Here is a 72089-nt window from a genome sequence, read left to right as displayed (position 1 = left end):
GGTGTCCCGGTACCGTATTGTATACGTTACCTTTGTAGAGGTCCCCATAGTCAGAGTCCCTAGGACGTCGGGGTCCCTCTTCTGTAGTTATCCCCTTGTCACCCCTCAGTTAGTCAATGACTGTATGGAAGTTCTTATCAATATGAATATAAATATAAGTATAGATATATGTATATATGTAAATTGCCTACCTATTCAAGCGTAGCAGGACCTGCGGGTCACGTGATTAGGTTAGAACTCTATGGTTTTGCTTTAGGACCTTTGGAGGTTCCCGTGACTTGTTCACCCACAATGCACTGTAACGGTGAGTGACAGTTGTTACGGACCAATCCAAAACGGCCGGCCCCTGCCCATATAAGGGACCTGCGCCATCTTGATCCGCTCTCTTGGGTTGCTGACTCTGGAAGAGGTAGGACCTCCGCAGCTTACAAGATGATATACTAGGCCAAAGCCTTGCGGCCTCGGCCTCTAACATAGCGGATAGACTAAGCAATTCCCCTCTACTCACCGCAAGATCACTGGACCTAAACGCACCCTTAAATCCAGCGGATCTCTGCTACACAATCCCTAAGAAGCTAAATTGAGCTTATCTGATCCCAACCGACTGTCAATCGCTGCTCAGCTATATCTATAGAGACTCTGTTATCTGGACTGTTACTATTGCTGCATGTACAGAAATTCCTCAGTAAAAGTTCCTGCAAGTTTTCAGTTAACAGTGGTTGTGGACAATCCTTTATTTCTGCATCACCTATTGCTCTTGGGAAGGGTGGCAATAGGCCTATCAAGAATAAAGCATTTAACCCTCACCCTGGCATCACGAGTGACAAGGGTTAACAGCGCCCTTAACTATCCTGCACAGCAACACCCTAACTACCCTACACCCCCACAAGGCTTGATCCCAAATCCGCCACCACACTCTCAATTGGCCTAAATACAATAAATTCATATATTTTGAAAATCCCGGAGCAGATAATACTTCAATACAACCTGTAAACTGTTCATATATATGCGATCATACGTTACTGGGAGATAGAAAGCCTGGGGATGTGAATACAAAGTCAGATCACAGCAGGTGCCCTCCTGAACACCACACGTTCCATCACCTTCTGGGGACTTCCTCATTCCATAGATAGATTCCATGGATAGTACTAGGGCACAACTTGGGTAGTACTGGCAGGGCAAGTGCTCTGGGTGCTAGGTGCCAGGGAAGTGCCCCCAATAAGGATGAACGAGTCGTATTTGACGAATCCAAATTCGTTACAAATTTCAGGAAAAATTTGATCCGCAACGAATCTGAATATCGACGCGATTCAATCGCACTAATCGCTTCTTTAAACTCCATTTAGTGCGGTCCAGACTCCAGGGCATCTAAAATGGTGGATCCACATGTGAGGACATGGGACAAGGAATCCTAGGAAGGTGGCGGGAAGGTAGGTAGCCGGGAAGGGAAGTAGGCGGGAAGACAATGAATCACATGCAGGATGCAGCCTATCAGCAGCCAGCCACTCATGTGATGTCACAGCCCTATATAATCGGCAGTCATCTTGCGGCCAGTCATTTAAGCGTTTTATTTCAGAGAGAACGTTTCATTGCAGGGAGAGATGGTAGAGCATTGTGTGCGTACACTTGTGGGTGTAATACACAGCGACTTGACTGCTGCAGTGGTGTACAGCAACTCTAAAGCTCATAGGGGCCAGTTAGGCTGAGCACTAAAAGCCATTGTCACTTACAATTAGTGCCTAATAATACTGTACTGGGCTCTACTACACAGCGATTCTGTACTGCTGCATTGGGGTGTACAACAACTGTACAGTTAGGGTTAGAGTAGTTAGGGTGTGCAAGAAAAGCCATAGTCACCTGATTACAGTGCCTAACACAGGTGCGTAGCGGAGCTTATTGTTCTCTCATAAGTGTAACATGTGCGTACATAGGTGGTGTACGCTTTTTTTTTTTTTTTTATTTGGGCCTAGTTACTGTGAAAGGACAGCAAAGCTACGCCCTTGTTTCTGTAGCCTTATACAGTTTGTAGTGGAGCGTATTGTCCAGCTCTCATAAGTGTATACTGTACATACACCTATGTGGTGTCCTTTATATATTTTCCTGTTAAACTAATTTGGGCGCATTGTTCTCCTCTCATAAGTGTAATATAAGTGTAATATATATGCGCTCAGCGAGTGTATAAGTATGTCAGGCAGAGGAGTGCAAGGACGTGCACAGAGGAGTGGCAGAGGCCTAAATTCATCAGGCGCAGGCAGAGGTCGCAGCAAGAGGTCTGAGTTCCCGGTGTTAGCAAGCAATCGTGTCTCGACCAGCAACCCAGCAGCCGTGATTGATTGGTTCACTCGGTCATCCACTTCATCCCAAGTGACATTCAACGCCCCCAGTCAAAAGTCGGTGGGTTCTTCAGACTCAACCCTCAGTTGACATGGCCCATATGCTGCTGCCACCTCCAGGCTCTGTCATTGTGCTGCCATATGGCCTCCTCATGCTGATGCTACCCCCTCCAGGCTCTCTCATTGTGTTGCCATGGATACTGCAAAACATATTTAAGGCGCTGCTCCCCAGTTACAGACATTCCTAGACATCATCAGACCACAAGGAAGTATTGAGGATGTGCATTAGCTAAAACTTAACTTTTCTTAGGATAAAATATATGGACCTTAACATTTTTTTAAATCAAACAAACGGAAAGGTGTGCGAAAAACACCATGTGTCACCTACACCACCAAGTTTTCATGTGATGCAAAGACCTCTAAAAGGTGGAAGGGAACAACGTATGGTCCATTGTAACAGGTGGGGGTAAAAACTTCACATGTAAGGCCCTACTCTCGCATTATTAATTCCCATATTGCAAGTGTTACTCTCCCTAAAAAGGGCAGCCCCTTACAGGAAACTCTCCCTATTTCCAACTAAAAACCCTGGGAAATGGCAGTGTTTTTAGGTGGAAATAGGGAGAGGTTCCTGTGTAGGGCCGCCCTTTTTAGAGGTCTTTGCATCACATCAATACTTGGTGGTGTAGGTGGCACATGGTGATTTTTGCACACCTTTCCTTTTGTTAAATAAAAGAAAATTTGGGTACATATATTTTATCCTAAGACTATTATTAAAAGTTACGTTTTATGTAATGCATATCCTCAATACTTACTTGTGCACACTAACACTTTTACAAAAGAGACCATTTTCTTCTGCCTACCTGGCTCAGATACTATTCCGATCCTGCCAGCCCCTGATGCCACACATCTGATGCCAAGTTCTCCTTCTTTCACCCACCTTCATCACCGGGTACTGGCATTGCCACCCACCGCCCCATTCTGTCACCGGGTCACTTTCTGGACTCCTGATGCTGCTGATGCCACCTCCAGGCTGCCTTATTCTGCCACCCTATGTTCTCCTCATGCTTCCGCCACCTCCAGGCTGTGTCATTTAGCCACTATATGGTCTCCTCATGCATCCGCCACCTCCAGGCTGTGTCATTCAGCCACTATATGGTCTCCTCATGCTTCTGCCACCTCCAGGCTGTTTCATTCAGCCACTATATGGTCTCCTCATGCTGCCGCCACCTCCAGGCTGTGTCATTCTGCTGCCATATGGTCTCCTCATACTGATGCCACCTCCAGGCTCTGTCATTGTGCTGCTCTGCGACAGTGATTCTAACAACAAGGCCTGTAATCTGCATGTCCTAGTGAATAACTATGACTATAATAGTTTTATTTCACTAACACAGCACACCCTCTATGAGTGTTACCACAAGGCAAAGTGTTCTACACCCCTATTGAGGCTCTCTGTAGCCCAGAAAGTCATTTTTTTTATAACAATTTTCCGGACAGAACCAAATTTTTTCAAAAAATTTGCTCATCTCTAGCCCCCAAGCCCTCCAACCACCAATATCTCCATCCTTAGAACCACAAGGAAATGTAGACAGGTAGTAAATTCTATTTGCAGACCTGGGCAGCTGAAGAAAAACAATGATTTTGTGGGTTCCTGATATTTACACCCCCCCCCCCCACCACATCCAGAAATACTGACGTTGCGATTGCCACGTGATACAGGAGCACAATGTCCTTGTGTGCCACCTTCAGCCAGATCCCAATAGACACCAACCCTCTAATTGCTATTGATGTAAACCAATGATATCTGCAGCATTTTACGTCGCGTCTCCTACTCGGAGATCGGCAAACAGCCGCCTGCAAGACGTACATTGAAATCATCAGTAGGAAATAATTGCTTTCTGCATTTGGGATTTATAAGAGCCGGTCCGGGACACAACACTGCATCTTAATGTGAATGGAACTTGTCATATCCATGACTGCTGCTTAATGAGAGGAGAACTGGAAGACATTCCTGATCCGGATGAAGGAAACTCATACAGCCAGATAAGGAGGAAAATACCTGCACATTACCATGTATATCCTACATAGACATGGCAGCTTAAAGGGGAGCTCCTACTCCACCATCATTTAAGGTGTCATTGTAGTAGGAACATAGGATCCTGTTGGCATCTTGCAGAATGTGGGATTGTCTTGACACTCATCGCTGCTGTATGGCAATTGCTGCTCCACTGCCCCGACAGCTTGTCTGGGCTTCCTCCTTTTGCTTTCTCCTTCATGGCTGCAGTTCTTGCCTTCCCCATATGGGGCCACACTTGTGCAATAGCTGCAATGTAAACTGCACAATTTAGGAATGCTCCGCCCGCTTACTTGTGTGAAGGTGTGTTATTCCAGATTTGCTCTCTTCTATCTGACCTGAGCCTGTTTATCTGACAATGTCTCTGCCTGACCCTTGTGTACCTCACTGACCCTCCTCCTGCGAATGACCTAAACCATTGATGCGGAACTACTGTTACTACCAGGACACCTTCAGCTCTGCTATATGTGCATCTTCTGAGTTTAACCCTCGATGGGTTAATTTCCTGCTGCTGACCAGCACCACTTACTAGATCTGCTTTCTACTGCTAACTGTTTAACTCTCACTTGACTGTGCTGTGTCTCCTGTTTTTACCACTTGGTTCGCAAACTGGTAACGGTAAGACAGTGGGTCCACAACCATTGGGGTTTTACAGATCCCAGCTCCTGGGCCCATCATCAACTAAATATGTAATAACGGGCCTTACAGGTGAAGTAATGCAGCAATAATTCCTAAATCCACTTAACGCAACAACCCCAATCTCCCCCCCCCACACACCCAGTAGTATGTATAGGTGTACCTGCTGCACTAAAACACTAAAAGGGAACTACAGCTGTACCCCTCTCCTCTCTTTCACAGATCACATTCAATCAGGACAACATAGTGCAGCTGCATCTCCCCCCTCCCTCACACTGAGACATCAAGGGAAACATATTGCAGTTACAACTCCCTCCTCCTCCCTCTCACAGCATTGATACATCAAGGGAAACATATTGCAGTTACAACTCCCTCCTCCTCCCTCTCACAGCATTGATACAATATGGGAAACATATTGCAGTTACAACTCCCTCCTCCTCCCTCTCACAGCATGGATACAATATGGGAAACATATTGCAGCTACAGCTCCCTTCTCCTCCCTCTCACTGCACAGAAATATTAAGGGAAACATATTGCAGCTGCATCCCCCTCCTCCCTCTCACTGCAAAAAGACTGTGACAAGCACATACTATAGCTGTATCCCCCTCCTCCTCCCTCTCACTGCAAAGAGACTGTGACAAACACCTTCTGCAGCTGCATCCCCCCCTCGTCCATCTCACTGTATAGAGACAATGACAAACACCTACTGCAGCTGCATCCCCCCCTCGTCCATCTCACTGTATAGAGACAATGACAAACACCTACTGCAGCTGCATCCCCCTCCTCCCACACCCTCCTTGTGTTCTGATTACTGCAGATGATTTTTTGGTGACTGATGAGCACAAGTAGATGACACACTGCTGGACAGAAACACTCAGTAATAAATATAATATGAGCCTTGTAGATAAATGTATTATGACTAGATGTGCTCAAAAAAGGAAAAGAAGAGATATTTTAGGATGTTGTTTTTCTTTCTCCTAGTGTAGATGATAGTGTTTAGAATACATGGTCAGAATGATACATGCCAATTATATCTTATTGCTAAGCAACGGAGGAGTAATATTACACAATGATAAGACAGCGGCGGCGGCGGCCATCTTCTATCCACAGACTTTAATCTGATAAGGATAATCGTGGCCTCTATTATAAGATGAAGCCTCTTTATTCCTGAAAGCCGCAAGGTGTTAAATGTCTTCTAAATTGTCTCCACTTAGAGCTGAGTCATCCGGTCTGAAGACCGTCCTGCGGAGCCAAACAAAAGCCTCCATCTCCATAACATCCGCTAAACTGTAGTAATGGCCTCTAAGTGCTATCATCTCCTCTCATGGATTCGCTGCAGTTTGCTTGGAGGAGCATTGATCATAGACATGGTGGACGCTTCACTGCCTGACACATAATAGTGGACTATATAATCCATGGGGGCCCTGGGGCCACCGGAGCAAAGGACACTTATAGGGCCTATAACCTGAACCACGTTGTAAACAATCTCATAGATCAGCGCTCGCGTACAGAGACTATTATACTGATTGGTGATCATAAATAATGGCTGGATGGTCTGGGTGGCCTCTTGTTGTCATCAGCCGTCACTGCAGATTGCTTATTACATCTATTATCCCTTATTACATCTATTATCCTATATTACACCAGGAGACGTGTGCCAATGATTTTTTATGGGGAAAAACAAAACAATTGGGCTACAGACCAGCGTTTGCCCCTTCGTCAACTGATCGCTGGCCCTATTACACAGGGGATATCGGCCTATTTAATGGGGCCCTCACTATCTATCTAGCACAGTGAGAGTGGCATGTGTATAATGTAATAGCAGGGTGTTACACCTGGATTAGAGTTTATGATGCCAGGGTAGTGTTGTCCTCCACACTCCAAGGATAGCAGCTTCCTGGGCCAAGCGCTGAGGCAATAAAGATCACAGATGCAGGGTTACGGAAGCTACTTCAACTTCTCCCAGCTACTTGCAAGATAAACATGAACAATTCAATAATCAATGCAATGTTTGCTGAAGAATGCCTTAGAAATCATAATTGCTTCTAGGCACTATGGGACTTGTAGTCTTTGCTGACTAGCTTCTTGCTTGGCTGAAATATACTTTAGATTACTCTTTGTAGCTTGAAAAACACTGAGGAGCTAACAAAGACTGACTCTGCTCTTCACTTAGTAATCCGGTGTTAGGGCCGCCAGGGTGGACTTAGACTTGTGGACCAAAGTTGCCGGAGGCTTTCTCTCCCGTTTCCTCTTCATTGGCAAATGGGGCCATGGGCTCACTTGGCTCTACTCCCCACTGTGGACTTGGGTCTGAACTTTAATGAACAGACTTGTTGGACGACCTGGTCGTCAGGATGCTATGAAGGGTGTTGTCGCTCAAGAACAGATTGATGCAGCAATTGGGTGCCTTAGGACTGTCCTCATGGGGAACAGGTCCACAGCAGAGGTCTCAAGGTGACCTCCACTTATTCTCCTCTACACAACTAACTAGCTCTTCCCCATCTAGCCAGGCTTGGGGGAGCAGGGCAGAAGCCCTGATTGGCTGAAGCAGTCATGTGATCCCTCAAGCATCCACCTACACACACAGGTTAACTCTTAATCCCTTATTGATACAGGATATATTTACGTCCTGTGTTGGCTCCCGTTATGTGTAGCGCGCTCAGGATCTGAGCGCGCTTCATACCCAGCAGGTCCCAGTTGCTTTCAGCAACCAGGACCCGCGGCTGATACCGGACATCACCGATCTGGCTTAGCCCTTTAGACGCTGCGATCAAAGTTGATTGCAGGATCTAAAACGGGAGAAAAGTATCACCGGTTAGCTCAGGGGGCTGTTCGGGACCGCCGCAGTGAAATCGTGGCGTCCCGAACAGCTGAGAGGACAGTGGGAGTCTTCTTACCTTTCTCCCGGCTGTCCGATCGGTGCTTGATTGAGATCCAGGCTTGAGCAATCGAGCACACATTACACTGATCAATGCTATGCAATGACATAGCATCGATCAGTGTATTCAATCAGTGTAATGTATGTAATAGTCCCCTATGGGGGCTATAACACTGGAAAAAAAATAAAAGTGTAAAAAAAAAGTAAAAAAATGTGATTTAACCCCTTCCCTAATAAAAGTTTGAATCACCCCCCTTTTCCCATAAAAAAAATATGTAAATAAAAATAAATATAAAGATATGTGGTATCGACACATATGTAAACGTCCGAAATATAAAAATATATAATTAATTGAACCGCACGGTGAATGGCGTGCCCGTTAAAAAAATTCCACAAGTGGTGGGATGGTCCAAACTATTTGGCCGCCAAATTGTGAGCTAAGTACCTCATTTTTTAATTTTTCGCACTATGGCACATGTTTTGTCTGTATCTTTGTGCTAGCAGCGTGCACCTGTACGCCAGGTCCATGCAGTCGTTTCGGTATCAGTATGTGCTGGCCAACTTATCCTTGTTTGTGTATCACATATGGGGGAGTGGCTACCTCCATGTTGGCTCCTGCACGCCACCCACCTCTATTAGGTGTGTATAAGGTGCGGATGTCTCAGACCTTGCAGGCCTGTTAAACTGATTGCACAGAGGCATATTCACAGTGTAGGGTCCGTCCCAATGAGGTCACCTTACCGTGGTGGGATGGTCCAAACTATTTGGCCGCCAAATTGTGAGCTAAGTACCTCACTTTTTCATTTTGTGTACTAGCGCTGTATAGCATTTCATGTTTTATATGTATCTTTGTGCTAGAAGTGTGCTGCTGTATTCTCCTGTTTATATCTATCTATCTACCTCTTATCTATCTACCTCATATCTATCTACCTCATATCTATCTATTTATTTCATATCTATCTATCTCATATCTATCTATTTCTCATTGCTATATGAAATGTAAGGCTCGGCCCTCTCTATACAGACATTGGCCCTTGTTAGTCGGTGCCGTCGCTCTTACACCCGCTATGACTGTCACCTTGAAGTGCCTCATTGTCTCAGGATGGCAGCGGGAAGATAATGAAATAAAATATCCTGCATGTTTCATGGAAGGCGAAAGAAAAGTAATTAATTGAGCCCCTGTATAAAGAAAAAATATGGAGTTCAACAACAACAGCCAGAAACATCTATGAAGTGTACGGAAAAGAAAGCGACTTTATTCTGCCGAGATCTGACTGACTGAGACAATTCCTGCTCCGGGTAACTAGATGCCATTTGGCATTAAATTCATTGAAGCTTGTGTGAAATGCCAACATAGGAAGCCAATTATAGTTTACTTAAGATATTAGCATATCAGCGGGATCGGAGGCATCAATGAGGCCACAAATAATGACAGCATTTATCCGGGAACGTTCTTTATATCTAGAAAGAATTCAGAACTCACAGAACAATGGAATAAACCGGGTGAAGAGGGGGACGAGCGCCGGCCTATATAATGCACTAAAAAGGATGTTCTTTGTGCACCACAAAAATTGCTAACCTGCTGACGCTCTAATGGCAAAAGCTTACTTGTTTTTTCCTACAGCACTTAACCCCTTAAAGGGGTACTCCGGTGGGAAACTTTTTTATTTTTTTTCAAATTAACTCGTGCTGGAAATTTAATCAGATTTGTAGATCACTTCTATTAAAAATTCTTAATCCTTCCAGTACTTATTAGCAGCTGAATACTACAGAGGAAATTATTTTCTTTCACAACCACAGTGCTCTCTGCTGACATCTCTGTCCATGTCGGGAACTGTCCAGAGGAGCATATGTTTGCTATGGGGATTTTCTCCTACTCTGGACAGTTCCTAAAATGGACAGAGATGTCAGCAGAGAGCACTGTGGTCAGACAGAAAAGGAATCCAAAAAGAAAATAATTTCCTCTGTAGTATTCAGCAGCTAATAAGTACTGGAAGGATTAAGATTTTTTTAATAGAAGTAATTTATAAATCTGTTTAACTTTCTGGCACCAGTTTATTTTAAAAAAAAGTTTTCCACCATAGTACCCCTTTAAAGGGGTTCTCCGTCCCTAGACATCCTATCCAAAGGATAGGGGATAAGATGTCTGATCATGGTGGTCACGCCACTGGGGACCCCCGCGATCTCCCTGCTGCACCCGGCATTTGCTTAGAGTGTCGGGTGCAGCGCCGGAGGCTCATGAGGTTACGGTCACGCCCCTTCCCAAAGACTTGCATTGAAGGGGCCTGGCTGTGCCGTCAGGAGCCTCTGACCCACATCATCAGACATCCGTGACGGAGCAAAGTTCGCTCTCGGGTGTCTGGGGTGCCGCAGTCGAGATCGCGGAGGTCCCCAGCGGAAGGACCCCTGCAATCAGACATCTTATCCCCAATCCTTTGGATAGGGGATAATATGTCTAGGGGCAGAGTACCCCTTTAAGGACATGTGCAGTAAATGTACCGTAAATGTACGGTTCCACAGCTAGTAACTTCGCTGTTGTGCTTGCTACATAGCAGGTGAGCTCCGGCTGCTACCCAATCATGGCAGACATCTGCAATCACGCCGATGTCCACCCTTAACACTATAGATGGTGTCATCCGGGGCTCAAGTCCTGCAGGAACACATGGGAACTGAGTTCCCGCACTTTTTTCAAAGCAGGAACACTGTTCCCATAAGCAGAGTCCTGTAGGACGAGCCCTTGAGTAGAAATCTTGGGTGAGTTCCCAAACTTTATTTCCCAGTACTTAACCCCTGGACTGTTATCAATGCCAATCATGGCATCTACAGTGAAACCAGAGGTTACAGTGGACATATCGTACCCCTATTGTGCAATCACGGGGGTCCGATAGTCCGATAGTAATTTAATCAATAGACCCCTATGGAACCTAAAAAGTGTCAAATAAATATATATAACAAAAAGTTTAAAACATTTTTTTATCAAAAATATATAAAACTATAAATCACCCCTTTTCTTATAAAAAAAATTAATAAATAAAGAAAAATGTCATAAAAAAAAAATTAAACAACCCATACCTTCAGCCTCCGACTGCAGAGCGACACCCGTCTCGAACTGACGTCTCTTACTATATATTTTCGGGCGGCGGTCTTTCATCGCCCTTTCTATGGGAATCCATTTGTTCTAAGTTGACATGAGGTTTTTGGTGTGCCACTAGGTTTTTACCATAGATTATGGTCATTAAAGGGGTATTCCAAGAAAAAACTTTTTTTTTATATATCAACTGGTTCCAGAAATCTAAACAGATTTGTAAATGACTTCTATTAAAAAATCTCAATCTATCCAATAATTATCAGCTGCTGAAGTTGAGTTGTTCTTTTCTGTCTGGCAACAGTGCTCTCTGCTGACATCTCTGTCTGCCTCAGGAACTGCACAGAGTAGAAGAGGTTTGCTATGGGGATTTGCTTCTACTCTGGAGAGTTCCCGAGACACGTGTCATCAGAGAGCACTTAGACAGAAAAGAACAACTCAACTTCAGCAGCTCATAAGTGCTGAAAGGATTAAGATTTTTTTTATTGAAGTAATTTACAAATCTGTTTAACTTTCTGGAGCCAGTATAAAAAAAAGTTTTTTCCTGGATAACCCCTTTTAAAGGGGTACTCCACTGCCACAGCGTTCGGAACACTTTGTTCCGAATGCTGGGTACGGGCTGCTGGGGTCGTGACGTCATGGCCACGCCCCCTAAATGCAAGTCTATGGGAGAGGGGGCGTGACAATATACACATAAAGTAGCCCAGACATTAAAGAAAAAAAACATGTTAAAGGGGTACTCTACTGCCCCAGCGTTTGGAACATATTGTTCCGAAGGCTGGGTGCGGACTGCGGGGGTTGTGACGTCACGTTACGCCCCCTCAATGCAAGTCTATGGGAGGGGGCGTGGCAACCGCCACACCCCCTCCCATAGACTTGCATTGAGGGGGCGTGGCATGACGGCACAAAGAGGGCGTGGTCATGATGTCATGACTCCCGCAGCCCGAACCCAATGTTCAGAACAAAATGTTCCAAAAGCTGGGGCAGTGGAATACCCCTTTAACACGATTTTTCTGTAATGCCTGGGCTACTTTACGTGTATATTGTTATTACCGCCCACCTGATACGTATGCTCATTTACTCATGCGATTCAATATCTTTATTTGTATTGGGTGTTATTTGCGTGATATTTTTCCCCATGTTTTCCTTATTTTTTCACTTTCATGTACCCCATATGTTCTTACTTTTTCAAAATTAAAAACTTTAATGAGAAAAAAAAAAAACATATCCGGTGTCACCATCTGCGTATATATCCGTTGGCTGTCCGGGCATGCTGGGAGTGGAAGTTTTGCAACATCTGGACGGCCACAGTTTGGGACCACTGATCTAAACCCCCTGCAGTTCTGCTTTAGGGTGCATTCCCACAGGGTGTATACGCAGCGTATTTCACGCTGCGCAAAATTTGTGGCAGCAGCGGGAAATACGCTGCGTATTCCTCGCTCTCTATACACACAGGGCTTTCCAGCGGCAGCCCTATGCGTGTAGTGAGTTTTGGAGGCGGGGCCGTGTGCCGGCGTGTCTGTGACGCGCGGCTCCGCCTCCAAAACTCACTGCACACATTGGGCTGCCGCCGGAAAGCCCTGTGTGTATAGAGAGCGAGGAATACGCAGCGTATTTCCCGCTGCTGCCACAAATTTTGCGCAGCGTCAAATACGCTGCGTATACGCCCTGTGGGAACGCACCCTTAAGGGAAAAAAAAAATCTATCTCTATTATTTGTGCGGCGGCGATGATCAATAGTTCCCTTTGTTATAGCAAAACCATTTTATGGACAATATTTTATTAGGGACAGATGAATTTTATTATCTAGGAATCTATCCAATGTTCTTAAGCCGCCATCGATGGTCACAGAACATAGAACAGCGATAGATGTGAACTGAACTTGGATTCATAAAGGAAAGTGTCGCTTTATCTTCTGCTGTATTCCCGTAATATTGTCACTGCTATACAGGGGCTGACAGCACTGGTCCCCCCTCCTGATAACTCTGGAGGACCCTGATAACTCAAGGACGTCACTACTTCTGAGGACTGACTTGAGAGCTTCAGACTCTATGGTACAATTATAATTTATGTATCTTTAGGGGAATTTATGGAGACTTTGGAACTTATTTGGGACAATATTTACAGGTGCCAGAGGGGGAAGGAGGCTAACAGGGAACTCTTTTATGGAAATATTTACAACAGCATCTTACTGGAGACTTTAGTTACAGCTGCCAGTGGGTGGAGAAGACTGACTGGGGACTTACTGGGGACTAGTTTTACATCTGCCAGGGGGGGGGGGGGGGGAAGGAGACTGACTGGAAACTTACTGGGGACTAAATTTATCGCTGCCAGAGGCAGAAAAGAACTAACTTGGGAACTTATTTGGGAACATTTTTACAGATGCCAGAGGGGGAAGGAGACTGACAGGGAACTTATTTGGGGACTATATTTACAACAGCATCTAAATGAAGACTATAGTTACAGCTGCCAATGGGGAAGGAGCCTAACTGGGGGCAATATTTACAGCTGCCAGCTGGGGTAGAAGACTGACTGGGGACTTACTGGTGTCTATAATTACAGCTGCAAGAGGAAGAAGGGGGAAATTAGACTGACTGGTGGTAATGGGGAAAAAGGGGGAGTGATATATAGTGTGCATGCAACAGATTTTGGTAGTTTTAGACAAAAAAAACAGAGAACTGGGCCACATGACACTGCCCTACGACCAGCTCAGATTGGCAGTGGTGCTGAGGGGAACACAAAAAAAGAAAATTTTGATAAAAAGGTGAATGGTTCAGGTGGAAACAATACAGAAATTGGAAATGTAATTAACTTTAAAAAAAAATTTTTTATAAGGTTAATTCCGGGAATAACCCCTTTTACCCTAAGCTTCCATATGTGGTACCTGTAAGTAGACATCATTTTATAATGCTTCTTATGTCAACGTTATAGAGATGTGATGACTTTTCACTCTGGAGAATCTCGTACAGATTATTGTGATCACTTAGGATTCCTTATGCTTTACAATGTGTCTGTATAAAATTTGTCTGGAATAAAATAAAAAAAAATCAGATTGGAAGCGGCGAACAGGAGATGACTCCGGTGTAATAAACGCGTCTTACATTCACTGCTTCTACTTGACTTCATCTTCACTTTAGATTATTATTCAGGAGCTGTGAGGGACATATAAATCTAAGTGATTTTTCCATCATTCGGATGCCCGGCGAATGTGGCGCCTTTATAAATGAAGCTGATAAAGCGTCTCTCACATGTCATTTTACTGAGGCTAATAGTGTGCATTGACTGGTGTGAGGAAATGGAACGTTCTCCGCCATGGAGTCTCTCAATATCATATTCAGCCATTTATGAGCTGTCTTGGTCTAGGGCAGTGTTTCCAAACCAGGGTGCCTCCAGCTGTTGCTAAACTAAAACTCTGCTGTCCAGACATGCTGGGAGTTGTAGTTTTGCAACAGCTGTGGGCACCCTGTTTGGGAAACACTGGTCTGGGGTAAAAGTAAGATCACCAGATTTCTCCAAATATACGCTATATGAGGCACTATTTCATACCGCTCTGCTTGGGTGTCTGTCTTTACTGCAGTTTTGCAATTGATAAGGATGACCATTATGATTTTGATTACTGATATATATATATATATATATATATATATATATATATATATATATATATTAATATGCTGCAGAAAAACATCATTTCCAAGTTTCAGCCTCTTAAGAGATATAGACTGTGTAGAAGGGCAGAGAGAAATACGGAATTTTCCAGTATAAGAGTGAGAGGGCAGCATAAGTCAACTTTGTCCAAGAGAGAAATGGATGCTTAAATATGCTAATATATACACAGACACAAAACTCAAATAACCAATCAAAATATAACATGATGATTTTGACATGATAACTAATCTCCCCTTTTTGTCAAATGTAAAAACCAATGTGCTTCCGTAATAATAAACAGAACTCTTTACCACTCTTGGGCACAGCTCCTGAGCTTACTGCTGAGAAAGAGTTTTATACCAACTTTTTGTCTGGTATATATTTCTTGTGTTGACACTCAGCAGTATACAGCGGCATTCATGCACATTTTAAGGCCTAATCAGCAGCCAATCTTCACAGTATTATATTCCTTAACCAGGAAGCTCAGGCTGAACACAATGGAGTAATGCCGCCATTTGGTGCCATTGTATTACCGGTATATTCTCCTTCAGAAGCAATGCTATAAATAACTCCATAATACAGAATGCAATGAATTTTCTATAGACTCTGTATAGGTGCAATTGCAAAGAACCATAAGGAAGCATGGGGTGCTGTGGGTGCCGTATCACCATATATACACTGCAAGCGTATGTGAAGCCATAATATGTGTATGTACATGTAAGTTATCGCCTATCCGAAGAACAGGGTGTAACTATGACCTGGCTGTAATATCATAAGGTTTGCTGGACGGTAACATATGTGTATAAAGTGCTAAAGGATTTATTCTGATGCCATATTTGGAGTCGGGAAGGAATTTTTACCTCTAGTATGAGGGTTTTTTGCCTTCCTCTGGATCAACTCAGTAGGGACTCATTAGGGTTATAGGTTGAACTTGATGGACTCTTCTCTTTTTTTCAACCTTATGAACTATGGGGAGATTTATTAAAACCTGTCCGGAGGAAAAAGTTGCCCAGTTGCCCATAGTAACCAATCAGATGGCTTCTTTCATTTTGCAGAGGCCTTGCTAAAAATGAAAGAAGCGATCCTATTGGTTGCTATGGGCAACTCAGCAACTTTTCCCTCTGGACAGGTTTTGATAAATCTCCCCCTATGTTACTATATTATATCTGTTTTTGGTTTAAGTTTGCTAAATTGTGCATGCATGGTATATAGGGTTGCCACCTGGCCAGTATTTTAATGGCACAGCTGGTATTTTGGCCACCCTGACCGTATTTATCCAAACAATCTCCCAACTCCCGGAATGTTGCACCATATACTATATCTGAATTTTTCAAACCAGAGCGCCTCCAGCTGTTGCAAAACTACAACTCTCAGCATGTCCGGACAGCCGTTGGCTGTCCGTGCATGCTGGGAGTTGTAGTTTTGCAATAGCTTGAGGCACCCCTGGTTGGGAAACACTGACCTATACTATATACTACTATATAGTCCAACATGCTGGGAGTTGTAGTTTTCGTTTGGTTCATAAGTCCGCTTGACTCTGTCCATTTTGCCCCAGATGAAGCGAAACACGGTCCGGGTGATGGCCTTGCAAACGGTGGCATGGGGGAGGCCAGGCCTGTGCGGTGTATTGGAGCACAGGCAAAACTTCACTCTGCAAGACCAGTGTTTTGCCCTCCAACAAGAGCTGTCTGGAGCTCCATAGTCTGATCTTAGAGTTAATTTTTCCCAGTCGGTCTTGCCAAGACTTAAGGGTCGCTCCTTCCTTCCCGAACCAGACTCCCAAGATTTGGATGAAGCCTGGTTTAACAGTGAAGGGGAAGGGGGCGGAAGAAGCCAGGTGCCATTCCTCGAAGAGCATAGCTTCCGACTTCCCGCAGTTGACTTTACCCCCCGAAGCACTGCCGAAGTCCTTGCTGGTCTGGACAGGTGCAGTCACGAACACTGATCAGCGCAGAAAACGGTCACGTCGTCCATGTAGAGTGAGCACTTGACCTCGTAGCGATCTGGTCCTGGTGCGGTGATCCCTCTGATCTCTCCATTCTAGACTCAGCAAAGAGCTCTATAACACAAACAAAAAGAAGAGGTGAAAGAGGGCAGCCTTGTCTGACCCCTGAAAGAATTGGGAAGGGGTCAGTCTTCCAGCCGTTCACCAACACCGTGCTGCAAATATCAAAATACATGACGTTAACAAAAGAGCAAAACATCTTCCTCAGACTCAGCCTGCGCAAAGGCCTGCCCATGAAAGCTTTGGAGACATGGTCAAATGCCTTCTCCTGATCCAGGCTGACCAGGGCAGTGCGGGCTCAGCATTCCTGGATGTAATAGACCGTGTCTCTCACAAGGGCAAGGCTATCGGCTCAACGTTAGTGATACTTGACAGGAACCTCTCGGTGGCTTCAGGGTAGGGGTCAGATTGCTGTAGAAGTCTGAGACGACCTCAATCACCTCCTCCGTTGCCCCTCCTCATGTGCCCGATCTCATCTCACAGTTCAGTCAGGGGCGTGTGGCCAGCATGGAGCTTCCAGAAAAAGAAAGCGTTACACTTCTCACCCTTTTCCAGGTTCTCCACCTTGGAATGAAAGACGATTCGCTTGGATTCCTCCTCAAAGTGCCTTTTCAAGCTCTTTTTGGTCTCCTCCAGCTCCTCCTTGACGTCCCAGCCGCACTGGAGTAGGTCTTGCAGTGGCGGCAACTTGCGCTGCAGCCTCCTGAAGTCCCACTTCTTCTCACACACCTGTTATCTGACTTTTGCCTGAAAGAAATAACGAAACCCGACTTTAACATATTCCCAACAATCGCTGATGCAGTTATGCAGACATTTATCATTACGCCATACAAGGTACGCATCCCTAAGTTCCTTCATGACCTCCCTCTGTGCCAACAGGGCACAATTCAACTTCCAGGAGCCTGGGCCAGGTGGAAATCCATGGCCCAGAGTCCCCTGAAATCGAATGGCCTTGTGGTCAGAAAAGAAACAGGGGACCATAGGGTACAACACCTTTCTAACTGCTCTAGAAGTTAAGATGAAGTCTGTCCGAGAATGGAGCGAGCCATTGCGGCGGCTCCACGTATAGTTTATGGAGCCGTTGCCGATGGACCCAATAACGTCCTGCAAGGATGCCTCTGTCACCATCTCAATCAGCAGCTTGGACATCACGTCAAGGTTGTCGGATGTGCCAGAACTGAGCCCGTCCCCCTCAATGGGGCAGTTGAAGCCACCACCCAACACTACTGCCCTAGTGGTGGCAAGCTGAGCCCACAGGGTCTGGAGAACCTCCAGTTGGACATTCTTTCGACTTCTTACCCTCCTTGGTCTGTATGGCCTTCTGTCCCGCTGGCTCCAGACCTGGGTCTGGCTTCAGTGCTTTTGCTGCCACAGATACCCATATTCTCTTCCTCTGGGAGCAGTCCTTGTAGCTGTGGGCCGCCAGTCCACAGAGGTTGCATGTCATGCTCTTTGGGCAATCCTTCGTCGTGTGGCCTGTCACTAGGCAAAACCTGCAGGCATCTTACTCTCGTGGCCCTTCTTGCCAAATCTCCTGCAGGTCTGCGGCATGTACGGGTAGAAAATAAGTCCTGTGGAGTTGCCCAAGATGAATGTCGGTGGCAGGTGTTGTAATCCATCTGGAGAGGAAGGGTCCTTGTTGAGTCTGACAACCACAGACCACTTGCAGGTCCAGAATCCGAGGGAGTTCAGGATGTGAGTGGGCTCCTTCCCCACGGTGCAGAAGCACCTCAGGAACGTTGAGATGTCCTTGGCGTGGGTGTGTTGGTTCCGCATTGAGACCGTTACCAGTCTCTCCTCTATTTGGATATCGCCCACAAAGCGAGAGAAAAGGGATTCGGGACTTGCTGCTTTCACTGCCTCCCAGTATCTTCTACAGGTGCTGATGGTGGCGAAGGTAACATAGAAGATCCCGGACATGAATTTTGCTATGCCGAGGGTGTCCGCTGAGGAGAAGCACTGTTCCACAAGCATCTTCTTGCAGAACATGTCATGGGACATTTCCTGCACCCTTCCATCCACTGGCTTGAGCTTCAGGGTAACAGTCTGCCTAATCCAGGGCTCCAGGGCTGGAGCTTCTTGATTGGGGGTTCTGCTGCCCTTCTGCCTTGCTGGGGTGGAGGTTGAAGATTGCTTGGGTTGGGGCTGGACCCCCAGGCTTTGCCCTGCAGCTTCCTTCTGGGTCGACTTGCTGGTTGAGGCCATGGAGCTATGCAAATCTTCTGCAGGGGCGCCAAGCTTCTCCGAGAAGATTCTGCGCCACTTTCGTGTTTGCTGAACAACCGGAATTTACCACCGTTTCGCTTCATCGAAGGTCTTTGTCTACTTCTTCTGGAGCTGGAGTCTTGAAAATGGTGGAATCTTCAGGTGGTATGCTCTTGAGAATTGCGGTGCTAATAAGAACGAAAAGTACTGCAATCGTACTACACAAAATCTCTACCACGTGCTGGGAGTTCTTCAGACCTTGGTGATCATGGTATCTCCCCTGCCAGGTAAGTAAGTAACTACTGGGGTGACACACTGTAACAAAACTCCTCCTCATGTAATCTCCTTACTACTGGGGTGACACACTGTAACAAACCTCCTCCTCATGTAAGCTTCTTACCACTGGGGTGACACACTGTAACAAACCTCCTCCTCATGTAATCACCTTACTACTGGGGTGACACTTTATTGCTATGGGCAGAGCGGCGCCACCAACAACTGTGCGCTCTAGGCGGCTGCCTATTTTGTCTATAGACAAAGCCGGCCTGGCCCATATAAAGCTCAATGTCAAGCAGATGCATGTAAAGCAGTCTCCCACCTAATAGAGATTCATATGCTCGATCCCTATTGCTGTCTATGTGGGACACAACAATACTCAAATTCTGAGGTTCTGTATGAGATTAGACTGTCCCTTTAAGAAGAGGGCTCAGAGTGCCGCAGTCTCCCCTGCCTCTCAGGTATTATATGGATAAATTCCACGTACTCTGCAGGATTTTATGCGAGGCCAATATAAATTTCAAGAGGGCAATTTATCACCGGAGTATCCAGACACAAATAAAACTATCATCAAAATTCACAATTTCAAAGTAAAAGATCATAAAATACTAAGTTCTGAAACTTGTGCCGGGTTTACATATATTGACAGAATCAATGGCGAGGAGCGGCGCTGTTGGCGAGAGGGGGGTGGCGGAGTTTGTTTTTCCATTTTTTCCTCCGTTATTTGAACCTTTTATAAAGAAGTTAATAAAAAAAAAAACTGCAGAGCGGAGACAGGGATTTTCTTCACGTAGCACCCGAGTCCTCTGAAGGAGAGCGAGCGGTGCGGCCGCCACCTGTGCCCACTTCTCTTAAAGGGGAAAGCTATGAAAATTGCATAGACTTCTTCCATTCTTAAAGGGGTACTCCAGTGGAAAACAATATATATTTTTTAAATCAACAGGTGCCAGAAAGTTAAACAGATTTGTAGATTACTTCTATTTAAAAATCTTAATCCTTCCAGTACTTATCAGCTGCGGTATGCTCCACGGGAAGTTGTATTTCTTTCTTGATTTCTTTTCTGTCTAACCACAATGCTCTCTGCTGACACCTCTGTTCTTATCAGGAACTGTCCAGAGGAGGAGCAAATCCCAATAGCAAACCTCTCCTGCTCTAAGCAGTTCCTGATTCAGACAGAGGTGTCAGCAGAGAGCACTGTGGTCAGACTGGAAAGAACTCCAGAAAGAAATACAACTTTCTCTGTAGCATACAGCAGCTGATAAGTACTGGAAGGATGAAATTTTTTAAAAATAAGTAATTTACCACCAGTTGATTAAAAAAAAAAATGTGTTTTCCACCAGAGTACCCCTTTAAAAGTTTTAACAGGGATTGGTTATCAGTATAGCGGTCCTGTGTTTGCTGATGTTACTGTCGTCACTATTATGGGAGAATGTATAAATAGGAAAAAATACCTGGTTCCACAGCGCAATCCACAAATTCAATCAGGAGATGATGATGGATGTATAGGATATTTTATTAGGCCAGGGTGCAACGCGTTTCGGGGCTTGGGATCTCCTTCGTCAGGCAAATAGGCATCATAACATATCAGACAAACTGGTGCCCTTAAATAAAACCATTTTTTGGCGCCAAAATGAAGCTCCGCCCAAGAGGCGTGGCCTCCATGAGCGGAATTAACATAGTGGCATAAATGTATTGAAAAAAAAACATAATGAAGTACATATACATTAAAAGACAATCTCATAAACAGAATGGAAATACCTGGAGCGCATATTAAACAACCTCTTTCCATTCTGTTTATGAGATTGTCTTTTAATGTATATGTACTTCATTATTTCCCATTTCTGACCATAAAATTCTTCTTCCCTGCAGCAGAAACAGGATTTTAGGAACAATTCTCCCCCTCGGTGTGGACTGGAGACAGTGTTGGGTGGAAAAAAACTCTGTGATCACTGTAATTTGGCCCAGATTGGCCTCCAGGTAGTTTTTCAGCAACTGGAACAGGTTTATAACTAGACCTAAACTTTCCTGACAGGGCCTACCGGGAAAGATTCTGACTAACCAGGAGCAGTACCGGTGTGAGGTGCAGAACTGCGTCACTCCCCTCAGATGTCCGGAGATTTCCAAAGATATAGCGAGGGGAGGGGTGGGCAGAGCAGGGCAGGAAGCAGTTCTACACCTCCCTCAGCCCCGTACACAGCTCCCTCCTTGCACCTCCCTCAGCCCCGTACACAGCTCCCTCCTTGCACCTCCCTCAGCCCCGTACACAGCTCCCTCCTTGCACCTACCTCAGCCCCGTACACAGCGCCCTCCTCGCACCTCCCTCAGGAGGAGAGGAGGGGCATAGATTTTCACAGACTCGCTCCTAGATGTAGATTTTCACAGCCCTGCCCAGGGGGCTGTGAAAATCGATGTCCCTCCTCTCCTTCTGAGGAAGGTGCAAGGAGGGAACTGTGTACAGGGCTGAGGGAGGTGCAGAGCCTTCCCCTTCCCTCAATGTCTGTTCGGAAATCTTCTGACAGCTGAGGGGAGGGACAAATGGAGAACTGCATAGGACGCAGTACTGCACCTCACACCGGGAGACCTTCTCACTCTTCTCTGGCTAGAGCCAGTCTTAGCTGGTTTGGTTCCAGCCCTCTGGGCAGAGGGGGTTGGGCTTCGGAGACTCCTCCCTCAGGCCTTCTAGTAGTTTCTACTAGTAGTTCTATTAACTGGAGGTAAGTCATGTGACCAAGGTTCTATACATTCTCACACATGTACGCAGGTCATCAGTGGTGGCAATAAAGTGTACCCCATTAACCCTTACACAGCTGTAATATTTAAAGAAATTTACTCATCAGCCACCTGCTTTCTACTTTAGCAGCTGGAAGACGGTGCAGGACCCTGCAATAGTATTGGATACTATAGTAGTGTGGTCAAAGTACTTAGAGAGATGGTCGGTCAGCATGTGGCCTCAGCTCCACAGCATTTCAGTACAGATGTGTGATAGCCTGGGGGGTGTAGGGTATATGGGGTGTAGCTGTGCGGTAATTAAAGGGTGTCTGGTTAACCCTTTCTATTTGAGACGCCAGGGTGAGGGTTCCTCTGTAATGCTTATCCTACCGCCACTCTTCCAAAGAGCGATAGGGAGGTATAAAATAATTGAATGTCGACAACCGGAGAGTTTGCTGAAAACAGTCGGAACTTTACTGAAGATTTTATGCAAGGTTCATAACAGGAACAGTCTCTATACAGGCAAAGTCTCTGAGGGATTGACAAAGGTTGGGACCTTAAGCGATTTAGAGTCCTTAGACTGATATTCGCTGTTCCACTGGATTTAGGGGATTTAGTTTCGGTCCAGTAGTCATGCTAGCTTTTGCGGGGATTAGTTTAGAACTCACGGTTTAGTTTAGGTTGAGGCCGGTAGGTTTTCTGGCCTAGCGTGTCTTTGAAAGTTGCGCAGATCCGTCCTGCTAGTCCGGTATCAATGAGAGCAGCAACCCAAGAGAGCGATAATTGGCTACAGCTCCCGTATATGGGCAGGGGCTGGACTAGTGCTAATTGGTCCAATACTTCTGTCAATCACCTTCACATAGAATTATGGGTAGCATGTGACCCAAGGACCTCCAAAGGTCCTCTAACATACCATAGAGGAATTAACATAGTCACATGACCGAAGGTCCTGCGACGCTAACAAGGTAAGTATACTATACATTATATTAAATATACATTATTATTAAATATTTACACATATAAACATTACAGAATTAGAGTAGAAGAGAGGTGACTAGGGGCTGTCCCACCTGGGGGGCCCTACCTGAACGTAGTAACTCTGACTTTGGGGACCACCATACAAGGTACGGTATGCAATACGGTACTGGGACACCGCAGATGTGTTGGGTACCTGGATACAGCTCGGCAGACATAGTCCTGTTTACATATAAATGACTAGGATCCTATTCTATTAGGGAATCAATATATTTATTATTGTAATTTTTGTACTGGATTCTCCCCTGTGACATGACGGACTATCCAATCCCACCTCCGGCCCATTATCTGTCCTGTCACCTGACCGATGGCCCCATCTTTGTCAGCTTTGCATATTTTATTGCATTCCTATAGTATTAATGACTCCAGGTCGATGCACGATACACGGCAATCCCTCAGCTCCTGAATGTCGCCTGCACACGCCTCATCCCTGCACAATGCCCGTGATTACCCCATCCATATAAATACGTAAGGACAGGAGCCTTCCTGGGGCCCCATGAACTTCCCCATATATTATTTGCAGGAAATCAATTGCTTTTGTTGTCTGGGTGTTTGATGGACCCTCATCTATTTGCATTCTTAGCTGAAAAAGTTATTACCGCGGTGAAGGAGCGACCTTCAGCCTGGCAGCCGGAGGGCATTTCACTTGTTTTATGCCCTATGCAAACTTTTGGAAGAAACTTTAAGCGCACAGAAGTCTGGCACTGTATTTCTGTAATGTACAGGAGTGCAAAAATAAGCCATCTGGTCTATGCCAAGGGCAGATTAACCACATGACTAACCTGTGCACAGAGTGCCAGAGGCAAGTGCCAGGGCCGCAAAAGGCGTCAGTGCCAAGGGGCGATTCCTAGTGGATTGTGAATTCCTTTTTTTTGTGTTTTCTAGTTTAATGTTACAATAAAAGCTTAAATGTGCACTGTCAGAATGAAATACTTTTATATGTTGAACATGTTGGCAAAACATTAACCGTTCTAATATAGTTCATAAAAAATGTTATTTCCTTTTTATAGAAATCACTAGGGGTCCCCACACCGTCCAGAACACAATTCTGTCCGGCTGCAGCATCTTTGTCCCATTGGAAGCACAAGCTGGGACAGACAAAGTCCAGGAAATGAGCACACTCCTCTGTGCTCACTCCTGTCCTATCAGACTGCAGCATGAAAACAATGAGTGGGAAGGGGGGGGGGTTACAGAGCAGCCTGAAGAGACCCAGCACAGTACAGCAGACTCAGGGAGAAGGATAAGATGCAGAGAAAGGACATGCCCCCTCTTGAGCAGAGGAGGGAAAACCAAGTGAGCAAGAGAAAAAAATTATTTGTGAGAGAAATAAAGGTGCTAGACACAAAAAAATATATGTACATGATCAGGATTTGTTACTGGGTAACAAATTTAAAAAAATTATTTATTGGATATGACATGTACTCTTTAAAGGGGTTAGAAAAGCAATGCTGCTCTCTTCCAAAAGCAGCACCACCCCAGTGCACAGGTTGTGTACAATTCCGCACAATTCCATGGAGCTGAGCTGCAACACCAGACGCAACCCATGGGCAGGCGTGGCACTGTTTCAAGAAGAAAGGAGTCCTGTATTTCTAATTCTAATGTCTAATTCTAAACAACCTATTTAGTCATTGTATGAAAAGAGTTTCAAGATGACTTCTTTCTGTCAGTGAATGTTTATATACAGAGGCGGCAAATACATACAAGTCTAGTCTTAGGGCACGTTCACGCTGATTAATGTGAACGGAATCTCCGCTTGCAGAATTCTGCGGGGGAAGATTCCATCTGATGGTCGCAGAAAACTTCTGCATTGGGACTGGTGGCCCTGCGATGTCACTGTTGAACATGTTCTTTCTTTGCAAGGATCAATTCCTCAGTGTTAACGGGTCTCGCGGAGGACCCATTCACACTGACGTTAATGTTCACTGCGCGCAATTCCGCTCTCAGAATTCCATGGGAATTACGCAGTGTGAACATAACCTAAGGCTCCATTTACACTTAGGACTATCTGCCCCAAGGCATAAACAAGGCAGAAATTTTACGTGCAGCAGTTGCTAACGAAATACATTGGCGCTCGGACATGCACCATCTCAGCGATTTCCGCCGAAAGAATGAACATGTTTATGCTTTCGGTGGGTCCGGAATTCTGAATTTTCCATAGCAGAAATTACGCAGTGCGAATAGGTCAGCGGGAAACCCATGCACATTGATGTTAGATTCTTGCAGTGTTAATTCCGTAGTGTGAACGTAGCCTTACTTAATGTTGTCAAACTACCAATTTTTTTCTAGTCATGTGGTCTACAAGCTGTGGTTGTCCAGCTGGTGCAAAACCACAACTCCCAGCATGTCCTGTCATCAGCAACTTGCCCATGACGTATCTGCAGTAAAACTAAAGCTTTACCTTCAAACAGTCCACAACTTTATGGGACTTGTCTGCACAATGGGCTGCTAAGAGGTGGGGCTTGTGCTAATTTGCATAATGTTTGCATAAAAATGGGATATTGTTGTCCTCAACTCTACTCTTCCTGCCAATGCAGTGGAAACCACAGATTTTTTGATGGACTCCAATATAAGTCAATGGTTATGTCAGGTACTGGAGCAATGGATCTGCTATATCCACCAGTGGTCTCCAAACTGTGGACCTCTAGGCAGGGGCGTTGCTAGGCCTCTAAAAGACCCCGGACTAGAGCCCACAGCCCAGCCACACCCCTAACCACACCCTCAGCCATGCCCCTAACCACACCCTCAGCCATGCCCCCTAGCCACACCCACAGCCATGCCCCCTAACCACAGACTCAGCCATGCCCCTAACCACACCCTCAGCCATGCCCCCTAACCACACCCTCAGCCTCACCCCTAACCACACCATCAGCCATGCCCCCTAACCACACCCTCAGCCATGCCCCTAACCACACCCTCAGCCATGCCCCTTAACCACAGCCTCAGCCATGCCCCTTAACCACAGCCTCAGCCATGCCCCTTAACCACACCCTCAGCCTCACCCCTAACCACACCGTCAGCCATGCCCCCTAACCACACCCTCAGCCATGCCCCCTAACCACAGCCTCAGCCATGCCCCTAACCACACCCTCAGTCTCACCCCTAACCACACCCTCAGCCATACCCCCTAACCACAGCCTCAGCCATGCCCCTAACCACACCCTCAGCCTCACCCCTAACCACACCCTTAGCCATGCCCCCTAACCACAGCCTCAGCTATGCCCCCTAACCACACCTCAGCCATGCCCCCTATCCACACCCTCAGCCTCACCCCTAACCACACCCTCAGCCTCACCCCTAACCACACCCTCAGCCATGCCCCCTAACCACAGCCTCAGCCATGCCCCCTATCCACACCCTCAGCCATGCCCCTAACCACACCCTCAGCCATGCCCCCTAACCACACCCTCAGCCATGCCCCCTAACCACACCCTCAGCCATGCCCCTAACCACACCCTCAGCCATGCCCCCTAGCCACACCCACAGCCATGCCCCCTAACCACAGCCTCAGCCATGCCCCTAACCACACCCACAGCCATGCCCCCTAAACACACCCAATATCCCTATAGTCTCCCACTACTGTACACTGCACGTACACGACCAACAGTTTACATTTTGGGAATACCTCTAAGAGCAACAACATTATCAGCCTGTCACCTGAGCTTAGGGGGACCTACTATACTGACATTACCACCACAGACCATATACAGTATATGTACAGTATATATATATATATATATATATATATATATATATATATATATATATATATATATAGTGGCATTGAGGCAGGTTTGAGGGCAATGAAAGGGTGTCTTTCCCAATCCTTTATCCTAGCTGAGCCTGCAGAGATGATCATCAAGTGCCTAATTAATGAGGTCAGTAGAAATGTGGGAAATCGAGATATAAGGAAAGGAGGAAAGGAAACAGAATAGTCTCTCCCCAGAAGACAGCAAGGTGGCTTTGGGGGGGGACAGGGGTACTTGCGAGGAGGACACAGCCAGGGCTATGAGTGACACCCACACCAGTGAAGTGGACAAGACAAGGAGTCTTAGTACACAGGAACTGTCCAGAGTAGGAGCAAATCCCCATAGCAAACCTCTCCTGTTCTGGACAGTTCCTAACAAGGACAGAGGTGGCAACAGAGAGCACTGTGGTCAGACTGGAAAGAACTACACAACTTCCTCTAGAGCAGTGGTCCCCAAACTGTGGCCCTCCAGATGTTGCAAAACTACAATTCCCAGCATGCCTGGACAGCCAACGGCTGTCCAGGCATGCTGGGAGTTGTAGTTTTGCAACATCTGGAGGGCCACAGTTTGGGGACCACTGCTCTAGAGCATACAGCAGCTGATAAGTACTGGAAGGATAATGATTTTTAAATAGAAGTCATTTACAAATCTGTTTAACTTTCTGGCACCAGTTGATTTAAAAAATAAAATAAAAAATTCCACCGGAGTACCCCTTTAAAGATCTGCATCTCCGTGTTTGTTATGTTGTTAAACAAATTAAATGTTTCCACTGCACTTTGCTCTTGTCTGTCCTCTTGTCTTTCCTTTGCTCTTGTCTGTCCTCCCCCTGGCGACCTGGCTCACGTTCCTATGGTACCCCACAATATTATTAGCTGTGCATTGTATTTAGATGTGCCCCGAGGGAATACTAAGGGGCTGCCATCATAACAAAATATTGGGGTGCTTTTTACCTCTACATTTACCGTGACTAGTGTTGAGCGGCATAGGCCATATTCGAATTCGCGAATATTTGCGAATATATGGCCGAATATTCGTCATATATTCGCGAATATTCGCATATTCGTAATATTCTCGTTTTATTTTCGCACATGCGAATATTCGCGTGTGCGAAAATTAACATATGTGAAAATTAGCATATACAAAAATTAGCGTAAGCGAAAATTAGCATATGCAAATTTTTGCATATGCGAAAATTCGCACACCAGTCTCATACAGTAGTATTAGAGCCTTCTTTACACCACACAAGCTGGAAGCAGAGAGGGATGATCACTGTGATGTGTACTGTGAAAAAAATAACAAAATAAAAAAAAACAATATTCGTAATTACGAATATATAGCGCTATATTCGCGAATATTCGTAATTACGAATATATAGCGCTATATTCGCGAATATTCGCGAATTCTCGAATATGCGATATTCGCGAATAAAATTCGAATTGCGAATATTCGCGAGCAACACTAACCGTGACCTCAGTAAAGTGGCCCCCCCAGCATTCTCGTGTTCTCGCCACGCCTAACCCCCGCGAGTTCCCGTTGGCACGCTGCGGATCCAGCACTGCATTATGGTTTCCATTACGTGCAGATAAGAACAGAGCCTTAATGGTAGATGAGAGGACTAATGCTGCACATCTATATACCCTCAGAGACTGGATATAGGATTGATTTTACAAAGGCCAGTGTCATTCACTAACCTCCCATGCCATCGCTACATCAGCGCTGCCTGCCACGCTTCAGGTTGAAGACAATTTTTCAGTGTAATAGCGGCTGAAGAAGACACAGCTGAGCCCTAAATATACAAGAATAACCAAGAGCCTTGTATCTTCCATCGGGTCAGTCTGACCTTCAACCAAACTGTGCACGGTGTAACCAAGCTGCCAATCAAGTGGAAAAGACGGCAGAATCGGGAGATGTTCAAAGTTATCCTGACTTAGTATGTATTTAAAGGGCTATAGTTAGAGATGAGCGAACTTACAGTAAATTTGATTCGTCACGAACTTCTCGGCTCGGCAGTTGATGACTTATCCTGCGTAAATTAGTTCAGCCTTCAGGTGCTCCGGTGGGCTGGAAAAGGTGGATACATTCCTAGGAAAGAGTCTCCTAGGACTGTATCCACCTTTTCCAGCCCACGGGAGCACCGGAAAGCGGAACTAATTTATGCAGGAAAAGTCATCAACTGCCGAGCCGAGAAGTTCGTGACGAATCGAATTTACTGTAAGTTCGCTCATCTCTAGGCTATAGCTATAAGGGGTTCTGAGGAATCAGGCGCATCCAGGGTTAATGCCAGGATGAAGATGTGGTGGCCCAGCGTGAGCTGTACTAGCTGCTACGCTGAACTTAGTCAGGTGGCTGAAGTGAACATAAGATTTGCTGGACAGTATATCGTGTGTTAAGTGCTGGAGGCCTAAATGACTGTGTTTTCTACACTGCAGATATATTTTGTGATGTCCCAGTACAGGATATCATCCCATAGTCCTATCAGCTTGAATCCCTGTACGTCCTCAGGGCTCACCTGCAGTGTTCCCCTTAATGTACTTAGTTGTACATAGAATGTAAAGGACCTTTGATATGGTCACATGGTTATTAGTCACAGGATAAGGGTTGTCACATGTTAAGTCACATGTTTTGTTACCCAGAGAGCACCAGGTGACCTGCAGCTAGCCTATGGGCTCCTTGCACAGCCCCCCTTTATAACGAAGGGAGGAGCTGGAATCTGCCTCTTTTGCTCTTAGATCCTGAGGTCAAGTCCAGACATCTCGGGGTCCAGCACGTCTGGAGGCCTCAAGCCTAAATTACATCCACAGATCTGTAAGTCAAGTCATCCATGTGGTGCCTTGGTGGGGGTATAGGGTGGTTAGGGTGTTGCTTTCTTGAATTATTAAGGGCGCTGTTAACCCTTGTCACTCGTGACGCCAGGGTGAGGGTTAAATACCGTAATGGTGCTGGGCCTATTGCCACCCTTCCTAAGAACAATAGGTGAATGCGTAATAAATGGATTGTCCACAACCACTATCAACTGAAACTTGCAGGAACTTTTACTGAAGATTTTCTGAAGCGGACAATAGCAATAACAGTCCATGAACAGAGTCTATTTGTATTTGAGCAGCGATTGACAGTTGGTTGAGATCAGGTAAGCTCAATGTAGCTTTAGGAGGATTCCGTTGCATAGATCCATTGGATTTAGGGGTTAATTAGGTCCAGTGATCTTGCGGTGCGTAGCTGGGAATTAGATATCTATAACCGCTGTAGTGAAGGCCGAGGCCGCAAGGCTTTGGCCTAGTAAACGTACTTGAAAGTTGCGGAGGTCCTACCTCATTCAGTGACAGCAACCCAAGACATGCTGCTTGCTTGGCTGCACAGGAACAAGAGAGCGATCAATGGCCGCAGCTCCCTTATATGGGCAGGGGTGGGCCGTTTTGGATTGGTGCGAAACAACTGTCACTCACCATTACACGGCATTATGGGAAACACGTGACTCAAGAACCACCTAAGTTCCTTCAACATACTATAGAGTTCGGAACCGTGTCACATGACCCGCAGGTCCTGCGACGCTGAAACAAGTAAGTGAACACAATATACATATATTATAATATTTATAAATATACATATACTATAATATTTATAAATATCAAGTTACTAAAGGGTGACTAGGGGTTAATTAGGGAAGCAAACCCCAATTGTCCTAGGGACTCTGACTTTGGGGACTAATAACAAAGGCACAGTATGAAATACGGTGCCGGGACACCACATCTATGTCTGCTGTCACTATCTTCAGTCAACTCAAGTCAGTTATAGTCAGCGTGGCTGCGCTAGAGTCTGTCAAGTCATTGCAAGTCCCAGCAAGCTGCGAGGTCCCTCGTGTTACTGGTCACCTCTCTGGGAACCTTACTACCCTGTTCAACTTCAGTAAAGCCACCGTTAACCTTAACCTGGCCTTTGACTATTATTTACCCCTGCCTAACCTAGGAGTAACGGGATTACCTTCAGGTGCTTACATAGGCAAACCATGCCCTGGCGCCATGAACACTAAGGGATTAACGCCATCTACCCCTGGGCAACACCATCTGACCCTACACCTCACCACATTTTCCTGTCATAACACGCATACACTGAGTTAATTTTGCAAAACTTGTCTCACATCCCATCTGCAAACATATTTCCTCTGTATAGCAGGAAGCAGAATCCAGAAGCCTAGCCAATTCATGCAGGGGTTTTCCCAACTCCCTAGCCTGGGAATAGAGGTGGTTCTTATTTTTGTAAGTTAATTTCTGCCCTGCCCATAGCCGGGTGTACATGTCAGCTTTTCCACTCTGAGACACCACACATCCCTAAGAAGACTGATTTCTGTGAGCCTTGGTATAACTAATGTTAGGCATACCTCCAACAAATAGGTCACATGGTCACAAACCTTTTCTACAAGCAAGTCAAGCCTGTTGCTAGCCTTAAGTCCCGCTGTAAGGATTATTCAGCACTTCAGCGACCTTTTCAAGGAGTATAGTGAAGTTAAGTTGCTCAAGGCCTAAGTTTGTTGTTTTAAAAGGGTATTCCGGTCAAAGACCTCTTATCCCCAATGCAAAGGGTAGGGGATAAGATGTCTGTGACCCCCTGTGATCTCCGTGCAGCACCCAAATTCTCTGCGGGGCTGCTCCAGTCTCGGAAACTGTGTTTCTGGGACTGGAGACATGACGTCATGCCATGCCCCTCATGACGTCACGTCATGCCCCCTCCATTCATGTCTATGGGAGGGGGCGTGACGACAGTCACGCCCCCTCCCACAGACGTGAATGGAGGGAGCATGGCGTGACGTCATGAGGGCGTGTGGCGTGACATCACATCTCTAGTCCTGACAACACAGCGGTTTCCGAGACTGGAGCAGCCCCGCCCTGGGTGCTACATGGAGATCACGGGGGTCCCAGCGTCGGGCCCCTCGCGATCAGACATCTTTTCCCCTATCCCTGGGATGAGGGATAAGATATCTTTGGCCAGAATTCCCCTTAAATGGATCTTGTTTTGCCTCCAGTCAGACCAGTGTCTACTGTTAAGTTGAGGGAACTTCACATGGATACGCTTCTCAGAGTGATATCCCAGTTTGCCATAGAAGTAAGTGGAATGGAGTTGTGATCACCACAAAGACTCATCACATATTTATAGGATAGGTGTATCTAATCTAAGTATCTAAGTATCTAATCAGTGGGAGTCAGACCATTGGACACTGACCACAAGAACGGGGGTCCCTTGTACTCTGAGTGAACTAAGTGGTAGTGTACATGCTCAGCGGCCGCTCCATACACTCACTAATGGACTACAGAGTACAACAATCAGAGCTCGACCAATCAGATACTTATCACCTCACATGTCAAATGTTAGAATCTTGGGACCAAAAAAGGCCCCTCTACCACCTAAGAAGACACCACTATTATGGATGGCACATGGTAGGCGGGGGCAGGTGACTGATTTTGCATCTATTTTCATTCATTCAGAAAGATCTAAGGGGGAGATTTATCAAAACGTGTCCGATGGAAAAATTGCCCAGTTGCCCATAGCAACCAATCAGATCGCTTCTTCCACTTTGCAGAGGCCTTGTTAAAAATGAAAGAAGCGATCTGATTGGTTGCTATGGGCAACTCAGCAACTTTTCCTCCGGACAGGTTTTGATAAATCTCCCCCTAAGTGTTCTGTTTGTTTTACAGCCCGGTGGCCCCCAGACATACAGTAAATCTTCCCGTATCCCTTTTTTAAATGTAATTTCCATCCACAATGTTCCCAGTTGTCTCTCCGCTTTCTGACGACTTCGCGAAGGGTTTCAATGATTGAAAAACCAAACGTCTACATAAACACTTTCCCCCGAACCGAGCATTTTCCTCATTTATAGAAACCAAAAGAAAAAGAGAAAAATAGAAGGTTCCTGGTAAAGTGAAAAAGGAATTTTGTGTCCATATAGATTTTCTCAGGGTTTCGCTCGCGAGCACCATGCTGAGCTGTTCATAAAATTTTTGAATTATCCCTATACGCCGTCTTATGGCGGAGATGTGATCAGGCAATGAGCCTTGACGGCTAAGATGTATGATCTACATTTCAACACGAGAAAATTAAACCACAGACATTCATCTTCTTGTTCTGAAAGAGAAAAATAAATAGATATTTCGATGTAGATATTGCTGCAGACCTTCAATTACAAAGCAACAAATGTGGCCGTGTGCAAAGATACGGTGCAACTACTGTGTTAAATCACATCGCAACAGGAGACGTTGTAGACATAGCAAAGGTTATATCAGGGCAACAAGCCCTGTCTATATACCCTTATAGGGGATCAGAGGCGATCTTTAGCTTTAGAGACCCACTATTTAGGAGCAATTCCTGCTCTGGAGGACCCAACCTGTCCATCCATTACATGGTTAGCCACTTATAAAAATGTTTGCCATGTAATACCCTACTTTGCCTGTAGTGGCCACTGTAGGCAAAATGGTTAGAAACAACTTCTCCCGGCCGATCGTCAGTGGTTATTATAATAAACTAGTGATGAGCGAATTGGCCATATTCGAATTCGCGATATTTCGCGGATATATAGACAAATATTCGTCCTATATTCACGAATTTCGCGTAGTCATGATATTCGTATATTTGCGTATTCGAGGAAGAGAACAGTGAGGGGGAGGGCAACTTTTCTATTGGTTGCTAGGGATGTTGTGGATAATTTCTGACAAGTGTATTTGCATCATTCTAATTGGCCCACAAGTTAAAAGAAGGAATATGCGCAGATGCGAGAAAAAGCAAATATTCATAATTTAGAATATATAGCGAATATATTCGCAATATTCGAGATAAAAATTTGAAATGCGAATATTCGCGCCCAACACTAATAATAACTGTAATCGGGACATAATGAAAAGGGAAAAGTTTCTGTAGAACTGATAAAAAGTGTAGCAAGATAACTCCACTAAGTTCATACAACCCCTTAAAGGGATACTCTGGCCCTGAGACATCTTATCCCCTATGCAAAGGATAGGGGATAAGATGTCTCACTGTGGGGGTCCTGTCGCTGGGGACCCCCGCAATCTTGTGTTCGCCACCCACCTGTTTGAGCTGCACGCCGCGGTGCCAGCTCACAAACAGTCGGGTGGCGACCACGGGGCCGGAGTATCGTGACGTCACGACTACGCCCCTGTGTGACGTCACCCCCCCCACTATACAAGTCTATGGGAGGGGGCGTGATGGCCGGTAAGATACGCTAAACCTAAATCTAGCAGATAAGTTGTCCTCATTAAAAAGAATCTGACAGTTGTTCAACCTTGTATACTGGGTTACAGTGCAAGTAAAGAGCTTTAAAATGAAGGGTCACTTACATTTTTATGTAAGGTATTTCCTTAGTTCGGCTTGTTACAACGTCCTTGCCATCGTGCATCAGCTCACATTGGAGGCAGGGAGCCGGCTCACACAGCTCCCCTGCCTTCATAAATATTCCACCCGAGGCCCACTCCCTTCCGTACAGGGAGAGCCCATGGGAAGGGGGGATGAGCGGTTTGCTCCTCGCTACACCCAGCTCTCACATCATAAAATGGGGCGGGCTGGGGACGGAGTATTGATGAGGCAGGGGAGCTGTGCTAGCCAGCTCCCTAACTCCAATGCATGCTGGGTCACAATGGCAAGGACATTGTAACAGGCAGAACTATAGAAATACCTAAAGTAAAACTGTAAGTGACCCTTCATTTAAAAACTCCTTACCTGCACTATAATGCAGTATACTGGATTTAGTGCGGGTCAACAGCTGTCAGATTCTCTTTAAGTAGCCGGTATTGACTAATATTCCTAAATATCCCAAATTCTCTAAGGTTTACATCTGTTTTGGGGCCTCTGTCCCACAATCCGTCACAGCATGCAGTATTCTATGTTTGGTCAAATTTAATTAAATGGCTAGACACCATACCGAAAACCTGAGGGACCACAGTAAAGTCAATGGGGTCCGTTGGGCTCTGTTGGTGTCCAGTGCACAGTGGACCTGCTGGCTCTATTTAGGGTCTTTCCGCACAGATGTGTGAATGAGAGTGTGGAATCCCATAGAAGTCTATGGGCTTTAATTTGAGGCAGAATTCTGCTGTGTGAATAGTCCCTTAGGCTTGGTTCACACTGTGGAATTTCTGGGCAGAATTTCTGCCGGAGATCAAGCCGGCGGCACTAGGACCACGTGGACTACATTGCCGTCCCTATAGATGGCAATGCATTTCTGAGCAGATCTCCCAAAAAGATCCACCCAGAAATGAATTGCAGTCTATGGGGGCAGCAATGCAGTCTGCTCGGTCCTAGCGCCGCCGGCTCGATCTCCAGCAGAAATTCTGCAGTGTGAACCCAGCCTTACAGATTTTGGACAGGGACCCCAAATGGACATGTGAACCCAGCCATAGCAGGTCACAGGGACCGCAGTCTGCTTCAAAGAAGGAACCAGCAGGAATGTCCCTTTACTTCGGATGTGAAAGAAAAAGAAAATATAAAACCTGGTACAAGGTGAACAAAGAATTCTTCTAGCCATTAATGTAAAATCTCCATAATGATACAGTAACAAATAAAAGTTCCTCATAAAAACTCTAACACCTTGTCTTTGTTCGCTGCCACATAATGAGCCTAAAAAATTTCAGTAGGAGAAAAATGTAAAATGAATGTCGAGCAACATAAATTGGAGAGAAAAAATAGTTTTACAATACCGACCCAATCCCCTCCTTAATAATGGACCTGTCCAATTTCCCAGCTACATCATGTCACCCGTAAAGCAGAACTTTTTGTTGCTGAGGAATGAACGTCTGGTTAATTTTCAACACGTTTCTAATCTTCTCCGTTAATTATCTCTCTTTGTCTTTATCTTTTTGTATAATGATGGCAAAATAATTAGTTTACACAAGTGAACGCGGGAAAATAAGACCTGGATCCTCAATTAACTTGTGTATTGAAGAATGTGCAATCAAACATTACTGTAATAACAGAGATGAGATACATTGTGAGAGAGAATTACACAATCACAGGGGCTACAAGCCTCCATTCTCAGCCTTAACTAATTCTGATGACAGGAAAACGGTAAACAAGGCGCCGGATGATGATTTCGCTCATTGGTGTCAAACATTTTCATTATCAGAGTAAAAGGCATTGATCACTAGGGTAGACCCTTTTTAAATCGTGCCCAGGGGACAGGGCTTCGCCGCTTCAATTTATGTATTCATTGTCTGTGACTCTACAACCTAATGAAGTGGAGTAATGGAGCCCCGCCCCCTGTGAAGCCACGCCCCCTGCACGTGATTCACTGAATTTAGCAGAGGATCTTCTAGGGGACATGTCTCAGGACTTACTGGACATATTTAGGTAAGTGACCCTTGTCGGACTCCTGTTCACCCACACCATAACCCTGTGGGTGAACAGACTGACCGTTTTCCTTTAAAGGAGAACTCCACTTTGAACAATTTTCATAGTTATAATCTATATAAAATTTGGAGCAAGATTGTGAATATTTTCCTTTACTCATCTTGCAATGATAAAGATGTAATGGGTGTGTCTGTCCCTGGTTCTGGCAGCAGTTCTAACCTTTCTTGTTGTTGTGATGATGCTTGGGCCAATCAGGGGATGTAAACAATGAGCCATTGGCATCTGGCCTTGGCATCCTCCACACCATGCTGAGATGGTCTATTTAAACCTCAGTTTATTCTCTACACATTGCCTGTGATAAAAGTTCTTTCTTGCTTCTGTATTTTTTTGTGTTACTGTGTATCCTGCCTTTATTACATTGGCTTTGTGGCCTGACTACCCTTCTGCCTCCTGATTCTGTACCACGCCTCTTTCTGTGACTTGGCTTGCCTGACTTCTCTTTATATGTATATTTGTTCATTCTCTGCATTTTGTTATTGCTCCCTGGTCTGTGCATGTTTAACCCATTGTGTCCTGACCTGCTCCCTGACTTTTGTACTCTGTTTGTTTTATTGTTTTTCACATTGTTATTGCCCACACTTAACTCAAAGTAGGGTCCGTCGCCAAGTTGGGGGTCAGTCGTGTGGTTGGATCCTAAAGTAGGCAGGATTAGGGGTCATTAGTAGCCTAGAGCTGCACTTATCCCTGGCTGCCGTTAAAGTGGGTTGTTTTATTCTACATACACAGTCAAAGTAAAAATTCTGCGGAAATATCTTGGTGGTTGATGTTCAGTCTTGGGGGGGGGGGGGGGTGGGGGGACCAACACAGATACCTCTGGGGATAGCCTATCTCTTCATGATCAGAAGGATCAGGCATGTTGAAATAAAACCTGCTGATCCTTCTCTCTCCAAACATCTCTCCTTTCCCGAGCTTGTTAGACAGCAATGGGTGATGGGATCAGGAAACAATGTGGATAAACGATGCATTAACTTATGCCTAGTACAGGGCCTTAAAGGAGTACTCTGATTCATAAATGTATACCCCCAAATGTTCCCCATGGCTGTACCTCTCTGGCCATGTTCTTCTTGTTGCAATCGGTCCAGCCGTTCTACCGGTGCGGAGTTCAGTATTTCATGGCACTTCCTGGTTCCTGGTGTGGAGGGTGACATAAAAACCATCATCCCCCATGCTGCCTTGCTTCAAGTTCCTGTCCCTCCTCCTCAGCCCCTCCCCTCCATCCTGCTCTCCCCTCCCTAATAATTTTAATAGTAATCCCCCTAAACCATATGGTACACTGAACCATATGGTAGGCAGACTATTGTGAATTATTAGGTCAGTTTAGCATTTGGTCATGCTCATAGGACGGGTGTTACATTACTTTTATGTGTAACTTCTTTTGTGAGTAATCCTGATAGTTACGCCGGTGTAACTACCAGGGATATTACTGGACGAGGAAGATCACATGTCTGGACCAAAGTAAATGCTGAGTGCGCAGGCTCAGCATGACAGGCGGGAGGCTGGGGAGGGGTTTACTCTGCCGAGTGAACGCCGGCTGAGAAAATGAAGGGGGCATGCATATTTAGGAGTGGGAGTGACCGTCTCGAGGGTGTGGGGGCCGGCATACAGTGGGGAGGATCCAGAGAACGATCATGCTTCGTTCCCAAGATGACCGCAGACGGCTGCATAATGGGGAACGAAAGTCGTAATCCACACAGACCAGCTGTACTTTCGGTTTTCACAAAACACCGTGATGGCTGCCTGCAAGACAACAGAGGTAATATGTTATGTTAGTAATATGTTATATCACTTTGGCAATGCTTGCTATTGGTGGGGAGAAGTTTTGCTTCAGAGTACTCCTTTAAGGGTTAAAGACCCCAAGGTCTTCTTTGAATCATTGTGTCAGGCCCCATACCCTCAGGCCCTGTACTAGGCATAACACAATGGCCAAGCTTTACTAAAACAATCGAATTCTTAAACAGACGAGACACTCTAAGAATGCACCAAATCTATAATTTTGTAACATGCTGTTTAGTAAATATCTTATTTTTAGACATATCTAGTGTAAGTTTAGACAAACTATAAGATGAATCAAACTGCGCCAAAATCTTGGCATTTTTTTTTTTTTTGGTGCAGTGTGGCATTATAAGCCACACCCTTCTTAGAGACCACGCCCTATATGTTAAGTGTCTCAAAATATTTACAACTCACAATGAATGTGGCACAAGTCAGGTAAGCCAGTTTTTGTTTTTTTTGGTACAAATTACACCACAATTCTGGTACATACAAAAAATACATACACTCCTATGTACATACAAAAATACACATACACAAATTCCTGACAATTGGAATAAATGCCTGGATCAACTTCCTACCTCCAAAATCTATAACCTGTAATTATAACCTGTAATATTATTACTCTCCAGAAATGCATCTAGACCCCTCCTAATCTCTTTTATTGAGTTCCCCATGACCACCTCCTCTGGCAGAGAGTCCCATAGTCTCACTGCTCTTACAGTAAAGAACCCCCTTCTGTGCTGGTGTAGAAACCTTCTTTCCTCCAGATGTAGTGGATGCCCCCTTGTTATAGATACAGTCCTGGGTATAATGTATTAGCTCTGCCTTATACAAAGTTCCTTTAGGAGTCTTGGATAGAGTAGAACAAGCTTTTGGAAAGTTCAGTTCGACAAGCTCGCCAAACCTTCGAAAGGTGTACAGCATGCGGCAGTGCTGGGCAGCGCAACTTAATTCTTTTGTCACAGTAAACCAGCGAGTCCACTGGTTTACTGCAGCATCTTGCTGGGCTAGGAAGGAGTTAATTAGCATTGCTGAGCAGTGTTAGTTATTTCCTTGGGGGGTAGGAGGTTGTATACATTATACAGCCATCCATATGGCTGTATAATGTGTACAGTGTTGAGAGTTATACTTTCCATCTTGTCACTGGTCCAGGCCTCTTCTTGTGTAGCCCTGCCTCCAGTGATGGCATCATGAGAAGGCGGAGCTACACATGAAGAGGCCCGGACGAGCGATGAGGTGTTAAGTATCACTTTCTTCACTGTATACATTATACAGCCATAAAGATAACTCCTTCCTTCTTGCCCTGACATTGCCAGGTTTGCCCGAGCCGAACCTGGCAATATTTAAAAGTTTGGCCAGCCACAAACCCACCCAAAGTTTGGATGGAATCTGGGTCCAGGGGGCTCAGCTGGCTCAACTCTAGTCATGGAGGTGTTGAAGCTCCACATTTAAACCTTATAGATATTCAGTGATTCATAAAGCCCACTCTTCATGAATTGAAGTCTCTTCCACATCTAGGCATGTAGCTCCAGTGCACCATGGTAGACATGAACTATAGAGGCTTCAGTCTATGGGGCCTTAAGATAGAGATGTGGAGTTTGTTGGTTTCTCACTGTTCTACATAGGCAATGAGAACATATAGAGGGGCCCCGATCTCCAGAGGGACATCATGGAAGCCTGTGGGTCATGTTTCCCCCTACATGGCCTAAAAAGTTGGATGAACAAGTACGGCACCATTCTGAGAGGACAGTGGGATTTGAGCATTCCCCTCTTTGTCATGTTCACCCCATAGAAATGTACACCTAGAAGAGTAAAAGTACCGCAAATAAATGGCTGAAAATTTTTTTTTTATTATCTCAAGAAAACAGACTTTCCCCTAATCCAGATTGATGGCGGTAAATTTGATACATAAGAAATAGGCGGCGCTGATTAAATTACAGCCTATGAGTCTACAAATTGTGTGTAACGTCAGGGTGCCGCGTACGCTGCAGTTTGTTTGCCTCATTTATGAATGTTTACAACCGTGAGCTCCTCCAGAATCTGGGCAATGGCATCAATATGAGTCTTGGAGAGAGAGGAGATGGTTAATTATTCATGGTGAATTAATCAGAAAAGGGGGGGGGGGAGCAAACAAGCAATTACTTTCCCTGACAAAAGTGAAGTCAGCAGCGGCGGCACCGAAGAGCAATATTCTTACACATCGTTAAGAGTCCTTCTGACAAGCGGTCGCAGTATCAGTACAGCGCAATTTGGGCCCTAAGGATCAATGTAGCTCAAGCCAGATGTATTACTGATAAAGCTTCGTCATCTCCTTCACTTATTTGGAAAAGGGCAATTTGTCCCTCCCTTCCTCTCTTATTTTTGCTAATATTGAGTCTGCAGAGGTGGGAGCTGCATTTTTCATGGGATGGGGAGGGGCTTAAATAGAGCTGCCCCACCCCCAAGGTGTTCTCTCCATATAACATTAACTCCTTCCCATATAACAACATATTGGGTACATCGGGATGCAGGCTGGAGTGTATGAATTTCAGAAGCTGAGCACGCTTCATGCTCGCTGAGTATCGGCTGCTATTAACCAGCACCCGCTACAAATCACTGGCTGTTATCTAACTAAAGGGTTGTTACACTTCAGCCCCCAGACACTACAACCCTCATCACACATGCTAACTACAACCCTACTTCTGGTGTCACAAACCTTACAACCTGCGGCCAAGTGTCCAAATTCATTCCACAGTATTTATGTCAGTTCTGTGTGGATTATAAAATATGCCCTGTATAGCAAATATGGTTGACAGATGCCGTTCAAAGAGATGTTAATCAATCAGGAGCCCAGTCTAAGCGAGACCAAAGCCGAGCAGTCAAGATACAAGGTACCAGCTGAGAGTTAAATACTTCAAACAAAACTTATTGTACATGACAAAATAGTAGGAAGATTCCTGCTAATTGTAAGAAGTTGTGTGATAATTTACAGAACAATATATGGAACTTTTAAAGTATATAAGAATAGGGCAAAGAGATCAGGATCTGTAAAATATAAATGTTTTAACCCCACCAGGACCAAGGGTGTACAGGTATGCCCTAGTGTCCTGGGACCTAAAGGGGTATTCCAAGGAATTTTTTTTTTTATTAGACTATGCTACAGGGGCTGTAAAGTTAGTGTAGTTCATAATATAGTGTATGTAACTGTGTGTGACGGTTTTCTCACAATTCTTCTGTGATTTTCACCCCAATATTTATTTTTACCAGCATACAAAATTACTGTTGTCTCAGATTTTCCCAGCTTGCAATGCGGCCGAGACCTGACTCACTAGTCATCTGATGACAGGGAGCATGTCTGCTTCAATGGGTGGAGCGATCGCTTGGTGGGAGAGAGATCAATCTGCAACAGCTGTAGGCCCCCTGATTGAAAACCACACTGATTTGAATGGATGCAGCTCCTTTACGTTTCAATGGGTGGGGTGGCTGATGTGTGGGAGGGAGGAAGATGGAATTGTGGGATTTGTAGTAAAAAAAAGTCAAACCGGAAATGCCAATTCACAAACAGCTATCCACAGTGTTATGGTAATTTCACAACATAGCCATTTAGCCCCAAGACAAGCGCAGTGTTACGCCGAGCGCTCCGGGTCCCCGCTCCTCCCCGGAGCGCTCGCTTCTCTCTCGCTACCGCAGCGCTCCGGGCAGCTCCACTGACCCGGTGCGCTGCGATACCGTCTCCAGCCGGGATGCGATTCGCGATGCGGGTGGCGCCCGCTCGCGATGCGCATCCCGGCTCCCGTACCTGACTCGCTCTCCGTCTGTCCTGTCCCGGCGCGCGCGGCCCCGCTCCCTAGGGCGCGCGCGCGCCGGGTCTCTGCGATTTAAAGGGCCACTGCGCCGCTGATTGGCGCAGTGGTTCCAATTAGTGTGTTCACCTGTGCACTCCCTATTTATACCTCACTTCCCCTTCACTCCCTCGCCGGATCTTGTTGCCATTGTGCCAGTGAAAGCGTTTCCTTGTGTGTTCCTAGCCTGTGTTCCAGACCTCCTGCCGTTGCCCCCGACTACGATCCTTGCTGCCTGCCCCGACCTTCTGCTACGTCCGACCTTGCTTCTGTCTACTCCCTTGTACCGCGCCTATCTTCAGCAGTCAGAGAGGTTGAGCCGTTGCTAGTGGATACGACCTGGTCACTACCGCCGCAGCAAGACCATCCCGCTTTGCGGCGGGCTCTGGTGAAAACCAGTAGTGACTTAGAACCGATCCACTAGCACGGTCCACGCCAATCCCTCTCTGGCACAGAGGATCCACTACCTGCCAGCCGGCATCGTGACACGCAGATCCTACCTAAGCATGTCCATTACTGTCTGCCAAGTACATACTAAAATCACCTTATGGTGGATAAACCCTTTAAGTACCAAAGGTGTACCTGTAACCGGGCAGTGAACGGAATGGGATGCCTACGCCTGGGGGGTCCTGAGACTCCCCCACGTCGGCAATCGCCGCAGATCACCAGTCAACTCAGACCGGCGATCCGTGGTGATTCGTGTGACCCGGTGACCCGGAATCAGAAGGTGATCGATGGTGTACTATACACCGCCAATCCTGTTGCTGTAGGGGTTAATGTCCCCCTTTCTCTGCTCTGCGAGCAGATAAAGTGTGCCCCCTCAGGGTACTGGTAAGTGGCCTCCTGCCACAGTCTTTAGACCAGGGATAGCAGAGTTAAATGGACAGGTACAAGTTGTCAAAAAAAATAATTATAAAAAAAGTGACCCCCTAATTGGTCCCCAAGGGTCCGCTGAACAGTGTGTGATTTCTAATCACACACTGTTATTACAGTTTGCATTAAGCGCACCACACACATACACACTTCAACCCCCCCCCCCCCCCCCCGCACACATCCCCACGTCCCCAAAAGGGAGCTCTCTGTTGATGAGTCGCTTATCAGTTTTAAGGGGAGACTCATCTTCTGCCAGTATATTCCCACAAAGCGGGGGCGGTATCGCGAGAAACTCTACAAACTTTGTGAGAGTACCTCCGGGTGCACTTACAAGTTTGGAGTATATGAGGGACGAGATTCCCTTGTTGAACCCCCAGAATGTCCCCCCACATTGGGTGTTAGCAGGAAAATCGTTTGGAACCTTTTGCACCCATTGATGAATAGGGGTTACCACCTTTACGTGGACAACTTTTTTACCAGTATCCCTCTGTTGCAAAAAGAAATGTCCGGCACCAGATATCAAATGCTTCTTAGGTTTATTGTGGCAATAATATCACAGGAACAGTGAGTAGTTTCCTACACGTTTCAGGTATTGCTACCCTTAATCAGGGCATAAGATACAATAAAATCGGAGACATTTTATAGCACACAAACAGGTCATGTGAGTACTTCACTCAGGTGATATGTAAAATGCAGTAATGGATTAATACACAGAGCTCCATTAAAAGAGAAAGATCCATCCTATGGAATATATAAAAATATAAACAATATAGATATAATAATAACAAAAACCATAAATGTGTTCTGTGCAAGTGCTTAAAGGGGTACTCCGCTGCTCGGCGTTTGGAACAAACTGTTCTGAAAGCTGGAGCCGGCGCCGGAAGCTTGTGACATTATAGCCCCGCCCCCTCAATGCAAGTCTATGGGAGGGGGCATGACAGCTGTCGGGTTGGTCGGGGAAAAGCTGGTGGCTGGGGGTCAGGGGACTCCATTACTGAGAAATGTCTCTTAAGGATGATTTTACAGGCCCATCTGTTCACTTCCAGGACGGTGGCAAAGAGGTCCAAGTCACAGGATGGCACAAAGTTCAGCCCACGGCTGTGTGCAGTTATTTGTGGGGCTAACAAGATGAACGGGGACATATTAATCTTCTATGTCTCCTCGGCGTCGAAACCCCAGCGTTGCAAGATTTTGTTGAGCAGTGTTGTATTGCTGTCAACAGCGTCTTGTCTTCTTTGCATGGCCCATGTGCAAACCACATCCTCCTGGAAATCTCGGACATCTCTTTTGAACTTGTCTTTTTTCACTTCCATAATTTTAGCTTCCAAGACCTCAGCTTTCATTTTAATTTTATCCTCCAAAATATGAAAGTCCGTATTAGCTGCATACGTCTCAATATTTGCTCTGATATCACGGATTTCACTTTGTAATGCAGCTAGTTCCAGTTCCTCCTCCTCAATAATATATCCAATGCGTTCTTGGGAAGATCTATTGGGAGCGGAATCCCATTTGTTTACAAAGTTGGACGAGCCTATACGTAAGTCTCCCGGGATCATTTCTTTTTCTTTGTATGTGGTCAAGGTTTTACAGTCCCACAAAACTTTAAAGGGGTATTCCAGGAAAATAAACTAATCCAAATTGACCCACAAGGGAACATACGAGCCCAATATACAATTATTCACCAAACCCTAGGGCCGTGGCCCAGGGTGCAAAACACCTCAATTAATCCCCTTTAAAAATTAACTTTTATTGGATTCACTAGTATAAAACATAATCCCAGCAAGAAAATATTTAAAATCTCATGTGTCGAGAGGGATATTGACAGTAAGCATGGAGCCAAAGGCCTGTGGCATGACAGACAGCAACTGAGTTTGAAGTCCTCTTTTGACTTTTACTGGGGTTCACTGGGTATAAACATGGTGTCTGTCATTTTGGCAAAAAGAATAGCTGTCACGTAGAACAGAAAAAAGTGCATCCCTGAGCTCACCCATAGCCCCTTTCCCTGTGTACTTGACCCTGTGTATCCACCCTATGTGCAGCCCCCCCCCCCCCCCCCCCCCCCATCTGGATGATGATCCTTCTCTGAATAAGTGCATGGCATAGTGAGGCCAAAAGCATATACACACCAGTATGTAGGTCAGGGAGAAAATCAGGACACAAATGGTTAACCAAGTAACAGACCAGGAATTAAAGACAGGTGAACAGCAACAAATAAACAGAAAAGGCAGGGTCAGCAGGCCAAGTCAAAACCAGGAAGTCACGCAGCACCAAATCACTAAGCAAAGGAGTAGTCAGGGAATAAAACAAAAGGCCAAGGTCAGGAGGACAAGAAGACAGTATAACAAACACAGGTATAAAGAGAAAATTCAGTATGTCATGAATATAAAATGGAGGATGTAGTAATTTCTTGGTGGACATGCTCTAAATCACTAGAATTTTGCAAAATGTTTTATGAATAATGAGAGATATTTATTGCAGTGAATTTAAATATGGAATATCTGTCATCTCTAAAAATGTATATCTAGAAATGATAACTAGGAGCGAGGAGACCATCTATAAGCAATTCTTTATGGCAAGGCTTCTAGTTGCTCAGAATTGAATGGTGGATTTAAGCAAATTTAAGCAAATCTGAAATCCTTGGGTGACCTACAGGACAGAATGATATTGCATGACCTAGAAATAATAGTTTTCTTCTCTTTATCGCTTGCTCTTCTCTACATCTAGGTTTGAGGTGGAGGGACCAGATGTGTGTTTTGATCTGTCTTGTTAGTTTTTAATTTTTTTCTTCTTGCCCATACAGCGCATTTGTTGTATTTCAGCACAGCTGCATCTATGTGTTTCATTACTCTAACTTGGTCATGTGATCACCAGTCTGTGTTTAATGTGCATAACAGGATGTCAGTTCTGGTTTCTGACTGGATGACATCTACCTATTAGATCCCTTCTACTAGCTCACAGAACCCTTCCAGCTCTATTTGTTATCTCCCCTCCCCTCCAGCTCTATCTGTATAGTGCTGCTATCTCTATGGGATCAGGATGTATGGCAGTTATACGCTTCCACTCCAGCTCTATCTGTATACTGCTGCTATCTCTATGGCATCAGGATGTATAGCAGTTATACGCTTCCACTCTAGCTCTATCTGTATAATGCTGCTGCTATCTCTATGTGATCAGGATATATAGTAGTTATAAACCTCCCCTCCAGCTTTATCTGTATACTGCTGCTGCTATCTCTATGGGATCAGGATATATAGTAGTTATATGCCTCCCCTCCAGCTCTATCTGTACACCACTGCTGCTATCTCTGTGGGATCAGGATATATAGTAGTGTGATGGCCCAGTACGGGAGCTGTACCCCAGTACCCTTGCTGCCCTGTCAGGCAGCCTCCTTATAGTGTCCTTTGGGCCTCCCTTGCACCTGTCCCCTAATGAATATGTTGTTCTGCCTGTATTATATTGTATAATGTATATAGGGATTAGTGTTGTTCGCGAATATTCGCAATTCGAATTTTATTCGCAAATATCGCATATTCGCGAATTCTCGAATATTCACGAATATAGCACTATATATTCTAAATTACAAATATTCGCTTATTTATTTATTTATTTTTTTAAAAGAGAATATTACGAATATGCAAATTTTGCGAATATATAACGAATATTCGTCCATATATTCGCGAAATATTGCAAATTCGAATATGGCCTATGCTGCTCAACACTAATAGGGATGTTATAGCTTTAAGAATGTTAACATGTGATCACCAGTTGTCATATGAGTGTAACCCAGGAGGTATCAGTGACCATGTGACCTAAGGGTGACCAATGAGACCCCACCAGAGTCTCCCCTATAAAAGCCCTGGGAGGAGTCTCTTTCTGGGAGGAGTCTCTTTCTGGGAGGAGTCTCTTCTCTCTCTTGGAGCTCTGCTCTTAGTTTTTGCTGTGGTCCAGTGCAGTCAAGTCCTATGTGTGTCTGGAGTCATAGGAGCCTCAAGTCAAGTCTGCAGCCACAAGATACAAGTTAAGTCAAGTCAGTCACTGTCATCTATTGTCAAGTCAGCGTGGCCTGCACCAAAATTGTCCAAATCTACTGCAAGTCCCAGCAAGGTTTCTGAAGTCACTGATCACCTCCGTGGCCCTGGTTGAACTGTATAGACTTTACCATCTGTCACTCAGTAAAGTTACCATTGTCCATAACTTGGCATTGGGGTCATTATTGCCCCCCGTGCCTAGCCCAGGATCCAGCGGTATACCTTCAGGTGGTATTGAGGATAAACCACGCCCTGGCGTCACGAATACAAGGGGTTAATGCAATCTGCCCATAGGGTAATTCCATCTGCCCTGCATCACACCCCTTACCACAGTAGTTATATGCCTCCCCTCCAGCTCTATCTGTATACTGCTGCTATCTCTGTGGGATAAGGATATATAGTAGTTGTACACTTCTCCTGAGGTTGTTGTTCACACATTTTGTTTATTGATGTTTTTTGTTTGTCTGTTTTTGCTGTGGTTTTCCTCAAATCATGGCAAAAACTGAAATATTGTACAGCAATTATGCAAAATATTGTAAAAATGTGCAGTAAAAATGTGTGAAAATGAAGTAAAAATTCAAAATGTCATCACAGCCTAAAGACATAAAATCTTAAAAATCGCCTCAATTGCAATCATAGGTCAAATCACTTTCTCCTCAAGGCAATGTTTCATTACAAATATACACTTTAAAAATGTATAAAAACTGCATAGTGTGTAATGACACCAAACCACTGAGTTTACCTGGGTAATCTCAAGCACTAGCAGCCTGATGACATGACCAGGTGCAGTAATCAAACACCATGTGAAAAGTAGGGTGTATTACAGAACCCATATCATGGTGCATTTGTAAAAACAAAATGAAGCCTATCCTGTGCCTGCCATATCAGCTTAACAAAAAGGTAAACAAAAGGCATACACAAGAACCTTTACATTATTTCATAATAATAGTCTATGCTGCATTATGTAAGCAAATATGTTTTTTCCAGAGTTTTTCTTTAATCTCTTAACAACATTGGACATGAATGTTTGTCCTGGTGCCATGGTACGTAACACACCAGGTTGTACATTTACATCCTTGTACATGAAGCTAGCACAGGAGCTTCATGCACAGCAGGTTCCAGCTTCTATCAACAGCTGGGGACCCGCCATAATGATGGGCATCAGCAATCCCACCAATGTCCACCATTAACCCTTTAGATGCCGTGATTGATTCTCGTCACGGCACCTAAAGCGTGTGCGGTCTATGTTGAGACTCATCGGACCACCCACAGTGGGGGTCCAATGAGTCAAGGTGGTGGCCGGAGCTCGGCTCACATGCTCCAGGCCGGGCTACAGCGATCCTCTTGTATAGCCTGCCTTCTGGCACCCCCTTTTCCCATTTTACAAATAAAAAATGAAAATAAATAAATATAGAAACATATTTGGGATCACCACGTGCGAAAATGTCAGAACTACTAAAATAAAATCTTTATGATCTTATATGGTGAACAGCGTAAACATAAACTAATAACAAAAGGCCAAAATTGTTCACTTTTTATTCAATTTTTTCTGAGATGTAAATCTCAGAAAAAATTGAATAAAAAGTGATGAAAAAGGCACATATAGGCAAAAGTGGTACAAATAATAACTAAAGACCACGGCTCAAATAATGAGCCCCGTATACAGGAAAACAAGAAAGTTATAGGGGTCAAAATAGGCCAATTTTAAGCATACTCGTTCTTTTACCTTTTTGTGAAAGTAGTACAGGAATAGACAAACATGTAACCATGGGGATCATTTTAATCGTATTGACCCACAGAACAAAGAGAACAAGTCAGTTTTAGCGTAAAGTGCACTGCACAAAAACTAAACTAACCCACAAAGTTGCATAATTACGTTCTCTTTCAATTTCCCCACACAAATAATAATTGTTTTCGGTGTGTCGTACATTATACTGTAAAATAAAAGGTGTCTTTACAAAGTACAATTGGTCTGGCAAAAAACGACCCCCGTATGGGTCTGTGGATAGAAACATAAAAGAGCAGAGGCGGCTCTAGCATTAGGCTACTTAGGCCGCTGCCTAAGGCCTCATGCTGGTGGGGGCCTCGCTCTGGCACCCACCACCGCAAGTTTAACAGAACCCGGACAGACGCTGCGTCCGACCAGCCCCTGCAGCCTTTTCTTTCAGAACAGGAGCTGGTAGTGTGCCGCGCCCCGCACTTCTAATATGTCCCTGCCCGGCTGCTCATGACCACCAGAGAGTGCAGGGGACTCCAAGTCCAAGAAGATCAGAATCACCGGCGCCGCCTCTGACATCCTGTGACAGCTGCGTCCGTTCTTCCCGTGGCTCAGGCTGCCTGCTGCTTTAGGTCAGATACGGTCCCCGACCATGTTCAGCACAGCACGTGACCCAGTGCCTGGCTGCCTGTGCCTCCTCCACTACTCTGCAGGCACTGGCAACACCCGCCGGCCTGTGAGCCTTGTCTGTGCATTCCTATATTAGGGGTAGGGGGGTGCAATGCTCTGCACCCCCTACCCCTCATATACAAATGTACAGGCACTAGGGTGCAATGCTCTGCAACCTGCTCTGCAACCCTATTGTCAGTACATTCCAACATTAGGGGTAAGGGGTGTAGAACATTACACCTTAGTGTCTGTACATTCCTATATTAGTGGTAGGGGGTACAGAGCATTGCACCCTAGTGTCTAGGGGTAGAGGGATGCAATGCTCTGCACCCCCTACCCCTCATTTAGGAATATACAGACACCAGGGTGCAATAATCTGAACCCTCTACCCTTAATATAGGAATGTACAGAAATTAGTGTGCAATGCTTTGCAGTGCAGAGTCTGCACTGCAGAGCATTGCAACCTGGTGACATGTGGGCTATGAGTATTCATTATACTGACACACACTTGCACAGGCCTTCCAGGGCAGGCTCCACACTCCGGAAAGGCCATCATGCACGCTACCTATGTCACGTAGCAGTGAAGAAAGTACCACCTCCATTTACCAGGGGGAAGGGGTTGGGAGGAGACAGGCTTGGCTGCGCATATGATTGAATTATTTCAGCACGTGCGACCAACCACCAATCGCCAATCAAACAGGACTCAGCAGGGTGAGCGCTGGGACTTGGGGCTGGAGAGTGGGACTTCTGTCATAAAAGCTGGGGTCATTGCGGGACATGCTTATGCCCGCAAGGCCTCATTCTAGCCTGCACGTTTTGGATTAGGTCCCTGGGGGACCCTAACCCCATTGCAGGGTTCTACTGGGTCGCAGCACCACTAAAATACATTCACGCATGTATTTAATTTTGCACATATTTAATTTTGTCTGGAGGTGCTGACCATTTTTCTTTTTTTGTACTGGTATAATTAATAATATTGGTCTCAGTATACAGGATTTGGTTAGTAACAGTATGATTTTTATATTTATGGGGATAATATTTCTCCTTGTATACTAGCATTCTTGGTCTCAGTATACAGGATTTGGTCAGTAACAGTATGATGGTAATATGTATGGTGATAATATTCCTCCTTGTATACTGGTATTATTGGCAATATTGATCTCAGTATACAGGATTTGGTCAGTAACAGTATGATGGTAATATGTATGGTGATAATATTCCTCCTTGTATACTGGTAGTATTGGTAATTGTTACGCCTAGCGCTCCGGGTCCCCGCTCCTCCCCGGAGCGCTCACGGCGTCTTTCTCCCTGCAGCTCCCCGGTCAGTCCCGCTGACCGGGAGCGCTGCACTGTCATGGCCGTTGGGGATGCGATTCGCACAGCGTGACGCGCCCGCTCGCGAATCGCATCCCAGGTCACTTACCCGTCCCGGTCCCCTGCTGTCATGTGCTGGCACGCGCGGCTCCGCTCTCTAGGGCGCGCGCGCGCCAGCTCTCTGAGGCTTAAAGGGCCAGTGCACCAATGATTGGTGCCTGGCCCAATTAGCTTAATTGGCTTCCACCTGCTCCCAGACTATATCTGATCTCCTCCCATGCACTCCCTTGCCGGATCTTGTTGCCTTGTGCCAGTGAAAGCGTTTAGTGTGTCCAAAGCCTGTGTACCTGAACTTCTGCTACCCATCCTGACTACGAACCTTGCCGCCTGCCCCCGACCTTCTGCTACGTCTGACCTTGCCTCTGCCTAGTCCTTCTGTCCCACGCCTTCACAGCAGTCAGCGAGGTAGAGCCGTTGCTAGTGGATACGACCTGGTTGCTACTGCCGCAGCAAGTCCATCCCGCTTTGCGGCGGGCTCTGGTGAAAACCAGTAGCCTCTTAGAACCGGTCCACTAGCACGGTCCACGCCAATCCCTCGCTGACACAGAGGATCCACTACCTGGAAGCCGAATCGTGACAGTAGATCCGGCCATGGATCCCGCTGAGGTGCCGCTGCCAAGTCTCGCTGATCTTCCCACGGTGGTCGCTCAGCAATCGCAGCAGATTGCCCAACAAGGACAGCAGCTGTCGCAGTTGACCGCCATGTTACAGCAACTTCTGCCTCTGCTACAGCAGCAACCATCTCCTCCGCCAGCTCCTGCACCTCCTCCGCAGCGAGTGGCCGCTCCTAACCTCCGCTTGTCCCTGCCGGACAAATTTGATGGGGACTCTAAACTCTGCCGTGGATTTTTGTCTCAGTGTTCCCTGCATATGGAGATGTTGTCGGACTTGTTTCCTACAGAACGGTCTAAGGTGGCGTTCGTAGTAAGCCTTCTTTCAGGAAAGGCCTTGTCTTGGGCCACACCGCTCTGGGACCGCAATGATCCTGCCACAGCCACAGTCCAGTCCTTCTTCGCTGAAGTCCGAAGTGTCTTCGAGGAACCTGCCCGAGCCTCTTCTGCTGAGACTGCCCTGCTGAACCTGGTCCAGGGTAATTCTTCCGTTGGCGAGTACGCCATACAATTCCGTACTCTTGCTTCTGAACTATCCTGGAATAATGAGGCTCTCTGCGCGACCTTTAAAAAAGGCCTATCCAGTCGCATCAAGGATGTGCTGGCCGCACGAGAGATTCCTGCCAACCTCCAAGAACTCATCCATTTGGCTACCCGCATTGACATGCGTTTTTCTGAACGACACCAAGAGCTCCGCCAGGAAAAAGACTTAGATCTCTGGGCACCTCTCCCACAGCATCCTTTGCAATCTACGCCTGGGCCTCCCGCCGAGGAGGCCATGCAAGTGGATCGGTCTCGCCTGACCCAGGAAGAGAGGAATCGCCGTAGAGAAGAAAATCTCTGTCTGTACTGTGCCAGTACTGAACATTTCTTGGTGGATTGCCCTATCCGTCCTCCACGCCTGGGAAACGCACGCACGCACCCAGCTCACGTGGGTGTTGCATCTTTTGGTTCTAAGTCTTCTTCTCCACGTCTCACGGTGCCCGTGCGGATTTCTCCTACAGCCAACTCCTCCCTCTCAGCCGTGGCCTGCTTGGACTCTGGTGCCTCCGGGAATTTTATTTTGGAGTCCTTTGTTAATAAATTCAGCATCCCGGTGACCCGTCTCGTCAAACCGCTCTACATTTCCGCGGTCAACGGAGCCAGATTGGACTGCACCGTGCGTTACCGCACAGAACCCCTCCTGATGTCTATCGGACCCCACCACGAAAGGATTGAGTTCTTCATTCTCCCCAACTGTACCTCTGAGGTCCTCCTCGGTCTGCCATGGCTCCGGCTTCATTCCCCCACCCTTGATTGGACCACCGGGGAGATAAAGAACTGGGACTCTGCCTGCCACAGGAAGTGCCTCTCCCCCCCTCCCAGTCCCATCAGGCAAGCCTCTGTGTCTCCTCATGGCTCCCGTCCTTGTGTCTCCCTGCCCCGTGCCAAGCTTCACCCTCTGCCCTCCCTCCCCATTCCCACTCCTGCTGTACTGCCTGCCATTGAGGAAACCATCCATTCTTTCCCGGTGTCCTCATCCCAGGGGAGGCAGTCACCGGACAAAAAAAAGGGGAGACCTAAGGGGGGGGGTACTGTTACGCCTAGCGCTCCGGGTCCCCGCTCCTCCCCGGAGCGCTCACGGCGTCTTTCTCCCTGCAGCTCCCCGGTCAGTCCCGCTGACCGGGAGCGCTGCACTGTCATGGCCGTTGGGGATGCGATTCGCATAGCGGGACGCGCCCGCTCGCGAATCGCATCCCAGGTCACTTACCCGTCCCGGTCCCCTGCTGTCATGTGCTGGCGCGCGCGGCTCCGCTCTCTAGGGCGCGCGCGCGCCAGCTCTCTGAGACTTAAAGGGCCAGTACACCAATGATTGGTGCCTGGCCCAATTAGCTTAATTGGCTTCCACCTGCTCCCAGACTATATCTGATCTCCTCCCATGCACTCCCTTGCCGAATCTTGTTGCCTTGTGCCAGTGAAAGCGTTTAGTGTGTCCAAAGCCTGTGTACCTGAACTTCTGCTACCCATCCTGACTACGAACCTTGCCGCCTGCCCCCGACCTTCTGCTACGTCTGACCTTGCCTCTGCCTAGTCCTTCTGTCCCACGCCTTCTCAGCAGTCAGCGAGGTAGAGCCGTTGCTAGTGGATACGACCTGGTTGCTACTGCCGCAGCAAGTCCATCCCGCTTTGCGGCGGGCTCTGGTGAAAACCAGTAGCCTCTTAGAACCGGTCCACTAGCACGGTCCACGCCAATCCCTCGCTGACACAGAGGATCCACTACCTGGAAGCCGAATCGTGACAGTAATATTGATCTCAGTATACAGGATTTGGTCAGTAACAGTATGATGGTAATATGTATGGTGATAATATTCCTTCTGTTGCTCTGGTATTTTTTGATGACTGTGGTCTTGGTGTACTGTACAAAATATTCCATGGGGCCCATGGGACACTTGACCCGTCTCACAGCTGATTGGATTACCATGTAAATTCTTCAGAAAATGATGCAGGGCCTCATGTTCGAGTTTCATCTAAGGCCTCACAAAGTCTAGAGCCGCCTCTGTAAAATAATTATGCCTATTTAACCCCTTAAGGACCGCAAGTTTTTTCATTTTTGCACTTTCATTTTTTCCTCCTTCTAAAAATCATAACTTTAAATTTTCCACCTACAGACCCATATGAGGGCTTGTTTTTTTGTGCCACCAATTTTATTTTGTAATGACATCAATCATTTCACCACAAAATCTATGGCAAAACCAGGAAAAAAAATTTTGTGGGATAAAATTGAAAAAAAAAGTTACTATTTGTAACTTTTAGTGGCTTCCGATTCTACGCAGAGCACTTTTGGGCAAGGTCCATAGGAATAAAATATACCCAACTTATATAGGTTTGATTTTGTTTTACTTCTGTTAAAAAATTATAAACTTTTTGCAGAAAAATTAGTATGTTTAAAAATGTCCTCTTCTGACCCCTAAAACTTTTTTTATTTTTCCACATACTGTGATCTCATTTTTTGCGCCACGATCTCTTGTTTTCATTGGTACCATTTTTGTCTTGATAGGACTTTTTGAACGCTTTTTATAAATTTTTTTAGGGAATACAAAGTGAACAAAAATATGCAATTTTGGACTTTGATATTTTCTTCTATGTATACGCCATTGACCGTGCGGTTTAATTAACGTTATATTTTTATGGATCGGACATTTTCGCACGCGTCGATACCTCATTTGTTAATAATATGGTAAAGGGGGGGGGGTGATTCAAACTTTTATTAGGGAAAATCTGCGTACGTGTGAACGTTCCCTTACATAATTTTTTTGTTTCCATAGGGGACTATTACATGCAATGCTTGGATTGCATACACTGACTGTTCAATGCTATGCCATAGTAGAGCATTGATCAGTGTTATCTGTGCTCTGCTGCTCCAGCCTGCCATGGCTGACTGGAGCTTCAAACCAACGATGAGACGGCAAGGAGGCAGACAATGGCCCTCCCGCCAACCTCTTAGCTGATTGGCACACCACGGTTTTACCGTGGTGGTCCAAATCTGCTCTGCTGAGCTGCTGGGACTGTTTTTATTTTAATTTTTTTATTTTAGATGCCACAATCAACTTTGATTGTGGCTTCTAAGGGGTTAATGCCGACTTTAGCCACAGGTCCCGGAGGCTGTTTAATCATCAGCTCCTGAGCCCGCTTCATAGAAGGAGAGCGGGGCAAGGGCGTACAGGTACGCCCTTCGTCCTCAAGGTGGTAAAGGCGAGGAGGGAAAAAAAACGAAATGCAAAAGTTAAAGCTGGCTGTGTCCTTAAGGGGTTAAGCAAAAGTTTGTAATAACAAAAAAAACTTAGCATAGTAATATAGGGAGAGATTTATGAAAACCGGTGCAGAGGAAAAATTGACCAGTTGCCCATAGCAACCAATCAGATCGTTACTTTCATTTTTCACAGGCCTTGTTGAAAATGAAAGCAGCAATCAGATTGGTTGCCATGGGCAACTGGTCGACTCTTCCTCTGCACAGGTTTTGTTAAATCCCCCCCCTTTATTCTTATTTCGGGAGTGTCTTCCCCTTTAAGATCCCGATAGCTCCCTACGATGCAGTTTCGCAACCTATAGGCTTCCGTTTTTCGGGTGCGAGACATGTGTCATCTCTCCCTCACAGAGGTCATCGCAGATCCCCGCCAAGGACGCGCCATAAGCCGTAATCACTTTCTTCTGATGAGTTGCCATGATGAGAGTCTTTGTGCGATGATTCCTGCTCTTCACACCGGCAGCCGCCGCCGCGGCCTCTCAAGGTGATTACGTGTTTTTTTTTTTTTTTACATCGGGTCTTGACACATATTTACGCTTTTGCAGTCGTAATTCGCTGCTATTTCATTGCTTTTCCCCTCGAGGAGGGAGAAATAACAAGTTCACATGAGTTGAATAACGCATACACGATCCACATCTACGCAATTTGTATTTTCAGAACTTCAGGGAAAACATTTTTTTTTAAACGCCAGACGGGGAAAATAGACCCTAAATGTTAGTTTTTTTCGGGGGTTTTTTGGTAAATATTTATCAATTTTCATGATGATTTCCAATTCTTGGGAAATATATAGTTTTCTTTAGACAACTCCTTATAATAAATCCCCCCCAGGATAGTCTTAATGTTGGGCTGTAGCTACAGGTCAGTGGTCTTCAACCTGCGGACCTCCAGATGTTGCAAAACTACAACTCCCAGCATGCCCAGACAGCCGTTGGCTGTCCGGGCATGCTGGGAGTTGTAGTTTTGCAACAGCTGGAGTTTCACGGTTTGCAGACTTAGGCTATAGGGGGTGCAGTTAAAAACATTAAAACCTCAATAGAAACCATAACAGGGGTCATTTTAGAATTTTTATTTTTTTCCTTCTAGATATGTAAAAGCCATAAGGACCCATTCACAGTACGTATTTTCCAAGCGGAATTTCCCCAGGCTCTGCCGAAAGAATGAACGTGCTCATTCTTTCGGAGGAATTCCGCTTGGAAATGCATTGCCGAGCGCTCCTAGCACCCGCTCCTGACGGAGATATTCCGGCCAGAGATTCTCTTGTGTGAATGAGCCCCAACTCTAATATTTTCATCCAGAGAGCCATATCAAGGCTTGTTTTTTGCAGGACCAACTGTACCTTGTAAAGAAACATTTCCATTTGACCATTAAATCTATGGCAAAACAAACAAAAAAAAAATAAACATTTGCAGTTAAAAAAAAAAAAAAAAAAAAAAAAAAAAAAAAAAAAAGTATATATACACTCTAGTATAGGCCTAGTTTTTCAGCACATTTTTTTCACATTTTTATGAAGAATAAGCCCCCCTCGGCTTATACTTGAGTGAGGACTTTCCAGGCCATCCAACTGTCCATCTGCCCCCCCTACTCACCTCCTCTTGTCATTCAACCGGAAGGCCCCCTTCTCTGGCCACAGCCCCAAGTGGAGGATGACAGAGGGGGGATGGATTTGTGGCTATGGAGGATGACAGGGGGGATGGATTTGTGGCAATGAAGGATGATGGGGGGAGGGATTTGTGGCTATGGAGGATGATGGGGGGAGGGATTTGTGGCTATGGAGGATGATGGAGGGATGGATTTGTGGCTATGGAGGATGACAGGGGGGTGGATTTGTGGCTATGGAGGATGACAGGGGGGTGGATTTGTGGCTATGGAGGATGACAGGGGGGTGGATTTGTGGCTATGGAGGATGATGGGGGATGGATTTGTGGCTATGGAGGATGATGGGGGATGGATTTGTGGCTATAGAGGATGATGGGGGATGGATTTGTGGCTATGGAGGATGATGGGGGGATGGATTTGTGGCTATGGAGGATGATGGGGGGATGGATTTGTGGCTATGGAGGAGGACAGGGGGGTGGATTTGTGGCTATGGTGGATGACGGGGGGGATTTGTGGCTATGGTGGATGATGGGGGGGTTTGTGGCTATTGAAGATGACGGGGGGTGGATTTGTGGCTATGGAGGATGACGGGGGGGGTGGATTTGTGGCTATGGAGGATGACAAAGGGGGATGGATTTGTGGCTGTGGAGGATGACAAAGGGGGGGATGGATTTGTGGCTATGGTGGATGATGGGAGGGATGGCTTTGTGGCTATGGAGAATGATGGGGGTGAATTTGTGGCCATGGAGGATGAAGGGGGGATGAATTTGTGGCTATGGAGGATGACAAGGGGGTGGATTTGTGGCTATGGAGGATGACAAGGGGGTGGATTTGTGGCTATGGTGGATGACAGGGGGTGGATTTGGGGCTATGGAGGATGACAGAGGGGCTGAGGGGATGGCTTCGGAGTGTGGATGATGGTAAAATGAGGTGCTTCGGCTTATAATCGGGTTGGCTTATACTCGAGTATATATGGTGTATGTATATATATATATATATATATATATATATATATATATATATATACACTGCTCAAAAAAATAAAGGGAACACTTAAACAACACAATGTAACTCCAAGTCAATGACACTTCTGTGAAATCCCACTGTCCAATAAGGAAGAACACTGACTGACAATCAATTTCACATGCTGTTGTGTAAATGGAACAGACAACAGGTGGGAATTATAGGCAATTAGCAAGACACCCCCCAATAAAGGAGTGGTTCTGCAGGTGGTGACCACAAATCACTTCTCAGTTCCTATGCTTCCTGGCTGATGTTTTGGTCACTTTTGAATGCTGGCGGTGCTTTCACTCTAGTGTTAGCATGAGACGGAGTCTAAACCCACACAATTGGCTCAGGTAGTGCAGCTCATCCAGGATGGCACATCAATGCGAGCTGTGACAAGAAGGTTTGCTGTGTCTGTCAGTGTAGTGTCCAGAGCATGGAGGCACTACCAGGAGACAGGCCAGTACATCAGAAGATGTGGAGAAGGCCGTAGGAGGGCAACAACCCAGCAGCAGGACCGCTACCTCCACCTTTGTGCAAGGAGGAGCAGGAGGAGCACTGCCAGAGCCCTGCAAAATGACCTCCAGCAGGCTACAAATGTGCATGTGTCCCCTCAAACGGTCCGAAACACCCTCAAGGGGTGGTATGAGGGCCTTTTGGCGTCTTACGAACATGATACGGGTGTGTGCCTACAGCTATTCAGCCACCATTATTGCAAGTGCCATAGTCCTCCCCCTATCAAGAAATGTGCTACATGAACTGTCCGGAATTGTCGCATGTAGCGATTAAAATTAAGCTCAGAAGTGTACGGGACTTTGCTGTTGAGATTGTGCTTGACTGGGGCAAACGAAAAAGTAGGGGGGAGGAGAAGATTGTCTTTCTGTGGCCATGTGTACAATTTGCAGCGAAGCTATGCTGCACTCTCCACTGCAACAAGTACCTCAAAGAGTTAAAGATTTACCAGAGAAGAGCGGAAAAATGTCCCACGCTGGTTTGCGACCTGCCACTGGGCATGGACACCAAGTACACGATGCAATGCCGAAGTGGAACTGTAATCTTTTGATTGTGTTTGCCGGGGGACAGGAAGTCAAAGCTGCACCGAAGATGTCCTTCCGGCCGGCAGCCATCTTGTGGGAGCCCCATATAAAAGAAACCATGACCCCTACAGTCCGGAGATGGCAGCGAGGAGTACACACATGGCGGAACCCAGTGCTACACGTGAAGCGAGTCCTAAGATGGCGCCAACTCAGAGAAAAGTTTCCGCGGCCGCAGCGCAACTTTTTCAGGATCTTGCCGACCGCTTGCAGCAGTTGTCCCTTGCGGCCGAGGAGGCCTACAACCTACCACCGCTACCGGAGGACGACGACTGGCTGGCTACCCCGGTAGGGGCATCCCCCGGGACATCGGAGGCGGCATCACTGGTGAGACTGTCCCCTCACCACCGGACATGGGGGTCCTGGGCAGAGATCCCGACGGAAGACTCAGATGTGAGTACCCCGGCGAAAGCCAATATCTCTTCCTCATCCAACCCAGAGATCCCCTTATCCCAAGTCACCCTGCCGAGTGCATGCCCGCGCTCACCCCCTCTCCCGAAATGGCTGTTTGGTGACGAGCCTGAGCTGATTCAGTACATGTGGGACCATGTTCTTCCCCCACCAGGGAAGTCCCATCCTCCGGTCCCCAGAGCTCAGGGCCCACAGGGAGGCTGAAATTGATAGCATAATGGAGAAGCTGAAGGCTGAGCACAGAGAGCGATATGGGCCGAAACCCCTCTCATATGAACAAAGGGTGAAGCAGCAGAGTGATACCAAGAAGTTGGGGGCTGTGTATAAAAGAATGTTGGACTACCCACGAGAGGGTGAAGCACCACTAGAGCACCGACGTGCCACCGTTCAACGGGACTATTTGCCCAAAAATTACCACTCAATAGAGCGGGGAGAGATCATTTAGTACACCCCTGTCCAAAGTCTGCGGGGTGAATGGGCTGCAGCAGTCACAAGGCCCAAAAATCCTACTCAACTCCCTTTTACTTATTTATCGTCAGACGACTGGGAGGCCGACCCACATTGTATCCGGCCGATGAGGCTGCCCAACACAGCCGAGAAAGAGGAAGGATTCAGAGCACCTGTTATGCATCCCAAGTGTCTGACAAAGTATTTTCTTTCTGCAGCAGCTCCAGCAGAGAATGTGCCCAGGCCTACTCCCCCTGAGGAGGTTTGGCCTAAACAGCGGGCACCAACCACAGAAGTGCCTAGGCCTACTCCACACTCGGAGGTTTGGTCTAACCAACAGGCACCAACCACAGATGTGCCACGGCCTACTCCACGCCTGGAGGTTTGGCCTGACCAATAGGCACCGACGGAAGTACCGCAGCTTACTCCACTTAAGGAGGTGAGGCCGGATCAACCTCGCTATATGTCCGAGAGGAAAAAGAATCCTGATATGCGAGGTTGGGAATCCCGAAGATACCCGGTTTAAGCCATACATTTTCTTTTTGTCTACCATTAACTGTTAGGTACCCAGTACCTTTGTTTTCTCAACAGACTGTCCTGTTCCAGTTGTAACCTGTCTAAGAAGAAAAGTGCCTGGCAGGACTATGTCATGAAAGTTCCTGGTTTAGCAACGTAACCACTTAAGCTTTTGCCCGGCCTCTGGCCCAGAGACTCCTTGTCCGAGGAGATTCATGTAAGTATGTGCCCGGCCTTGGTACAGCCGTGTTCTAGTAAGGACTCATAACACAGGTGGCCTGATGATCCTTGTGTGTCTGTTTACTGTAAATATCCACATAGTAATATATTTTGTGTACAAAAGTGTACACCTTACTATCAGGTAAACATTACCTGGGATATCTTTGCGTTGTGCTGCTATTATGTAGCCTTAGTGTGCTAATAAATATAATGTCTGCTGACCTCAAATGTCAACACTGTGTATGGTGTTATTGTACAGAAGTATCAATTCCTATAGACAAAATGCATATTTTCTTTCAGGTGTTATACTGTTATTTTTAATATAGTAAAAAAAAATGTAAAGCAGGGAGGGGGTTAGGGATAGATGTGCAATAGGCAGGGACAGAAAAAAAATAAAAATAGGATGGTGGGAGCTACCCCTTTAATTCAATACCATGTACACATAGTACATTTCATAACTTTCACTAGTGTACTTCCCAATAAAATTCAGTACACATAATTCAGAAAAATATCTCACAAAAACAACAAAAATACTTCTTAGGGACTGTAACATGCTATATCTCAGTTCCATACCACTGTTTATGCACTAACATGTGTTTTCTTTTGTCCTCTACATGTTCCGAATGCTCTTCCTGGCCAGAAGTTGCTCTTGTAACTCAATAAAAATGCACATATCCAGAAAGATAACAGTATGTAAGTGTCATCTAGTCCGAGTTTTAGGGGTAAGTGTGTGATACCTATAGACCCTAGTAGCTAAGGCAATGGGCAGAAAGCCTCAGGCAAACCAATCCGAAACAAGTGTATAACTTAGGTAATGAATATGTGGTATAATAAAAATGCGATATAGAACAAAATAGTAAGTGAGATTATTATTCTAGTATGTAGTATCTTCATTGTCACTATACATTCAGTTTCGTATCAAAAGTATTTGTCCGTAAAAGAGAAAAAAAAAACAAATCTAATGTCATAAGGTTATGCATGTATGACATGTGTTGAACAAAATATATAAGTAGCCTCAGATAACATAATTTTGTTTATATAAAGATTTTGGAGCTTGTATGGACATTCTATTATGCACAAGTACTCTATCTTGTTGTTTATCTACAGCCTGATCAAGGACATTTGCAATTATGCCCAGGACTGTGTCTAGCCTTATGGTCATTTCGTCGCACTGTCTTTGGGGACCTACGTTGAGGACGACTTGTTTTAAGTAAGGGGGTTTGTGGTGTCCTGGTACAGGACCTGGTCCTCTCCCTCTGTCTAAAGTCTCCTCAGCCAGAGCCCCTCCATGACAATAGGGCTCTTCTTTAGGACTAACCCCTAGTCGCCTAGTCTACCAGATGTGACAGAGTCTGGAGACTCTGTGGAGAACGTTCTGCTGCCTGCAACATCCTCCAGAATGATCAGTTTGGCAGTGGGTCAGTAATGGTGTGGTGTGGCATTATTAGGGGGGCCGCACAGCCCTCCATGTGCTTTCCAGAGATAGCCTGACTGCCATTAGATGCCGAGATGAGATCCTCAGACCCCTTGTGAGACCATATGCTGGTGCGCATGGCCCTGGGTTCCTCCTAATACAAGACAATGCTAGACCTCATGTGGTTGGAGTGTGTCAGCAGTTCCTGCAAGAGGAAGACATTGATGCTATGGACTGGCCCGCTGGTTCCCCAGACCTGAATCCGATTGAGCACATCTGGGACATCATGTCTCGCTCCATCCACCAACGCCACGTTGCACCACAGACTGTCCAGGAGTTGGCGGATGCTTTAGTCCAGGTCTGGGAGGACATCCCTCAGGAGACCAACCTCCACCTCATCAGGGTCATGCCCAGGCATTGTAGGGAGGTCATACGGGCACGTGGAGGCCACACACACTACTGAGCCTCATTGTGACTTGTATTAAGGACATTCATAAAGTTGGATCAGCCTGTAGTGGGGTTTTCCACTGTGATTTTGAGTGTGACTCCATATCCAGACCTCCATGGGTTCATACATTTGATTTCCATTGATAATTTTTGTGTGATTTTGTTGTCAGCGCATTCAACTATGTAAAGACGAAAGTATTTCATACGATTAGTTCATTCATTCAGATCTAGGATGTGTTATCTTAGTGTTTATAACACTCAGTGTTTATTATTTTTTTGAGCAGTTGTATATGTGTATAAATATATATATATATATATATATATATATATATATATATTATGTGGCCCGCCCGTTCCATGCTTGAAAAAAGCTCCATTGGGAAGCTGAAACGTCGCTTATTTTTTGGCATGAAGGAATAAATTTCACACTTTTTTGCATTTTTTGGAGTGCTGCACCATTGTGTTTTCTATTACATGCACTTTGATCAAGTTGGGGCGCTGGCACCAGACAACTAATGGTGAAGTAGTGCTGCATTGCTTTTGAATATATATATATATATTCAAAAGCAATGCAGCACTACTTCACCATTAGTTTTTTATAAAAATAAAAATTATATTTATAAATTTATTAAAAACCTCCAAAATAACCTGTCAGTTGCATCATAAAGTGCACTGTGTAAAACTGCCCCCCCCCCCCAAAAAAAAAAAAAAAAAAAAAAAAAATATATATATATATATATATATATATATATATATATATACATTTTTTTTTTTTTTTTGGGGGGGGGGGCAGTTTTACACAGTGCACTTTATGATGCAACTGACAGGTTATTTTGGAGGTTTTTAATAAATTACTAAATACAATTTTTAAATTTTTAAAAGCAATGATTAGATTGCTTATACTGATCAATGCAATGCTGTTGCATAACTGTTGGCCAGATGTTCTTTTCAGGCATGCTGGAAGTTGTAGTTTTGCAACATCTGGAGGTCCACACTTTGGAGACCACTGGACTACACCTTTACCAAAGCCTGGCTCCTTGCAATGGAAACCAAGCAGGACTACATCAGAAGTCTTAAAACTGTGGACCTCCAGTTGTTGCAAAACTTACAACTCCCAGCTTGCCCCTAGACCAATATTCTGTCCCCTAGACAAACCATGGAGGGAATAATCTAATAAAGGCTACTTGTCATCCAGGGGTCTGGCGGTACCTCCAGTTCTAGTGGAGTTTATATTGGTCGTAGTGGTTTTCCACGTTGGTCTCACTTATACTGGGTGCACCTTTAATTTTAGGGCAGGTTCACTTTTCACTTTAAATGTCTCCTCTGTATGTGACTCTTCTAGTTCCCGAAATGGCACCTCCATGCATTGTCTATATAAACCGGTGGCGAATCCCAGGGTTTATTAAATTAATGGGCCTCGGTCTGTAATTATGGTAATAAATAAGTATCAAGGTTGAGCGAGACGTTTCGGCTCATGAAGTTGAAGTTCAGATTTTTATATAATATTAGTAGAGTCAGGCAGCCATGTCAATGCGGGTCCCCAAGGAGGAGACGTTGAGAGTGGATATGATCTACCTGCTGGTGTGTCAAGGTTGGCCTGAGCAAGAATTTAAAGGGCAACTCCGCACAGACTTGCCCTTTAACTCCCACAGTCAAAACTATACGTAGGCTGTAAACGGTAACAGATCAAACACTGGTAACTGTTCAAGGAGTCAAAATAGGATAAATAAAAGAACCTACAGGGTTAACTCTTTCCTTTTCTTTGTATAATTTTTTCCCCCCAGCTTTGCCATGTATTGATACAACTGATCTCTTCAATAAGATTCAGTGCCCCCTGAGTTTCCAACATAAAAAAGAGGAAAGGTAAACCAGGTAGATCAGTCCCCAGCCCAGTCCTCAAGACCACCAACAGTCCAGGATATAAAGTTCTCGTTGTTCTATTCTAATGGGAAAAAAAAAACTGAATGTTTGTGGACCTTAAAGTGGCACCCCGCTCTTAAATATCTTATTCCCTATCCAAACGATAGGGGATAAGATGTCTGATTGCAGCCGGTTCGCCACTTGGACCCCTGCGATCTCTGGCGTGGCACCCCAATCATCTGGTGCACCACAGCCCCTTCCATTCCTGTCTATGGGAGAAGACGTGACAGCTAAGTACTAGTTGTCACATCCCCTCTTGTAGACATAGGGAGGTGCATGGAAAGTGTTAAGCCTATCAGGCTGTATTAGTGAGTATTTTCCGCACTACTAGGTGGGGCATTAAGGAGTTGTGTGTGGGGGGCGGGTGGTATATAACACCCCTGCACCTACTGCAGGGGCGTATGTGATGCTTTGCAGATGAAGGGAGTCATGCTGAGTTTGCTGTGTCCAGAGTGTGGTTTGAATCTCCCGCCATTTCGGTGCTCCGGCGGCTCAGCTGTCAACGTAAACAGTGCAGCCGCTCCTGGTTCAGGCGGAATGCATGTTATGGCTTAGGGGCTGGGGCCGGTCTCACTCGGCTTTTCATAAGTGCAGAAGTCTGCATTGTTTCGGTCCAAGCTCCCCTGCCTGCCGGGCACATGGCTGTGCTTGCTCTGTGGCCCCATCCCGTGGAGCCCAGACACTCCCCTAACGCTTAGCTGCAGTGTAGCCCACGGCAGGTGTCACGGCCCGGAGTCCCGTGCTGCCTAAGGGCGGGATGCCTGGATACAGCCATCCGCAGTATTATGCCCATGCCTCTACCTCCAGTGCCAGATGTCGCTAGCGTAGGAGCAATCAGCAAGGTAATATTGGGGTGCCTCACCTCTTCCCACAGTGCGGCTGCCTGCCCCCGTCCTGTGCTCGGTCTATGGCAGGAAGCGTGGGATGCTTGGCAGTTTTGCTGATAGTTGCTAGTTAGCTTTGTCATGTGCGTAGTTATATTTATTGACCCTACATATAGTTACGCAGAAGTGAAGGGGTTATTCATTAATTGTTATATCACAGCCTCCTTTCATTTCTTTATGCTCATTTCTACTATATAAATAAAAGGGGGAAAACCATATGGTCTTAACATACGCCCTTCTCTTCTACATTTGAAGCAGTTGTTCAGAACATGCACTCTTGGCGTTTGTACCGTGTTTTCGCTCATAGCAGTTCATGCGTTGACAACATTTATATGGTATAATTGTTGTACCCTTGTAGCATCACACCCTTGAAGCATTTATTCTGTTGCCATATGGTTATAGCATTTATTCTGCACATACACTCATACCATTTACTCCACTTATATTTTTGTAGTGTTCATTTAAAAAAAAAAAAAGGGGGGGGGGGGTGCTTGTATCCCCACGGTACCTAACATGTTTTATTGGGGCAGGCTCTATTTTCAATTTGCCATACGGACGATTTTCCATGTATGTACGGTTATAGCGTCCTACATTTGTAGCATTTGTACAGTGCATGCGCTCATGGCTTCTGTGCGGTGCATGCACTCTTGGCGTTGGTAATGCGTTTTTTGCTTATAGCGGTTCATACAATGACAGTATTTATATGGTATAATCATTGTAGCTCGTAGTCTCCCCTCGTAGCCTTTTATTCTGTCGTCATACAATCTTAGTAGAGATGAGCGAATTTTTTGAAAAATTTGATTGTTACGCCGAGCGCTCCGGGTCCCCGTTCCTCCCCGGAGCGCTCGCCTCATCTTCGTTGTTGCAGCGCCCCGGTCAGATCCACTGACCGGGTGCGCTGCGGTCCCGCCTTCAGCCGGGGTGCGATTCGCGATGCGGGTAGCGCCCGCTCGCGATGCGCACCCCGGTCCCCGTACCTGACTCGCTCTCCCTCGGTCCTGTCCCGGCGCGCGCGGCCCCGCTCCCTAGGGCGCGCGCGCGCCGGGTCTCTGCGATTTAAAGGGCCAGTGCACCAATGATGGTGCCTGGCCCAATCTTCCCAATTAGCTTATTGTGTTCACCTGTGCACTTCCCTATATCTAGTCACTTCCCTTGCACTTCCTTGCCGGATCTTGTTGCCTTAGTGCCTAGTGAAAGCGTTCCCTAGTCTGTTCCTAGTCCGTGTTCCTGACCTCCTGCCGTTGCCCCTGACTACGATCCTTGCCGCCTGCCCCCGACCTTCTGCTACGTCCGACCTTGCTTCTGCCTACTCCATTGTACCGCGCCTATCTTCAGCATCTTCAGCAGCCAGAGAGGTAAGCCGTTGCTAGTGGATACGACCTGGTCACTACCGCCGCAGCAAGACCATCCCGCTTTGCGGCGGGCTCTGGTGAAAACCTGTAGTGGCTTAGAACCGGTCCACTAGCGCGGTCCTCGCCATCCCTCTCTGGCACAGAGGATCCACTACCTGCCAGCCGGCATCGTGACAGTAGATCCGGCCATGGATCCCGCTGAGGTTCCCCTGCCAGTTGTCTCTGATATCGCCCGACAGATCGCCCATCTAACCCACCAGCTGTCGGAAGTGTCCACCATTTTGCACCAACATTCGCAACTTCTTCAGCAATCATCTCCTCCGCCAGCTCCTGCACCTCCTCCGCAGCGAGTGGCCACTCCTAGCCTCTGCCTGTCCTTGCCGGACAAATTTAATGGGGACTCTAAGTATTGCCGTGGCTTTCTTTCGCAATGTTCCCAGCACTTGGAGATGATGTCGGACCAGTTTCCTACTGAAAGGTCTAAGGTGGCTTTCGTGTTCTGCCTTCTGTCTGGAAAAGCCCTGTCATGGGCCGCACCGCTCTGGGACCGCAATGACCCCGTCACTGCCTCTGTACACTCCTTCTTCTCGGAAATTCGAAGTGTCTTTGAGGAACCTGCCCGAGCTTCTTCAGCCGAGATTGCCCTGCTGAACCTGGCCCAGGGTGTTTCTTCCGTTGGCGAGTACGCCATTCAGTTCCGTGCTCTTGCTTACGAGTTGTCCTGGAATAGTGAGACTCTCTGCGCGACCTTTAAAAAAGGCCTATCCAGCAACATTAAAGATGTTCTGGCCGCACGAGAGACTCCTGCTGACCTACATGAACTCATTCATCTAGCCACTCGCATTGACATGCGTTCTTCCGGATGGCGTCTGGAGCTCCGCCTGGATATGGACTTTGTTCGCACGAAGCGTTTTTTCTCTCCGGCTCCTCTCTCCTCTGGTCCTCTGCAATCTGTTCCTGTGCTTCCCGCCGCGGAGGCTATGCATGTTGACCGGTCTTGCTTGACACCTCAAGAGAGGACACGACGCCGCATGGAGAATCTTTGCCTGTACTATGCCGGTACCGAACACTTCCTGAAGGATTGTCCTATCCGTCCTCCCCGCCTGGAAAGACGCACGCTGACTCCGCACGAAGGTGACACAGTTCTTGATGTCAACTCTGCTTCTCCACGCCTTACTGTGCCTGTGCGGATATCTGCCTCTACCTTCTCCTTCTCTACTATGCTCTTCTTGGATTCCGGATCTGCAGGAAAATTTTTTTTGGCCTCTCTCATCAACAGGTTCTACGTTCCTGTGACCAGTCTCGCCAGACCCCTCTACATCTATTGTTTTTACAATAAAAGATTGGACTGTCTCGTACGTTTCCACACAGAACCCCTCCTAATTTGCATCGGACCTCTTCACGGAAAAATTGAGTTTTTTTTTCTCAGGTTCTTTGGCCCCAAGAAGAGGGGGAGACCCAAGGGGGGGGGTACTGTTACGCCGAGCGCTCCGGGTCCCCGTTCCTCCCCGGAGCGCTCGCCTCATCTTCGTTGTTGCAGCGCCCCGGTCAGATCCACTGACCGGGTGCGCTGCGGTCCCGCCTTCAGCCGGGGTGCGATTCGCGATGCGGGTAGCGCCCGCTCGCGATGCGCACCCCGGTCCCCGTACCTGACTCGCTCTCCCTCGGTCCTGTCCCGGCGCGCGCGGCCCCGCTCCCTAGGGCGCGCGCGCGCCGGGTCTCTGCGATTTAAAGGGCCAGTGCACCAATGATGGTGCCTGGCCCAATCTTCCCAATTAGCTTATTGTGTTCACCTGTGCACTTCCCTATATCTAGTCACTTCCCTTGCACTTCCTTGCCGGATCTTGTTGCCTTAGTGCCTAGTGAAAGCGTTCCCTAGTCTGTTCCTAGTCCGTGTTCCTGACCTCCTGCCGTTGCCCCTGACTACGATCCTTGCCGCCTGCCCCCGACCTTCTGCTACGTCCGACCTTGCTTCTGCCTACTCCATTGTACCGCGCCTATCTTCAGCATCTTCAGCAGCCAGAGAGGTAAGCCGTTGCTAGTGGATACGACCTGGTCACTACCGCCGCAGCAAGACCATCCCGCTTTGCGGCGGGCTCTGGTGAAAACCTGTAGTGGCTTAGAACCGGTCCACTAGCGCGGTCCTCGCCATCCCTCTCTGGCACAGAGGATCCACTACCTGCCAGCCGGCATCGTGACATTGATTTGGCCGATTCGATTAATTTTCCTAAAAAATTTGGTTCGGTTAAAATTTATTCGCTGCAAATCTGCATAAAAAATGTCTGGCCTACAGAGAGCCTCAATAGGGGTGTAGAACACTTTGCCTTGCTGTAACACTCATAGGGTGTGTGCTGGGGTAGTGAAATAATACCATTATTCAGTATGACATGCAGAATAGAGGCGTCGCTATTAGAATCACTGTCGCAGAGCGTCACAATGACAGAGCCTGGAGGTGGCATCTGTATGAGGAGACCATATAGTGGCTGAATGAGACAGCCTGGAGGTTGCTGAAGACTTTAACAGGAACAAAATGGTACACCACTGAGACGTATGTATGTGGTATGCACTTATGAGGGAAGGACAATGCGCTCCAGTACACTTAAAACAGTATTTGTCTACAACACCAGCAGTTGTGTACTATTGGCTGGCCTTTCACAGTAACTAGGCCCTTAAGACTTTAACAGGAACAAAATGGTACACCACTTAGATGTACGCACAGGTTACACTTAATAGAGGACAATATGCTTTTAGTGCTCTGCTCACCCTAACTGGCTGGCTACTATTAGCTTTTCAGTTGTTGTACACACCAGTGCTGCAGCACACAGTCGCTATGTACTACACCTAAAATTGCACTTTCTCTCTCAATCTCTCTCCCTTCCCTATCAGTGCTTCTAGGCTGGATTTGGGCTTGAGGTGAATTGCTGCTGTAAAAATGCTTTTCTGTACAACACACACTGCTCTCTGTCCCTCTCTGTAATAGAATGCTGTAGTGCCTGGGAGTTGAATCACTGCTGTAAAAAAAAGCAACACACACTGCTGTCTGTCCCTCTCTCTCTGTAATAGAACGTTGATGTGACTGGCCACAAGATGGCTGCCAATTATATAGGGCTGTGACATCACAGGGGTGATTGGCTGCTCATAGGCTGCATGCTGCATGTGATTCAGGGTCATCCCGCCTACCCGCCTTCCCAGGATTCCTTGCCCCATGTCCTCACATGTGGAGCCGCCATTTTAGATGTACGACCCCTGGAGCCTGGACGGCACTAAATGGAGTTGAAGGCGATATTCACATTCATTACGAATCAAATTTTTCGTGAAGTTCGTAACGAATTCCGATTTGTCAGATTCAATTTGCTCATCCCTAGATTTTAGCATTTACACTGCTCATATGCTGTGGCATTATATTGTTTCATAGCACTATGGATATTTCTGTTAATACAGGGAGGGAAGACGCCGGAGCGTATTTTTTATCCTGTGATTCATTAGATGAGCTACAAACGCTCAGTACCAAAGCTTTGGAGTTTCGGATTCAAACTTTGGGAGAAAAGGAAACTCGTACATTTTTGACTATAAAATCCTTATCTGCCTACATGGAATGTAATAGAGTCCCAAGGGGACTGCGTTCCTATAAACCACCATCACAATTCCAAGATGATCCTACTTTTGTTGAAGAGTGGAAAAATGCACGTTTGACACATGCTCTAGAACTACAGAGATGAATCCTAGATAAAAATCTAAAGGATTATGAGAGTATTACAGCGGAATTGTTACGAGCCAAGTCAGAAATGAAAAAAACGCATCTCTGTAACGCAATTTAATACTTTTAAGACTAACCAAGAAAGGAAACTTCAAAAATTGTAAAGTACAATAAAGAAATAAAAAGAGACAAATGTATAAGGGACAGAAAAGATTTTGAAACAGGTAAAATTTTCTCATGGAAATCAGAAAATAATAAATCTAATTACAATAAAATAAACAACTATTTATCATCAAGTAGAAAAATAAAACCAAAGAAAAGTACAGATTTCTTTACTACCGAGTCCGACACCTCTGATCAGACTCGGTCCTGGTCCTAGTACCTACAAGCCAGCCCAATCTGTTGTCCCTTTAGGAGAAAAACTAAAAGGGGGAGAAAGAGAAAGTGGCAATGTGTGGACTCAGCCAAAGAAAAGGAAGAGAGTCTCATGGCGCCAGTAACTCACTCTGACACCTGTATACGGGCCCTAGAAAAAGGGCTACATTTTGGTTTAAATGAACCTTTTATAGAGGAGCGCTTTGAGGTTGATCTCTTTAAAGGGGTTATCCAGGAAAAAACTTTTTTTTATATATATCAACTGGCTCCAGAAAGTTAAACAGATTTGTAACTTATTTCTATTAAAAAATCTTAATCCTTTCAGTACTTATGAGCTTCTGAAGTTGAGTTGTTCTTTTCTGTCTAAGTGCTCTCTGATGACACGTGTCTCGGGAACCGCCCAGTTTAGAAAAAATCCCCATAGCAAACCTCTTCTAAACTGGGCGGTTCCCGAGACACGTGTCATCAGAGATCACTTAGACCGAAAAGAACAACTCAACTTCAGAAGCTCATAAGTACTGAAAGGATTTTTTAAAGATTTTTTTTAATAGAAGTAATTTACAAATCGGTTTAACTTTCTGGAGCCAGTTGATATATATATTTATAATAAAAAAAAGTTTTTTCCTGGATAACCCCTTTAAATCTATACGCAAAGTCTGCCTGGAAAGGTTCTTCAAAGTTACACGGAGCAAAAGTGAAAATACAAATAAAAACAGCACTAAGGATTCAGATATTAATAAAAATGAAAGTTAAAATCCCTGTCAATTAGGTAAATTGGGTTTTCCTATAGTAAAGGAATTTGATAAAACAGATGATAGATGTGTTGCTATTCTTGCTGATCTGCTATCTGGGGAAATACCTAACAACGATAAAATAGGGTTTTTTGATAATACTACACCTTTCAAAGGAGGTAACATACCAAAATGTTGTCCCCCTATTACCCCAGGTAGCAGTATCGTTCTTTTTAGTCATGGCTCTTTGTTTTCCTGCCAGCACACCGAATCTCCCTTTGGAGGAATTGGAGGCCTTGAATTGGTTAGCTTCCAGAGATGATGTGCTGGTCGCTAGGGCTGACAAGGGCGGCGCTGTGGTAGTCTGACCCAAGGCCGACCAAGACAGTGAAGCCCTTAGGCAGCTCAGCGACAGGAATACATATGAAAAATTGTCCTGTAATCCAACTAAAAAGATTTTGGAGAAGCTTTGTCCCTTTCTTAGGACTTAAGTTGAAAAAAATACAGTGGTTCCCTCAACATACGATGGTAATTCGTTCCAAACGACACATCGTTTGTCGAATCCACCGTATGTTGAGGGATTCGTGCAATGTAAAAAGTGCATTTAATACTCACCTGTCCCTGCCGCTCCGGACCGGTCCTCACCGCTCCCGATGCTGTCCCGCTGCTCCGGCGTCTTCTTCGGGATCCTCCGGCTTCTTCCGCATCTTCTCCGGTGTCCAGGCCTCGCTTTCTGGTGATGTTATTACGTTGCTGCGCCAGGACGGCGTGCGCAGCGACATAATAATGACACCTGAAAGCGAGGCCCGGACCCCAGAGAAGATGCAGAAGTTGCCGGAGGATCGCGAAGTGGACCCGGAGCAGCGGGGATAGGTAAGCAAACCTGTCCGGGATGCTTAAACTGCTATCCAACAGCAGCTTAAGCATTTTGCGCTGTCGGATAGCAGTTAATGCGATGGCCCCGACATATAAAAGCATCGTATGTCGATTTGATCATATGTCGGGGCCATTGCATGTTGGGGGGTTACTGTATATTAACTGAACAAATGGTTGTTACACTATTGCCAGAGAATCCTAAGCCTACTAGGTGGTACATGCTCCCCATGCTGAAGCACTTCAATTTGTATTTAGTAATAACACATTCATTTATGATAATGTATGGTACAAACAGATATATGGGACCCCTATGGGGTCCCCTGTGTCACGTACGCTAGTAAATATCTATCTGGCAATATTCGAGTTAACGTACGTCCACACTCTCAGGAACCCCTTCACCCGTTTCGTGAAGCGGTTCCTGAGGTAT

Source organism: Hyla sarda, chromosome 10, assembly GCF_029499605.1.
Source record: "Hyla sarda isolate aHylSar1 chromosome 10, aHylSar1.hap1, whole genome shotgun sequence".
Lineage (NCBI taxonomy): Eukaryota > Metazoa > Chordata > Amphibia > Anura > Hylidae > Hyla > Hyla sarda.
Note: the sequence above shows the minus strand (reverse complement) of the source record.